The following is a 72,089-nucleotide window of genomic DNA, read 5'->3' on the forward strand; positions in this document are numbered from 1 at the left end:
TTAACAAGATTCTCATCATTATTTGCAGCACTTTATGCCTGAAGGTATATGGACAGTCAGAACTGTTGTTCAGTACAGTGGCTAATAATTCTATAAAATATGATATGGCAACCAATAAAACCAGGGAGTAAGATTTTAGAAAGATGGGCTCTCAGATGTTGGGAAAAAAAATAAGAAGAAAGTTTTGTTGTGTCTATTTCTATGCATTCATAACTACAAAAATGGTGTTAGAATATAAAAATATGTAAGAAATTTTACTAATTTAAGTGAAGTGGAACATGTTTGTGTGATAACTATGCAAATTGTTGTCTGGATTAGTCATAATCCTGCTTTAGTTGGTACTAAACTAGAGAGTATCCTTACTGACGTTGGTGGGGCATCTCAGTATTATGAATGCATCCATTCTCTTCTCTGTGCATACATTTGTTGGAGGCAAGGTTATTCTTATTATAATTTATATGCTGCCCAACTCCCAGTATCCCTGGAACAATGGATAATGTTTCTAGATGTGTGACAGTTTGCATTCTGTAACTATATTGATTATTTTTATTCATCATTAGTCATCATTAGTCATTATTCCACGGATATTTTGAATGGGGGACAAAGAATTTTAGAAGCCTGTCTCAATCCATTGACTTAACTGCTTTCTGGAGGATGCTGTTTAAAGAGCCCCTTTGCACATTTGTCCAGCTGGTTTGCATTTAAGAACGAATGCAGCATCTCGCAATCAGATTGATATTTTGCAACTTTTTTTTCCATTTTCCATCAAAAAACATCCATTGGATAAGCTGCATTTAGATTTACAATCACATAGTTGCTTAATGACTGTAGTAACCATTGTAAAAATAGTTGTAAAACTGAGTTTGTCATATGGTGACTCAATTTACAAACTCAATGACTTATGACCAAAAAACTATTATGAAGTCCTGGAGAAAAAATGGGGATAGATATGTAGCGCATAAATATTTAACTTGTGTTAATTGTTTTATTGAAACTTAATGAGCTTAACTATTCTTAAAAATAGTTTCTTGGAGACAAGTCTATTTTTAGAATTAGGCTTTGAAGCTATTTTCTTTCAAGCACCAAAGTAAACTGAAGTTGATTTGAAAAAAAATTGCTTTTTTTTTTGCTAAATTGTTTGAAAGTATATCAGGGAAAGAGAGAAGGTAGTATGTACATAAGCTTTTCTGTGACTCATACTTAACATAGTAAATTTTAGTTTACTAGCAGTTTTGGGCACTAGACTCAGAAAAGCTGCTTAAGGCTCTATTTCTGTTGGCTTCTGTAAAAATATGATAATAAATGGACTCTTAACATCTCTAAATGCTGTCCTCCAAATTGTTGTTATACTGATTTATAACAACAAAACATTAGACCAGGGGTCCCCTAACTTGGCAACTTTAAGACTCGTGAACTCAACTTTATATCAATGTAATCAAGACTACAAATATGTGTGTACATTTATATATATATTTAATGAAAAAACTACTTTGGACTACAATATGGAAGCCCTAGAGGCAGTGTAATGGTAACATTGTGAAATGCAGGAGGTCATTGTGGGAGTATGCCGACATCAGCATGCATCAAAAAACAGCTGTATTTGGTCTCTCAGTCAATTTATTAAAATCAGCATGACTATGATCTATGCAGAGCTACTTGGGACTGAGCTGCATGGAAGCCAGAAGTGCTGATTCAGGACTGTATAAACTTGACTTGTAAAAAGATCAAAGAAAGTATCAACAGTAAAGATTTATTTACTTTTTCGTTAGAACTACATACAATTTGCATATATATAAAGTATTTAATTTCAGCCAAAGGAAAGAATGTAGTACTACCCAGTCTCTTATTATTTGCTTATTATTTAGTTTCTCTTATTTTTACACTGTCAGAATTTTTCACAAACACTAAATCTTTTGCAAACAATGTAGACCCAGTATTAGTCACTTACAGCAAAGAGTAAAGAGATTTGTGGCATCTCAAAGACCAAAATATTTGTTCACCTCACTCACTGCCTAAGCAAGAAGGTCCCATCAAGCTAATTTTCCTGACATTCAGATGTTATCTGAGCTCCGCTCCCCAACCTTCCATTTTACTACACTGCTATCTACCATCAAGAGATAGGAAGACAGTAGTTTAATTTATAAAGTAATGAAACAAAATTTCTTATTGTAAAATTTCAAATGTTCATTGCCATTTTTTCAAATGTGTTGGATTTAAATTTCAGTGATGGTTTGCATCTTGGAGAAATTGCTTAGCTAATTGTGGCAATATAACTCAGCATTCATCTATATATGACTAAAGAAGTTGAAAAGCTGCAGATGGTACAGGCTTACTTTGTAGACCATAGTTTGTAAACTATAATTGTTATTTGTAGATTATAAACAAGTTAATATGTAATTTAAAGTAATTCCCTAGATAGGTTTCTGCAGTATTGAAGTAGTTGTCTCTGGAAACAGAACAGCTAAGCATACACTCAAAGTCTGAAGTAACTCAACAGATTCTCTGGTCTGTGAATTATACAAGTATACTGGAGTGGAAAGCCTTGGTGACTGTACCTCATACCTTATATTCATTCAGTTGGTCATCATGGGACAGACTTTGGAATGAACCACCAGACTTTGTAGTTGACTCAGAATGAAGTGGTTTATTGTTGAATGTGAATTGCCATCGCCATGTGACAATCTATGTTATGGGTCCATCAATAATTGATAGATTTCTTGATGTAACTTAAAGTGTAATTTAAAGTTTTAACTTGTAACTCCATATATGACTTGGCTCTTAGGAACCTTTAAGACCTCCTATTCCAAATAGAACTGATTCATCTTGTTCCTTCTCCTGGTGGAAATAACTACTGGTGTCCCATTTTCAGGAGATTATGGAGCAGGGATTCACAAACAGCATCTTTCTGTTGTGGTCCCTATTTAGCACTTATTTTAATTACTTTCTGGAAGTTTTTGAAAACTGAACTATTCAGGGAAGTTATTCTTTGTCATCATTACTGAGCAGCTGATATATAGTTTATCTTTTTTCTTTATTTTATTTTCAACAATCTTGGTGAGCTCCAAATTTAGCTTTCATTATCTCTACAAATCCAGCATATTTGTGCATACTTTTTGTTGGTGAACTGTGCCTCTTTGCACCTTCTGTGTGAGTCTTTTTGGATTGGATTACATTTTGGTATAGTGTATTTGTATTGATGCCGTCTATTGTCTTTGATTCCCCCTATCCCACTCACTGGAATAGTTTCTATCATGATTTTAAGATATTTTTTGTTAGGAATTCCTGTCTTATCTTGAGCTCATCTTCCATTACAGATAGTCCTCAGTTAACAATGACAATTAGGACTGGAATTACTGTCACTAAGTGACATAGTTGTAATGTGCAATACCACTTGATCACATTACTTAACAATGGTAGTTCCAGTGCTTTACAGTTTCCATTGTTAAGAAAATCCCATGCTATTGCTAATATCTGTGAGAGATAATGCCTATGGAGGGGGAGTTGGTGCGATGGATTACAGTGAAGGAACAGTTTTGCAGGAAGGAAGGATCAACATTCCAGAAAGGTGGAGGAGAGACAAAAGGTAGAGACAGAGCAAGAGAGTTAGAACAGCCACTCCCTAGAATCCATTAGGGAGAGAATACTAAGAGTTTATTCTGGCAAGGTGCTGTCTATTGCATGTAAGCAAATAAAGAACTGAATTCTGCCTGGATTAGTCTACATCATTCTTGGGCTCGGCTAATAATGTCACATGGTCACATTTGCAATATCTGGCCAGCTTCCTTATATATATTCCTATAAGAAGCCACCAAAGAAGGTTGCAAATGGCAATCAAATGACTGCAGGGATGCTGTGACAATCAGCACATTGAGGAGTGGTTATAAATACAATTTATTCAGTGCCATGGCAAAGTCAATGGTCACTGAATGAGTAGTCACTAAGAACCACCTGTAATTATTGAGTTTATTACAAGCCAACGTATTCCAGAATTGATGGGAGTGAAAATGATTGAAAGGTCTACTTCCAACTGCTTTGGAGTGAATGGGATATGGATGAGTCCATGTGGAAGTGTTGTCTGAATACAGTAGGTTTGGCTAAAATGCCTTTCATCAACTGAGATCAGATCTGTAGTAGAACAAAATCATGAATGAAATAAGAAGAATAAGAATGGCATGTTCACGTTCATCACATATTCCATTTTAGATCAAAATTTACATTTTGATTGTTCCCCCTCTTTGAGCATGCTGACAAATTTTAAAGAACAGAGCTAAAGCTTCCTGATTAATTCATTATTTTTAATAACTGAATTTAAGAAAAAAGGTGATGGGATTTTTTTTTTAAAAAAGGTCCGTCCATCCTCCAACTCCATCTGGCACAGAATCCTCTATTTCAACACATTGCCCTCTTCTTTATAGAGTTCGGACTTCCCTGTGTATTCATAACTATAGGCAAGAAGGCAAAGGGCGGACCACAATTTGTGAGTAGAGCACTGTGTTGAATTTCATTTTATTTCTATAAAATATATAACTTACCCTTCTAATATATATGCATCATTCAATCTATTTGAAAGTTAACTCCATCTCCTCAGACATCATTTTGTACCTGCCTTTACCATCTCTCAGCTGCTAAAGTGTACTTGGATACACTTAGAGAAACTCAATGTTTAACTAAAAAATGCTTGAAGTGTAAAATTTGGGCATTTGTGCCAAAAATGTGACTCAAATATTTTATGTGGCTACTTCACATTAGCTGATGAATTCATCTGAGTACAGTACTGTGAACATTAGATGTTAGGTTGCTTGAAAACCACCGACAGAATTCAATCTGTCATGTGGACACAAAATATTCTAGGGTCAAACTAAACCTGGCATTAATTGCAAATATGCTCTTGCATGAAATGCAATTACGGTTAAAATGCTATTACATTAATAGAGTTATTGTGCACATTTTTAGGTAAATGACAGCTTACAGGAAAGCACAAGCAATCTTTCAATGTTAGGAGTGGAGTAGCTGAGGATCTACTCTCCAGAGCTGTTATTTGCATTTCTACAAATGCTGTCATTGATACTAGTGGAGACTTCTTTGAAGAACACCACTAGGTCACATTAATAAACATATTTACTACCCTCTTGAACCCTTCTTTGCATAGTTCTTTAATCATAATGGGCACTTTTCCTGTTTGAACCCAGAATGACCATCATTTTTAATGTGCTCAATAGAATTGGAAACTATGGTTAATTGTTGGTTTCATATTCCAGTTAGGTGCTGTTCTGCTGTCATCTCCCTGCTCATGCTGCTGAAATGACACCAACTTCTCCAAAGGCACAGAAACACAGAGTCAAATATTCATAGGGCAGAAGTAATCGTATTTTCCTCTTTGAATGTACAAAACAGGGAAGCCAGTGTTACTTATGTGGTATCAGTAGAGTGGGACTTAACCAGCAACAACATAACTTCACCAGAGTGCTCAGACAACAAGTTTGAATTTAGATAAAGCCATACCTGAGCTTTAATATTTAATAATAGCCACCCCAAACATAAAAAATATGCAGTTTGGTGAAAAGGTTTGGAGGGCCGAGGGTGGAAGTTATGCTCATGATCAGTGTTTTTCAACCTTATCCACTGTAAGATAGGCTTCAACTCCCAGAATTCCCCATTCATCTCCAAGTGATTAAGGCTGAGAAACACTGCTCAAGATCTTTCAGAAATACATATAATTCTGCAAAAGCCGTTCTGAACATAACATGCACAATCTATCTGCAAGACTCTGTGAGGAAGATATATAGGATATCTGGCACAAAGAGGATTTGAAAAGGTATTGAAAATAAGTAACTGTGGTGTTTAAGTAAAAGCTTCAGCTTTCCCAATTCACCAAAGTTACATCAACTAAACTCATTAGTGCTAGGAGCATATCAAGTTCCTTTTATGCCATTATGCTTTTATATCTTATTTACTGTTTTTCTTCCTTGTTAGGCCACATGCCAAGACTTTAAGAAAAGACAGCCGAGGCATGAGTAAGGAAATCCTATTTATAGTTTTTAATGTAGTCCTGCAATCACTAAAATAGTCTGATTGAGTGTTGCAGTGTAAATAGATACCACCTTCATTATAAATCACTGGTGCCCTTTCATGTGCGACATGATGTTTTAACAGTATTTTTAATAATAGTCATAGCAATATATATCACAATTAACCATTCTGATGATAGTTAGATAGAATGCAATGATATGTTGTATTGCATGTCTAACATAACACATCTTGTAATATATATATATATATATATATATATATATATATATTCCTCAAGAAGATGGGATCGCCAGTTCTTCACTGACTTTTCTCCCACGCTTTCTGCATTTACTGTATTTTTGTATTTTAATTATTTTTATAAAATCTGTGAGCCACCTCAATCGTGGATTGCAGAAGGGTAAATGTCCTGTTTTTGGCATCGGATGATTTGCCCATTAAATTTCTGCATGTGACAATGCTATGAAATGCTGAGGAGAAAGGCATACAGGTAGTCCTTGATTTACAACCACAATTGAACCCAACATTTCTGTTGTTAAGTGAAACATTTGTTGTGGCCAATTTTACAACCTTTCTTGCCACAGTTGTTAAGTGAATTACTGCAGTTGTTAAGTTAGTAACACTATAGTTAAGTGAATCTGGGTTCCCCATTGACTTTGCTTGTCAGAAGGAGGCAAAATGGAATCACATGATTCCAGGACACTGAAACCATCATAAATGTGAGACAGTTGTCAAGCGTCTGAATTTTAATCACATGACCTTGGGGATGCTGCAATGGTTGACTTTTATTATTTTTAAAACTGCATTTTTCAAACATCTTCTATAGGTATTCGATATCAATTTTCACTGTACCATGATGTGGGGTTAAATAAACCCCTAAATGTTTGATTATATGGTTATTTTATATTTCATTTTTTCTTTTAATCTAGTGAAGCCATGTTAGTTCCAAAACCATTTCTGTCCTTCAGTTCCCTTGAAAGCAGCCTGCATGTAAATAGCTTAGACACAGATTCAAGTGCTAATTGCTAGAACCATCCAGCTTTAAATATTGTGATTGAATTCAGTGCTCCCAGACAAACTCTCCAGCTAGCTGAAAAGTCAATTCCCTGTTACCTGTGTTCCAACAATTAAGGAATCTTAATTTGATTTGATTTTTCTCTGGGTTCTCATTGACAAAGAAAATGGAAGTCAGCATATCCTAAAAATGAGATACTAGAAAATTATGCAAGGTTTTTCAAATGTCCTTTCTGTTAAAGTTACCACAATTCACAGTAAGGACTTGATAACAGGAATCTTCCTTTGCCCTGGCATTCCTAGATTCTTGGATTTCTCTATGCATCTCTTACAAATATATGTTATTTTCTGTTCCCTTGTTCTGTAATTCTTTCTGCGTCTTTGGCTTCCAAAGAGACCATTCTACCTCCCAACTCTTGTACTATGAGTCTATGCGCTAAATCAAATGAATCTCTGCCTACAGGGTCGTTATTCAGAAGAACACAGTGGAACTTCAGATCGCGAATGCTTCTGTCCACGACCAAATCGGGTGACAACAATTTTGGGAAATTTTTGCATCTGGTCGTGAACACATCTTTGGGTAGCGACCAAACACAGCTGTGGCAATTTTCCCGGCCATGGCGATTTCCCCTTCCACACGATTTTTTTTTTTTCTGTCTCCACATGCATAGTCAATCTTGCTTCCGGTCATGACCAAATGGGTTGCGACTGAATTCCTGGAACAAATTATAGTCATGACCGGAGGTTCCACTGTTAATTATATGGGAATAGTAGTGTATTTGTTATGGTTCCTCCTTTTAAAAACTTGGTTAAGTTGGATGTGTTTGCCCTCAAGCAACTGGACCTATAATGATTGCATGACTGACTTGCATCATCAAATGAGTTTCATGCTGTCAAGGAAGCTGAGACTTATATAATTCAAGCTAAATAGAATGACATATCACTAAGATAAGACCTTAAGAAGAACATACAGTATGAGATGAAAATTCTAATCTAGCATTCTGTTAACTCAGTGACCAAGCAGGTGTCCCTGGAGAGCTTACACTAATACTATCCATTTCTACCACCCTAACCATAACATTGCTTCAGCATGTCCCACCTTATTTACCTTTTTCCTAAATCAAAGAGCTCTCCAATCCATATACTGTTAAAATCTCATGCCTGTAACCTTTAACTGGGTAAAACAGTGCATCATCAGGCAAAAATTTTTGAACCAAGATACCTCTCATAGGCTAATTTTCAGAATGCATCCAACATCCATGACTCTGGTGGAATTGAAATTTAGCTAATTTTATAGAACATTTTATAAAAATAATCAGAAAGGATTTAGTGATATAATACAAAATGTCATTAGACATTTCTGGTGGTCAACTTCTGATGTTTGATTGTGCTATACAGTCCAACAGGTTACTTTCAAGGCAGGTACATCTCTAAATATCTCCCTTAATGTTTAAGAATTTTACCAATACATTAGGAGCTGTGCCATTGTTGAAGGCATTGACCAATCTGGTAAGGAAAAATCTCTAAAACAATTACCAAAACAGGTAACAGCTAATCTAGTGTTATATATCTTCTTGATTATTTTGATTTCCCTTTACTAACACATCATTCTACTCTGGATCATAAAATCTACATTATTCCTGGTATGTGTACAAGAGCTGTTAAATGCAGCACTTGTTTATGGGCCTTCTCTGCATCAGAGACACATCCTGGAATCTATTCACCCTCAAATTTAGGAATCAGGGCCAGCTCTAGACAATTTGGGACTTTAGATATTCTGGTGCCTCTTATGGTTTGGCTGCTCTTATGATATTGTTAGGAATTTCAAAAAGATGCTGTTTTGATCCTTTTCTTTGAGATTTTAAAACTGTACTTACAATTTTCAGTTCAATTTTTTTTCCTTCTCTTGGATACTTTCCCCTTATTTATACTGCAAAAAAAGGGATTAATGTCATTGCCCAGAAGATCAGTGGTTGCCCTCTCCCCTCTTTGGAAGAGCTTTATAGCTCCCACTGCCTTAAGAAAGTTCAAAACATTCTCAAAGATCCATCTCATCCTGGGCACCCTTTTTTTTGAACTATTACCATCTGGCAGATGGTACAGAATAATAAAAACAAGGATAAATAGGCTGAAAAACAGTTTCTATCCCAGGGCATTAGCTCTTTTGAATTATGCTGTATAGTGCAGTGTTGGTGTGGTATCGGGGGTTTCCGGTTCAATGTGTGAAGGATGTGTGTTTGTGTTTATTTTCATGGTCATGGTCATGATGTGCACTGAAGATGGTGTTTGACTTCATTGTACGAGGTGCAATGACAATAAAGTAAACTAAACTAAAATTATATTTAATACTTGAGCAGGCATGCTGATTCATAAAAATGGACTTTTATTGCTTTTTCATTGCGTTTTTCAGAAATATTTTCAATGTTGATGTCCTTTAAAACTTGACACCCCTAAGCCAATGCCTATTCAACCTTAGCCTAGAATCAGCCTTGTTAGGATGTATCTGCTATTTTTTAGGCATTGATTGAAACCTTACATATTCTTCCCAGACCTTCCCAGTATGAAAGCTGAAAATATGTTTTTCTTCTTTACTGCCACCTTGATAAATGTTATTGGATATTATTTTGAAATGCTCTTTTCTACTATTTTAGTATTATTTTATTGGGCATTTTATTGTTTACTTTTTGCTGTTTTTAATTGGGTTGGGATACTGTGGTATATGAAGTCGGTAGCATATACATACATGTTTTCATTTGGAATAAAAATTCTGTTCATGGTAACACATAATGATTTAGCCTTCCATTGTTAGCCTGCCAAAATATTAAGAGATGCTAGTTACCTTCCCTTTGGGAATGTCTGACTTTGACAGAGTAACTCCACACTAGGGCTTTACACCAGTTCAAAACTAGTTCTAAACCTATATACTCATACTTGCATGGAGTTTGAATTGAGTCAGCCCACGTTTGGTCCTGCTGTGGTATATAGGTATGTAAAACTGCAACAAAGCTGGCATTTTAATGCCAGCACTTGCCTTTGCTGCTGAGCATTTGGGCAGAGGCTCTTCCTTGCCCTGCCCCTTGGCCTTAAGATAGCTCTTTTACTCCTTTCCTGCCTTCCCTGTGTGTGTGTGTTTGTGTTGTCTGTCTGTCTGTCTACATACACACGTATCACACATTCTGTTCCTCCAGACTGGTAGCAGTTTGAGTCACGGCACCAATTTTGATGTTCTTTAAATATTTATGTTGGTCAAGACAGAAGTTCTAACTGGCTATTAGTGTTTTCTCTCTCTCTTCTCAGGATTTCAAGTTTTTGGGGAATAAGAAGACAATTGAATGTCAGTTTCAGAATGCTTTGGGGAAATTGGGGAACTCCTGTGCTAAAAATAATCACAAGTCATTTGGGACTTGTGCTAATCAGGTAAACAAGACAGTACTGCACAGTTAACACTCACGTATATAATTTATTCTGCAACTTATTGTATTTTACATAACTTCTAATGCTCTTGGTGTGATCATTACAGAAATGTAGGTACTTCAGTTGGCCACAGAAACCTCATTGCTTTGCTCTGGTAATTTTATTCAGTATTCTTTCTCACTTTTGAATGTCATAAATTTACTTCATTTGCTGTGTGAAAATGATTTTACAGATTGAACACTACAGAAACTGCCACAACTATCAATCAGCTGAGGCAATTCACATATTAGAAAAGCTACTATACTTAACTTTTGGGCATTTTAGACTATGTTTCCATTTGTACCAAGTTGCATGGATTGGGCTAAGGGTTCATAGTACTCAGCAGAATTTTAAATTATTATGATTTTCTGCATTCACCTATGCTTAATAGCACCTACTGTGCAAGCCCTTTACATTGATTTATATTAAGGAGTCCTAAGTCCATTTGTGTTGTGTTTCCTTTTCTATATAGATCTCGATATTTGAAGATCTGATCATAGTTTCCTGTAACACAGCATTTGTTGAAGAGAGTAGACCTACAGATTCAAATTAGATTTCCAGACAGGATAATTTACTGACAAATATAGTCTGCTTAGATCTCTCCTTATCATTCTATTTCTTCAAAAACTTGACGTGAGGATCAGGGTATTGTGGAAGAAGAAATCTCTTCTAAATGGCTCTCAGGTTGAAAGGGAAAGCTCTGTATATCTTAGATACTATCTCTTCTTGAAGAAACATTAACCACTCCAAGTAAGCCACTATTGTTTAACTTTCCTATGGCCAGCATTCATAATGAAATAAAGTTGCAAAACTGTAATTATTGATAGTTGCTATACAGAAATAATAATGTGCAGTGATGAATAAGAAGTTTCAGTGCCTATCCTGGACCCAAATTTGTGATGTTTGCATTTATCAAGTCATATAAAAGTTGAAAAAATTGGCAAAACACATTAAAATTGAAATAAAGTGCTGTATAATTTTCTATTTAACTTCCTCATTTGTTACCTAAATTGTTCTCCTATCTTTGCTCACAAAATGACAGGATTAGTTGAGTTCCAGATGGAAGATATTTCTTTCTGCTTTCCTATTGCACTCATACATTAGCTGTTCATAGGCATTCAATTCACATTCAGTGAAATGTCCAAAGTTTAGTCAATTTGTTTTTTTCCCTCCTTGAATTTTTACAACCAGTTGAAATTGTGAAATGGATCCTAGTAATCTTTCAAGGTATTCTGAAAAATACTTTAAAAACTTAAGTTTTCTACAGTGCCATAAACAAATGAAATGCATGGATTCTTTTTAATTGAAGGGGATAAAGACTGAGTGATTAAACAAATAAAAATTGTATATTGGTTAAACAATTTGTCTGAAAGACAGACTGGAGTGGAAATGTTGTTGAGGAGAGAAGCCATGTAAAGATTGGCATTATGAAAAATAATGGGCTACCCAAAGATGACATAATATGCTTTCAGGAAAGAAAAGTCAAGGAAATATTTCTTCAAAATATTTATTCTTTCTTTTCAAGAAACAGATCATTCTGGGAGAACATGTAGCAATCTCATATGACATACTTGGATCTGAGCCCCTGAACCATCAACAAAATGGTTATGAAATGTGCAGTACAGTAAATGGAATGAAATTGGGCATGAGTTTAGTATACACAATCATTAGAGCCAACATGTTAATACTTCTCAGAGAAAAAAGGGAATAAAAGAATAAAGATGAGTCTTGTTAGCTTCCAGGAACAGCCATTTACTGATGGTTTCAGAGGGGGAGAAAAACAGGAGGAAGGAGCAGTAGACATAATGACTGGCTTTGCTTCATAATAATATGAGCTCTAGGAAGCAAATATTACAACTTGATTACCAATAACCCTTTGTTGTTTATAAGGAAAATGTTTCAGTATACCCCACTCCCCAAGAATACTGCATATGAAACTTCTGAGTTTTACTTTCAAAAATGTGGCCTAATTTTTTAAAATTCCTCGATCTGTAAACAGAGCATTGTTTTTGTCCCATTTAAATAATTAATGATACAATATTCTAGACAATCCATAACAATGGCTCATTAAAAGCTGATTTTTAAATCTATCTAAGCATTCCGGAAATATAAAGCTCAAAAGCTTTTGGCAACTCAAGCCACCAAAAATACTCAGCTGGAATTTCTAGTGAACCCAGAGGATTAAAATGGGTCTATCGGTGAACTAGTTTTGTCCTTCTTCCCATATTTTGTGAATTGCCATATTCTGAAAATTATAGTCATCAAAATGTCTTAAGCTCACTTGAGGCAATATTTTTAATAGTAAAGACTGCATTTAAAACACTGAGTGAGTCTTGGTGTAAGACAAGGGGGTATAAATTATAGGCAATATTTCATAGAATATGGTAATCAAAGCAGCACAAAATACTGTTGAAAATTATCCTTAACTCTGTATATAAGTATCAGTTAAAACCATAGTGTAAGGCCATATATCTGTAGATGAAACAAGCTCTACTTGACTCTCCTGAGAGGATGGAAGTGTAAGGATATGTTGGAATCTATTTCAAGGAGGAAATAATTGCACTTCCAAAGAGAAGTGGCAGTTAGTTTATCTCAGAAAACATGATAGCTAGCAGTTTCTATTTTATAAACAGAGAACAAAGTCTGCTATACTCAAATAATTTATCACTTAATGGTATGTTTCAAAGTAATTAGAGAATTGCAACTGAAGTGTTTTAAAGGACATGGAAGCATAATCATTAAAAGCCTAACCCTGATTCACTGCGAAGTAAAATGGGATTTCGTTATTCATTTCTGTAGAAAGAGGAAGTCCCTTTTGTTTCCAAAGAACCAACACACAGGACAGTATATGTGAAAAACTTTACAGAAATTTCAGCTCAGCTCATTAGTGTGACTGAAGATCTTACCAAAATGAATAGACAACATAAAAAATAATTTGTGATTAATATTAGGTCTGTTTTTTTGGTTTTATATATAACAGCAGCTGCAGGACTCTCCAGATTTTCCTTGCACCATTTTTATAATTAAAATTACCTGGCCTCACCTTCCAAGAGTATATAGAGAACAAGGATGTAATCGGACTCACATTTATGCAACTGAACTGAATTGATAATCAATGTTTAATTCCTTAATACACAAAGTCCAAAGCAAGTGCTGTTCTCTACTTCCAGAATCCCACTGCTGAGAAGACAACCTGACTTTCCAATTTCTGTTTGGTTGGATCAAGGTTCCCAGCTTGTCCATAATAGCGGATTGGAAGGATGAGAAATGCAAGAGGGCCTTCTTGGGGAATGCTGCTGTAGATGTGTATCCCACAGCCATCAGACATCTACTGTCTATTCCATTTTGAGCCTCAATTGTGCCCCCAAAATGTTTCCCTTTGTGCAAGCTTGAGGTATAACCCACAGAAGTACTTTTCAAGTCAGTGTGCAATTTTAGGGTGTTTTATAGGGGGGAAAATAGCAGCATATCAGCCATAGCATCCTCTTCTCCTAACCTGAAAACTTACAGCTGCGGCCTGAGGCACAGCAAACAGTTCCCCATCTGGCCATTTTTCTCCCACAAGAGCATGCAAGTTATCCTGTTATTCTAGGCTTCCCTTGCAGCCTCCTGGTAAGGCCCGCCCCACGTGGCAGAAAGGTTTACTATATTCTTAAGGCCAATTGTCTTTCGACGGCTGCTTTGAAAGGCGCCTTTTTGACCCTGTGCCCTAAAAACAGGGGCGCGTTTCTAACCTCTTGAACAGGACTCTGCAAGATGCTTAAATTCCAGCAAGCATCCGCAGTAATAATCCCGGAGGGGAGGGCGCGCGGGGCTCTAGCGCGGCCGCTGCTGCTGCGCCCGTCCCGCAGAGAGTCCGAGCTGTTGCAAGTGGCCACTGAGTTGGCAGAGAGGAGTGAGTTGAGGAAGGCTCGAGACGGCGTGGAAGGGGAGAGTTGCCTGCTGCAGTCCTGCCACTGTGCGCCCCAGTCCGGGGAGGAGAGAGAGAGAGAGAGAGAGAAAGGCGCCGCTCCGGCGGAGGGATACGCCGTTCCCTATAAAAAAGGCTCCGCGCAGCCTCACACCTACAGCATTTCTGGCAAAGGGAGGAGGAAGCGAGGCCGTTCGCTGCCGATTGCCTTCTGCACCTTCGCCAGGGCACAGAGAGCCAACGCCGCCAGCCGCAATGGTAGGTAGCTTGGATCTACCGCGCGAGGGATTTTGTGGTTGTTCTTGCTCGGGTTTTGTTTTAAAGCACGGACGATAAACATCTGGATCTGTGGTTTGACTTCCTACAACGTTGCTGTTGGACCTTTCGACTCTTGGCGGGAACCGAATAGCAATGCCTTTGCCCTTTCGCTACTATGCCTTGCCAACTTCGGGGGTGGAGTGGGGGCGGTGTCAGCTTGGACTGCGCTTTAGGAGCGGAGGTAGAAGCGGGCCCTGTGCCTTGAGATCCGCTGGAAAGCGGATCCGCTCTCTTGCATGGAAGGTGGGAATGGGGCGAAGAGTTTATAGTCCTGGCCCAGCCGTTGTCCTTTTGCTTACAGTTTAACTTGGGCTGTGGCGGAGAGCATAAGATTTGCAGGCGAAGTTCAGGCGGCCCTGCAAGTCGCCGTCCCGCGGCCGGGTCTCTTTCACTTGCTTTCCACGATCTCGCTTCCTCTCCGGAGCAGCCGGCTGGGCTTCTTGTGTGCGGAGAAACTCCCGACCGCTTGCCGGAACTGGCGCTCTTGTCGGCGTTCGCTTCCAAGGAGTACATGCCGGTTTCCTCCCAGTTAGCGCCCGAGGCTGGGTGGGGATGCTTCGGAGTTCAGCGGTCGCTTGGGCTGGGAAAGTGGCGGATTCCGCCTGTTCTCGGACAGAGGGCGATGTTTGCTTGGAGAACCGGGCGATCTGTTTGCTTGGCACGGCGGCGGTCGCAGCTCCTGGTTGTTGTTGTTTCGCAAGGACTTTGGGGCAAACGTGTTGGAGCGCAAATGTGTTGGAGACGGGATGGCAATTGCGCGGGAGGAGCGCCCTGCTTCTCCTCTCCACATCCCCACGTCATAAGGGCGAGGTAGTAACTGTGGCCGCGCCTTGCCTGTAGTCAGAGGTGCTGCGTGCTCTTCTCCGGAGCGGAGATTTCCTGTGTTGTAGCTGGGGAGCGGCCCTTCGGCCCCTCCACAAAACGATGATTAAGCCGAGATGCTCCCTCAAAGAATAAAGGCGGTTATCGTCGGCAGGAATGAGCAGAGGTTGAGAAAACGGATCAGGCCTTCATTGGGCACAAGACCGCATTAAAGTGAATTTATCCTATTTTTTGGCGGGTGCCATTTGGATTATTTAGCTGGGTATAAATTCAGGAAGTGGTGGGATTGTTTTCTGGAAGCAGTTTTCCCCATCCTTGTGCCTTCCAGATGTGCTGGCTGATGACCGGGGTTGACAGGGGTAATCGCCCTAAGACATACCCTCTGGAAAGTTCCTGGTTAGAACCATATGGGAGCTCAACATATGGTACTGGTATGGCTGCAGATGAAGCAGAACTCTGATCTGCGAAAATGCAATATAAAGAGTCACAGTTTTGATGTTATTAAAAAAATGTTGATGATTGCATGCACCTTTTTTCTTCCCTTGTGGAGATAGGATAAGGGAAGTAGATGACCAGGCTGGCTGAAGGAGGTGGCATTCAGGGTTGGAGGATGGCAGGGGAAGGGTGATGGAAACAATCACAGTTTCTACACCAGCTGCACTGCGTAGGGGGAGGGGGAGGGAGAACCTCTGCAACTATTGCGCTGTTTCCCCACCCCCCAAAAATAATTTTCCAAAACCCTCAAATGCAGCAATTGCAAAAAAAAAAAAAACCCTTTGAAGGTTGGATTACATCATGTCTCCTCCTCTTCTTCCTCTTGAGCCTCCACCCTACTAATCCCTAGAGGTGGGAAGCTAGGAGACGGTAAAAATCCATGCTGTTTACAGTAGCAATTGGAAATTATTTCCTAGAAGCCCGGAACAAAAATCTTAAAAGCTCACATACACTGTGTTTGTGTTTGTATGTGTGTGCAAGGGGGTTTATTTGGGTGATTCTTGAAACAGAGAGTGAAAGGAGAAGTGTGTAAGATCTGTTTATAAGGCAGTCTCAATCTACTAAAATTGACACTATAGCTGTCTGGTGTACCAGAAAGTATGGATCACAATTGGGCTGTTGGCACAAAGTCACGTTTTGTGCAGAAGGCAGTCTTTTCAACTAGTTTCCCCCCCTCCCCCCAGTGGAGCCCTCCAAATGTGTTGGACACATGTGATCTGACCCATTTGGAAGTCATTCAATTAGGGAAGGCTGCTTAGTGCAGGTGCATTGTAGAACCTGACTCTTACATTTCATTTTCTCCTAATGTGCAGTTAGATTTTACCTTGGTCAGGCATCTCCCAAGAGCATTTTAGTTGATGATGATCTTTGGTCTTCATTCAGAATTTTATTATTATTATTTTAACTAGAATTGCTGCACAATTGTGAAATGCATGATATATTGAGAAAAGGGATGAAATCTCAGCTTTCATTTCCCATACAGGAAAAGCCCAGGTGTGTCTCCTTTCCCCTTTTGCAGCTGGGAGGGGTTACATCATCAGATCTGACTCCCCCTTCGCACAACCCTGTATGGGCGGGGTGGCTGGTTTAGCATGATGTTAGCTACTTTCATCAGGTAGCCAAAGTAAGGCATATTTCTTCTTGTTGCCTAAAATACCAAGATGTTATTATATATATTATGTGGAAAAAATGTATAAAATCAAAACTTGAATGTATGAAACCTGGATTCTTATCCTTCAAATCACAGACAGAGGGCTTCATAGACTCTAGTTCTGTTGATTTGCATTCTTCGTTTTATTGAGGTGTGGTCCAGTTTCCTGCTCTGCATTGCTCTGATATGTTATGTAAATCATTATGCCAACTTGCCTCACTGAAAGAACATCCAGCAACTGGATTCTGGGAAGATTTCAAACAGGATTGCTCATTAGGTGTGTACAAATCCTGCAACTTTTTCCCTTTATGAGAAGCTTACTTTGGGATGTCCTTTAATCCCTGGCAAGCCACTGCAATGTGAAGTCAGTTATGCTTGCCAACAGATTTCAAACTGCAGAGGATTTTGACGCATTTGTTGATCTTCAAATTTCATAGTAAACTTCCAGACACATCTTCACACCCATCCATCTTGCATATTTAACAGGAAATCAGTATTTGGATATGACTTTTGCAGCATCAAATAGCTATTCAGAACAAAGCTTTAAGGGAGACATTCAGTAAGAGTATAATTTTTCAAAATTCAGCAACCTTTTAAAGAAAATCTGTAACTTCATCGGCAGGTTTAAAATACATATTTACATCTTTCTCACTAAGCTATTAAATATTGGTTAGGCTAATTAATTATTTTAAAGCATTTATGTAGCTGCATATCTAATAACCCAACTCTACATAAATAGCTGCCTATATAAATGTTTTAAATAAATCATAATCACTTTGCACTGACTGTCATACAGAGCAGAATACATTTTTCCTTGTCAGATATTACAGAGTGGGATTGTTGATTAGGACAGTTACTAAAGCTTCAAAGCAATGCTTTTGTAAAACTAATAGAACAGCAAGTTCTAATATCAGAAGGTTTTTAAAAGAAAAAAAATAAAAAGCATTTAGTGCTGAATATATCATAACAAGGTATGTAGTTCTTGAAGAGAAATAGTTAAGCCCTTATTTTGCAGGCTTGTTTTTGTTACCGTTACTTAATAGTAGGTTCAGTAATCTCATGGCTGTACTGAAAATCTGATGCAAAATGTATTTTTTTTGGGGGCTCTGTTTCTTGATCATCAGAGTAATAAAGAAGAATCTTCAGCTTTCTGGGTATTTCATATCTTCCCCCTCCCATGCTGTCGCAGTTCTGTTTGAACGACCCACTGAAGAGAAGAATGGTTTATTGCCAATTGCTCTTGGATGGGCCAAGCATTAATATAATGTTATGTCATCTTGCCTCTGAGTTGCTGCTGCATTGTGTGCTTTGACATAGCTACAGGTAAACAATGTTCTGAAATACTTTTCTATTCTTTACATAGGCCGATCAGCTGACCGAAGAACAGATTGCTGGTGAGTATTCTAATTGGAGGGAAATGGTTTCTGTTGGCCTAGCAACCACTGTGAATACAAAAATATTGCAGAACATTCTTGGTGGCTGCCATTGTTTGGCTATTTTTCAAGACTTTACATTCCTGATGGTGTGGATTGATCTTAAAAAGATAAGAAAACATCGCGTTAAATTGTTTTTTATTCAGTAATTTAAATATGTTCCTGAAAACATATGTTTGTATTCGTTTCTGTCTGGATAACTGGTTACCATAGGAATTGAAACCTACCGGCTGGTTATGCAACCCACATCCTTTTTTTTGCATACACAGTTCTAGCTGTATAAATGTAAAGAATGCAACTATGAAATGGCTACAGTCCTTTGATTTCCTCTGTACGTTTGCTTAGGTACCAATCAAGTTCACTTATTTCAACATTAAAGATCTGAAGCTTTCTGATGCATTGATGGTAGTTACTGTGCAGAGCACTGTTTCTCATTAAATTGACAATGTTTATTTATAGCTTTGTATCAAGGCATTTATCTGAGAATAAAAGAGTTCAGAGAGTTCTGAAAGCTAAAAAGTATACACTCTAAAATTATTAAAGTAGTTGGGATTTTTCAGAGAGAATGATGGCTCTTGCCAAATTTAATTGTCCATAAGGATTGCTTACACCTAAGTAAGCTCCCAGTAATAAATACAACATAAGTCTTTGGGTACATGTAGATAAAGTTCCTGAATCATGAACAGGTGCTTTTTCCCCCTTTCCTTCTTGGTTATTTTTGGTTTGTCAAATCACAATTTCTGCTTGGTTTGCCCAAGGTTGTGGCTAAATATATCAAAAGGAAAAACTAGTATAGAATAATTTAAGGTCCTTATACAATTGCATTGGCTAGGTCAAGAATGGGCTGAAAAGTCATGAGTAGCCATTCCTTCTTTTTGTGATTTTTCTGCTCATCCTCTAAAGCAGAAGTGTGCAAAATCTAGGTGTGAAGTTGAAAAGATATTTCACATACAGAATGGGTGTGTCAGCTGTACATTTCCTTGGTTTGAGGTCATTGAGGACCAGGCAAGAGAGCACTGACTTGTGCTCGTTAGCGCTTATTTTCTTGGCACAACTTCTTTAAGGAGCTGCCGACCAGTATAATGAGCTTATGCTGGATCTGAACCATTTGGGGGTTTGAATGCTGCACACCTTGCCTTCAGAGCTTCGTGCCTGATTGCATTTCTCCCTGTGCGTGTTAGTAACGCTGAGATATGGATCAGGAAGCTCCTAGTTCAAACCTTACTTCTGCCATGGGTAATCTCTCTCTCTTTTACATTCTCGCCAATCTTGGAAGTATTTTTTCCAAGTAAATAATGACATTTCTTTCCCCCCATCCCTCCCTTCCTCCCCCCCCTCTCTCTCACACACACACACACACACATAAATTGTGTGAGTTGCATGATGACATCACCCCTGCTATCATGTCACTGGATCAGTGACAGAGAATTACGGTTCAAGTATATCTGTAGGGCATCAAACTGAGAAAGCTTCATGTATTATTATTATTGTATATTCAGGACATGGTAATAGTTAACCTGCAGTTTCAGGGTTAAGAGATCCCAGGTGTGAATGAACCCTTAAGAACATTACTACTTGGTTGAATCAAAGCATAATTCTATGGCATGCAGAATTCTTTACTCCTGTTCTGTTTCTGGGATTCGTGCAATCTACATTTGGACCCTGTTTTTCACATTGAAACTTTGTCCTCAGAAAACCAACAAGCAGGACATGAGTTCTGTAAGTCCTTGCACTTACGTTCCATAGTGACTAATATCAAGAGACTTCCTGCATCCAGACCTAATAATAAATAATAAATAGCTGTCATGATAGTGACCATGAATGTGCCTATTCTCTTTTTTAAAAATCTGCAATGACATCATACTGAAGCTAATTAATTGCTTTGTGAAGTACTTTTATTTAGCTTCACTGGATGACATGTTTTAAGTGCAGTGAAGAAGATGCTGTGTAAGTGTAAATGTTGTATACAATGTTAAAGGCTTTAAAAAATATCCATGTGTGCAGTGTCTAAGAGGGAATTATTTTATACTCATTTGTTCTTTCCTTCAAAAGAGGAAAGAACAAATTGCAGCTAATGAGTTTATAATAATCACAAATGCAATATGTTATAAATATAACTATTTGCTTAAGTATCAGTAATGTCATAGCTGCCTTCACTATATCTCACTGCCACCCGCTCCCAGACTTTTAAGTTTTTTAGGAGATGGGACTCTGGATTCTTGTGATATATGCTAGGATGAGAAAAGGAGACAGGTTCCATATATACTATATGTGGGATTTTGAACCCTACTTTCCATATTTCATATCAAAAAATGATATTATGGAAATGGATGCTTTATACATGGTTTGAATTACTAGTCATTCTTTATTGACTCAGTGCAATGGTCATTGTAGGCCAAAATAACTTGGGTCTAACTTGGCTCTTGTCTAATTATTCTGTACTAACTTTCTTCTTGGATCATCCCCAATTTGCATCCATAGAATTACTGCATTTTTACTGATGAGCATTTTACTAAGGCACAGTTTTTAGTCCTCAACTTATGACCACAGTTGAGCCCAAACTTTGTTGCTAAGTGAGACTGTTGTGAATGTTGCTCCATTTTATAACCTTTCTTGCCACCGTTAAGTGAATCACTATAGCTGTTAAGTTAGCAACATGGTTGTTAAGTGAATCTGGCTTGCCCACTGAATTTGCTTGTCAGAAGGTCGCAAAATGTGATCATATGACTCTAGGAAACTGCAATAGTCATAAATATGAGTCAGTTGCCAAGCGCTTGAATTTTGATCACATAATCATGGGGGATGCTGCAACGGTTGTAAGTTTGATAAATGGTCATTAGTCACTTTTTTCAGTGATGTAACTTCAAATGGTCACTAAATGAAATGTTGTAAGTTGAGGAATACCAAATTGGAAAAAAATGTAGGCCTGTATATTGCTAGGCACACATGTCATTCTTATGTGTACGTTTGCCAAAAGATGGAACATGTCTTTAATTTGTTCACTATGGTATCATTCATTGGACAGAAGACTTATTCACATACATAGTGCTATCACATTGCTATGTGCTGATGATTTGTTTCTTCCCTGTCCTCAGAGTTCAAGGAAGCCTTCTCTTTATTTGACAAAGATGGTGATGGCACCATCACAACCAAAGAGCTGGGGACTGTCATGAGGTCGCTGGGTCAAAACCCTACAGAAGCAGAATTGCAAGATATGATTAATGAAGTAGATGCTGATGGTAAGCATATGAAGGAATGAACCAGCTATCTTCAGACATGAACATAATTCAGTTTGTTCAAATTCATAACTCAATTTTGGTTAAAGTTTTAAATTACAGAGGATGAAGGTTTGTGGCAGCTAATTACAACTGTGCTTTATACTCCTAATAAAATCTGTCACGTATTAATGACAGCTATGATTGTGTCTGTATCAGGGCACTCTAAATAAAAAAACAGCACATGAAGATAGAGCATATCTACTAAGAATATTATTTACTTCTGTCCTTGGCATAGTTTCTGTCGCTCACATATTAATTAAGTATATTATGTGTAGCCTGGGACTATGCCAGATAAAGCCTTTTGTTGCAGATCTTAACAGGGAAACAAGTTTGTAATGGGAGAGAAAGTATTTTAGGTAAATAGGATCTAAGCTATATAGGACTGTTAATATCAAAACTTTAAGCTGTGTTCCATAAGCAATTTATAATCAGAGCAGATCTTTTAATACAGACATCACATGACCAGCTGCTGTTAGTGACAATTTGTCAGCTGCATTTTGCATTGCAGTTTCCACTCAGTAGCTCCTTATGATGAGTGTTACCGCAAACAAAATGGAATGCAACCAAGGCAAACCATTGCCAAATACTACTACCTCAAGAAAGGTCACAGAACACACTAGGTATAAATGGCACCCAACTTTCAAGATTATTGACTTCTGTGAATTGGATGGTAAAGACCAGTATCATAAGACAGTTTCCTCCATATACCGTTGGCATCTGATTACTGTCCCCAGCCGTTTTCTGTAGATGTTGAAACAGATTATAACTCTATGGGACATGATAGATAAGAAGCCAGATGGTGAACAATTAGGTCCCACACAGAGTCAAACTGGAAGGATTAAAGCTGCTGTGAAGTTCAGTCCTATCAGATGATCCCAGGAGTATCATGGTTAATGGTATCAAAACTTTTCCAGAAGCCCAGGAGAAGAAATAGAACTAATTCCACCACATTTGGTTCTGTCAGAGACCCTTGCCAATGTAATCCCATGATTAAAATGGCTCCCAATGATTAGTATCATTCAGTTGTGTCTGGAATTGTAAGGTCTTCTCAGTTAACTTTTCCAGAAATGGAATGATTGAGTTTGTCTATATTGGACAGATTGCCATTATCAAGGGAAAGGAGATTATTCTTTGCATGGACTACTTGCCTTCTTTATGCAATTAGGACACATCTTTCCCTCAGCGACACAGATTATTTCTCTTTACCATGATGTCAGTCCTGTCTTAATCAGTCAAGAAAAGCAAGAATTAAATTATTGGTTGGCAATCCTCAGCTTTCCATAAAGCTAACCCCAAAATTCCAAGTGATAAGACAAGCTGTTGCTAAATTTGTTTCCCTATGATTTATCCAAGTGTGTTTATTTATTCATTAAATTTATTTGCCACTAGTAGCACTAAAATTATAAACTATGGTAAAAATAGTTTGGGTGGGAGGGAACAAGGTGCGCAGGGAGTAAGGTGGAATCTGATGTTAGTTCATCAACCACCTCCAGGTGACAGTCTCCATTGGGACTCCAAGCCAACTGATAGGGCCAGCTTTTCAGGCCCTTATGGAAGGTCAGGAGCGGATCTCACAGTGGAGAGTAAGATGTTCCAAAGGGTAGGAGCCATAGAAGAGAAGGCTCTTCTCCTGTATCCTGCTAGCTGAAATTTCTTTACTGATGGAATCCACAGCATACCTCCTCTCCTGATGCTAGTAGGGTGAGCTCATCCCATTGGTTCCTCAGGTAACCAGTACTCGTGCCATGCAGGGCTTTAGAGGTAAAAACCAACACCTTGAATTGTACCTAGAAGCAGGCCAGCAGCCAGTGCAGCTTGCATAGTGTTGGAGCACAGCTGATCAAATTTGCCCATCAATTCTGGCTATGCATCTGCAACATATTGTTGAAGAATGTGCACTTGTACAGATAAAGCAATGCTGACTTCTTATGTGGATGGAGTGATGGCCAGCATTGAGCACCGACATAACAGCTGATAAGTAAAATGGGAAATTTCCTAAATGAATTAGGGTAAATACCCAAATGCATTGGGTGCCTGAATTGGATTGCTTTAAGATTTCCATCAGTTGCCAGACTCACTAGAAGATGATCTGTCCACACCCGTTGAATTATCATAATTTCCCCAATTTAAAGTCACTAGCTCCACTCAAGCAGAAAACCACACCTAATATGTGTCCTGAACAAAATGCCCAGAGTAAACCAATGCCTTGCCAGAGGTCAGAACAGCTAACTCAGGAAGAGAGACTATTGGGTTGCAGGATAGACAATATGCTAACAGTATCCCTGTCTCCAAATGCAGTAGAATGCACTCAGATTTGGCAGACTGTCAAATGGAGTCAGTGAAATAGAAACCTATTAGGCAACAGTTTATCTATCTTCTTGCCCTCTAGTTTTAGTCTCTGGGCTATGGAGTAGCTTGGCGGGCAATAGACTCTGCTTTCTCTACCATGTCCTTGTGATATCTTCATTAACGACTTAGATGAGGGAATAGAAGGGGAACTTACCAAATTTGCAGATGATACTAAGCTGGCAGGAATAGCTAACACCCAAGAAGATAGGCTCAAGATCCAGATGGATCTTGACAGACTAGAACACTGGGCCATATCTTACAAAATGAAATTCAATGTAGAGAAAAGTAGAGTCCTACACTTAGGCAAGAAAAACCAAAAGTACACATATAGACTGGGTGAAACCAGGCTCAATAGCTGTCACTGTGAGAGGGATCTTGGAGTCTTAGTGAACAAACAGCTAAATATGAGCCAGCAGCAGCCAAAAAAGCTAATGCAATCCTAGATTGTATTAACAGAGGGATACAATCAAGATCAAGGGAAGTACTAATACCACTCTATAAAGTAAGACCACACCTAGAATACTGCATCCAGTTTTGTTCACCACATTATAAAAAAGATGTTGAGACTCTAGAAAATGTACAGAGAAGAGCAGCCAGGATGATTAGGGGACTGGAGGCTAAAACATAACAAGGAACAGTTGCAGGAACTGGGCTTGGCTAGTCTAGTAAAAAGAAGGACCAGGGGAGACATGATAGCGGTCTTCCAATATTTGAGGGGCTGCCACAGGGAGGAAGGGGTCAAGCTATTTTCTAAAGCGCCTGTAGGCCAGACAAGGAATAATGGGTGGAAACTGAACCAGGAGAGATTTAACCTGGAAATAAGGAGAAACTTTCTGACAGTGAGAACAATCAACCAATGAAACAGCTTGCTCTCAGAAGTTGTGGGAGCGCCATCACTTGAGACTTTCAAGAAGAGATTGGATTGCTATTTGTCAGATATGGTGTAGGGTCTCCTGCTTGGGTGGGGGGGGTTGGACTAGATGACCTCCAAGGTCCCTTCCAACTCTGATTATCTGTTATCTGATAGATTCCAAATCTAAATTAAATCCAGGATTAAATTCTGAGTAAAAGATGTTATAACGGCAAGATAATTTGCAGTGCAACTTTTTTTTTTTACCGCACAACTTTCTAGATAAAGAAATCTAATCTCCCTGGAGTTTATTATAATCTCCCTAGTGATTACAATATGGCTTGCGATTGGTTTCTTGAGTGCTTTTCAGCTTCCAGTCTAGGCTGGGATTTCCTGAATTCGTGTTATTACTAATAACTTTGACCCTTCTTAGTATTTCCAAGGTCAGCCAAAACTGGCTAAATCATACTACCTGTTGTGAAATAATTGTGTATTGGAGCTATGTATTTTATGTCAAATTACCTGCAAATTTTTATCACATACCTTCATGGCATCGACCCTAAACAAGATGAGACTAGCTTATGGTTGGAGAAACGTAACATACAAAATGTTTCTGACTGCCAAAGAAAAGTTTGCATTGCTTAAAATGTTTGAATGGCTTGTTGAGAGAAACACTTAAAAAGAAATAGACGGGCTAGAACTTAAAACTAAATTTGAATTGGCTGCACTATATGTAAATAAAACTGGGTGCGATTAATATGATAACAGCTCACTGATTTGTTTAACCATTTTTACTTTTTAAGTTAATAATGAGTTCTCTGGGTACTGTTCCTTAGAGTGTGGGGGGAACATAGACAATAATAAAGAATATTTGTAGCTCACAGTTGAAATGAGGGCTCCTTAGTGCTCTCTGAGCTTGATTGTTTTCTTGCAGATGTTTCATTACCCAATCTAGGTAACATCATTGCTCATTGCGGATCAAAGATTTCTTCAAAGTTAAAATCATCTCTAGAACAGAGCATAGTATAAATGGAATTGAAGCCCAATCATGCTCCTGCATATCATCTGGTGATACAAATGAGTTTGAAATAAAGGGCTTGAGTACTTTGAACGATATAAAAAGATAGCTTGATCAGAGGTGGTCCAAATTTTTGAACTACGTTTCTAATCTGCAAAGAATAGCTATTTTCTTCCAACTATTTATATTATCCTGTCTTGTCTACAAAATAATTGGTAGTCCAGTAGCCTAGTGGAAGAGATTCAGAGCATTACTACACTGTTGTCTTCCAGACAGGATATAATTTACTGCCATAACTCTCTGCCAATATGCTGAGTATGTATGGAAGGCATCAAGTTCGAGAAAGCTTACAGTTGTATATCATGCATTGAAGACGTGAGAACCAAATTTTAATAAAATAACTGTGCTTATAATTGGTTAATTTGTCTTATACTTACAAATATGAAACAGTGCTTAAGAAAAACCTTTATTGGGACCAATTGTACAACATCCCTTAAAAAAAACCCCACATACCCTTGAGAATTTTGAAGATCTGTTCCTCTGATTGTTTGCAGAAACTCCATTGAATGTAAGGAATGTAGCATGTGCTGAACAAGACATAATGTTGACCTTCCAGTCACCTGCAGTCCTGTCTTCTACCTGTTTCCCAAGATCAGCAATCAGATTATAATTCCTTTGAAAATTAGTCTAGTATTTAAAGAGAAGAGAAAGACTGTGAAATTATAAATTAGCATTAAAATGACAGAATCTGGATTATGTACGAACTAAGCATTTCCAGTTCATAGTTGAGCAAATAGTAGAGGAGAATACATTTTATTTCCATCTTTCCCAACTCCTAAAATTTCCACCTGCAGTGGCCTTTGATCTGGAGAGCACAAACTGGATCAGTTATGTGATGTTTTCAAAGCAATTCAGGAGTGCAGAGAGTTGAACTGATTGAAATCTGCTAAGAAATTGCATTTTCTATATCTAAAACCTTTGGTGGTATAAAGGGACTCTCCTATGGCGAAAAGGGTTTTATTTTTTAAATACCAATAGCATGTATATGATGTCATAACTTGTTGAGAACCCAAATGATTTCCAGTGAATGTCAAATGCAACAAGGAGTATGGATCTAAAAGTGAATATATCCAAGAGTAGCGGTGTCTGATAGGGAAAATGGAGTGAGTGATTCTAAATTATACATATATGGTAAAGAACTGGAACAAACAGATTAAACCGTGTCCCTTAGCAGAATGAATTATACAATTTTAAGATATGTAAATATGGTAGAAAGGCAATGAATAGGATGAATATTAAACAGCAGTGAGGCTTAAGCATGTCTAGAAAAATATAAAAGCATGTTTAAGGCTATAGGAATAGTACATCTTTGATAAAATGAGGTAGGTCAAGAAAAAATAAGTGAATGAAGATATTGAAAACTGAACAATTTGAAAAAATTGCATTGAGGTATTTAGTTAGAAAGAATATACAGTATAAGAATCCAGTTACAGAACAAATTTTAACTAAAGAGGAATGAATTGAGAGGAAGAAGACAGAGCATATTATGTTTTGATAGAGTTGAAAGTACATTGGGACATGTTTTTCCTTTCTATGCCTTTTTTGACAGGCAATGGCACCATTGATTTCCCAGAATTCTTGACCATGATGGCTAGAAAAATGAAGGACACAGACAGTGAGGAAGAAATTCGTGAAGCATTCAGAGTTTTTGATAAGGTATGATTTTAAGGTTAACTGTGAGGGGTGTTAGTGTTACAATATCCATGTTCCTTGGAATTGTTCTCTGTTGCTAAAGCAGATGTCCTCCTAGTAAAGTCCAGTGAGTCTTTTTTTAAACATTTGCAGTTCATAATCAAATTTCTAACTGGTTGCTTTGTTTGACTTATCTTCCTAGCAAAGCTATTTTTTGGAAGGGCAACATAACATGAGAATTGTAATGTATTTTGTATGGAAACAATTAATACTCTGCAAATGCATCCTTGAAATCTTGAAAGAGGACTCTTTCACAGTCTACTGTTTACTGGTTGCATATCTTTAAAAATATGTCCAGTGAAAACAAGTACAGCATATAAGATGCTTTTAACAGAAAACCAGATTTGCCCAAATTGTATTGAGTGTGCTAGTTGCAAACATTCTAGTACAGGGGTCGCCAATCTTTTGGACCTCAGGAACCACCAAACTCATAATTTTAAATCCCAGGGACCACTAACCGGTTCTGTGGGCATGGCCTAATTTGTGGGTGTGCCTTGGTGGTCATATGACTGGCTGGGCATGGCTTGTATGTAAATATTATAAATATTTATATAAATATTGAATTTTTTTATAAAAAAGAGCAACTTTTACCCAAAATCAGGCAAAGCAGGCAGGCAGATTGAGTTGCTCACAGAATCACAGATTCATTCAATGATCTATCTATCTGCCATCGGCTAGCTCAGTCTCTCAAATTTGCTTGCCATGAGTCTCCACTGAATAACTGAACCTTCAGGCCTAAGGGAGGTTCAGCTATGCTTAAAAGCAGAGCCAAAGATCTAAAGACTAGCTAAAAAGCAAGAAATCCAACCATTTCCTGCTTCCTAGCTAATCTAAATCTCCCGGCACAGTAGAACAGATGGTGGTCATAAAAGGGAAAAATAGTAATTTAGTAGGCAAGTTTGCCTGGTAGGGAGTGAGTGGGCGGGGAGGGTTCCCACAGGCCATGTGGGCGGTGCAGCCTTGTGTTTCTTCGCAGCCTGGATTAATTGCTTTGGGGGGTGTTCTGGGGGTGAGATTTCTCTGCAGCCCACCAAAATTTTCTCGCGGCCCACCGGTTGGCGACTGCTGTTCTAGTATACTGCATTGTAATATATGATTAAAATGGCTCTGATTAAGAAGGTTCTTTGTTGTTTGGAGAAGCAAATAGCAACGCTGGCCATCCTGGTGTTTGTTTCACTGTAGGAGAAAGTTGTTTGGATTCTCTGGGAACATTATGACTAAGTGAAAATTTTAGTCCAGGTCTATCTTTCTAATTATAATGTCTTGGTAAGACCACACCTGGAATACTGCATTCAGTTTTGGACACCACGATGTAAAAAAGATGTTGAAACTCTAGAAAAGGTGCAGAGAAGAGCAATAAAGATGATTAAGGGATGTGGAGGCTAAAACATATAAAAAATGGATACTGGAATTGGGTATGTCTAATTTAATGAAAAGAAGGACTAGGGGTGACATGAAAGCAGTGTTCCAATATCTCAGGGACTGCCACAAAGAAGAGGGAGTCAAGCTATTCTCCAAAGCACCTGAGGGCAGGACAAGAAGCAATGGGCGGAAACTAATCAAGGAGAGAAGCAATTTAGAACTAAGGAGAAATTTCCTGACAGTTAGAACAATTAATCAGTGGGACAACTTGCCTCCAGAAGTTGTGAATGCTCCAACACTGGAAGTTTTTAAAAAGATGTTGGATAACCATTTGTCTGAAACGGTATAGGATTTTCTGCCTGAGCAGGAGGTTGGACTCCAAAGTCTCTTCCAACTCTATTACTCTATTCTATTCTATTCCTTACAGTTGATGTATCTATCAGAATCAAAGTTGCTCAGGTTTGGCTAACGAGTCTTTTTTCTTTCTTTGTGTTCAGTAAGGTCAAAACTTGAAATGTCTATTTTTTATTCCAACTTCATCTCCTAAATGGAGAATTGTATTTTTCATACAGAGTCTGAAACATGTTTTATTTCAGCATATAAGCTCTAAATTGTACTCTTCCAAGAGAAGAGGTGGCTTGGATCAGATGTCATCATCTCAGTCCAATAGCTGTTCATTCCAACCAGGACCCTGCAAATTCAAAAATTCCTAGGCAGTAAAGCTTTCTGGGAGCTGCATTTCTGACATTCCTGAGGTTGAGAGTAGTTGCAATAAATCCTGGTTTATTTGACCTTTAGAAACAAATACCCAAATTTTCTATAAAATTTAAACTAAGAAGTGGTTAACAACTTTGAAAGAAACATACTGAACCAATCCGATAACTTAAAATTCACTCTTAAGTTGATTTTTCAGTACATAGATCTCTGGATTAGTTGGGACTGTTAGGATATTTGTATGAGATAGGTTTATGTTTTTTTAAAAAAACATTTCTGTTTGTATTTTTCCCACGGGAGGGAGTTTCTTGCTTTCTCTAGAGGACTTCAAAGTCATTGGAGGCAATCTGGGAATTCAGATATGCTGTTGGTAAAGTTAGAGGAACTTCTCACTGTATTGAGACGAAAGATACTGTTCTCATATATTTAGTTTCTGATAATTTGTTTTTTATGATGGGACACTCAACAACTTTATTGGCATTTTAAAGTGATTTCATATTAGAAACGTTCTTTGTGGTAGAAGAATAAACCAATAGAATGGAAAAAGATTGGAACATTTAATCTAATTACGAAGCTTTTAAGACTGCAAAATAAATAGTTTGAGGACGTGGATTTGAATTAAACCTTAGTTCTTCCGCTGCTTGCAATGTTTGCCTAACATTTTACATAATACTAAAAGATTATTGTTCTTCTGGTAATCCTACATTCCTGAGAGATTTGGGATATGTTCTTTGCACACTTCCCTATTGCTACAGCACCTTTCTAAGATCTCAAATGTGAGTTTTCCTATTACCTGTCCCGGATCTTTGGGCTGGAAATATCAGAGGCTGAGCTTACTAACTTACATAATCAAAACATGTACTTGATTAAAGAAAAAAAAAAGCCATATTTAGTTGTATTGTAAGCATTTATTCTGAAACCTTATATTTTTTCTCTCAATTTTGCACTATTTGTTCTCCATCTCCCCCTTCTGTTTCCACCCCGAAGGATGGCAATGGTTATATCAGTGCAGCAGAGCTACGCCATGTTATGACAAACTTAGGAGAAAAGTTAACAGATGAAGAAGTAGATGAAATGATCAGAGAAGCAGATATTGACGGAGATGGACAAGTTAACTATGAAGGTATAATGTGGATTCCTATAATGATAGAATTTTGCAAGAGCAGAAATTACAGTGGGGACTTAGAAGTTGTGGACGGTTAATCTTGTACATCTTAGAATATAGCGGGGTAAGGAATTTCTCCATGACAGGTTGTTTATGTTGTTTCGTTTCTGAAATGGCTAAAAATATGTTCCTTTGTTTCTTTCAGAATTCGTACAGATGATGACTGCAAAATGAAGAAATCTCCTTTCACCTTTTTTTTCCTCTAGAAGAATCAAATTGAATCTTTTACTTACCTCTTGCAAAAAAATGTTCATTTATTCATTCTGTTTCTGTATAGCAAAACTGAATGCTGAAATACCTTCTGTCCACAAACTGCATGTAATGGTTGGTGGTCCTGTTCCCCCCAAAAATCAAGTTAGCCATCAGTTTTCTTTTTCCAATATAAATAATTGTACTGCCTTTTAAAAATAAGAAAGCACTTAGTGAACTCCTCAAAAAGTTCCATTTGCTAATAACTATTACTCTGTTTGGGCTGGCCAGTTTTTCATGCATGCAGCTTGACAATTGAGCACAGTCAGACATTTGTATTAAAATAGTTTTTAAAAGGAGAAAAAAAACCTTAAAGGGAAAAAAAGCCTAATCACTCTTTTGTCAAAAAAAGTGGGTTCTGGCTGAATCTGTAGTTATAAAATTGTCAAAGCTGGTTACTTTCAAATTGTTTTATACCTCAGGTGGTATGCAGCAAAGTGGCTGAGGACTGGAAAAAGTTTAGAGGCAACTCCCCCCACCACTCCATTCCCCACCCGAGGTGGAGAAGGCTCACCAATATGTAGCTGTAGTTTGTTTCCAAAAGCAAATAGGTGGCATTTCTGTGTTACTACATTGATTTTAAAATTGTTTGCATTGCACTATTGTGGAACGGATGTTGGGCCATTACCGTTCTAAAAAGTTTTAACAAAATATTTACCAAAGGGCAGGAGCACCTTTGGGTACATGCTCCCCCCTCTCCCTCCCTCCCTCTCACCTTTCCCCTGCCCCCTCTGTTTCTCTCTCTCCCTCTCCCCCACTCTCTCCCCTCCCCCCTTGCAGTTTTAAAATTTACTGTACCGAGACTTGGAGCTGGCAGAGGAGCCTGTGGACTTCAGCACAACTATCAACATCGATGTTCAAGATAGTACAGTTATGTCCATTCCAAGTTGTAAATGCTAGTCTTTTTTCCAATAAAAGACCATTAACTTAAAGGTGGTGTTACATGCTTTGTAAAAGCCGAAAAGATTTATCTCTATACAATTTGAGAGATTAAACCAAAAAGGAAAAAAAAAAAAAGGTAAGGCGGCAGTACGGAAGAAAAATGTGTTCTGTGAATGACTTGCTGCTAAATTATAATGCACATGTATGCAATAACTTAACCTGTTTAATGTTTCTTCAAGATGGCAAGAACTGACCTCTTGTAACCCAAGACCTTTGCTATAAATAAATGAACTTGTGCTTGCCTTTCATCTTTATGACAATCTTAATTCGCTGGCTTGTTTGATTCTGACTCATCCGGAGTCTGTAGGGAAGTGGCACCATTTTTTATTCCTGGTTTATGTTAGCTATAATGCTAGCACTGACATGTATTAGTCTCTAGTCTAGTCTAGTGAGGAGCTGCATATTGGCAAGATATTTAACTTTATTAAAAAGGAAGGAAAAAAATTTAGCAACAAAGTGGATGTCTAATAAAAGCATCCCAGAATCAAGCACATATTCAAACGAAAGAGTTTTAAGCATTCAAGTTCAGCTTTGATTTATAAGGCAGAATCCTAAATATATCTCCTTTAACAGCTCATAATGATTTTATTCATGCATAAGCATAGACTACAATGAGGGTTTCAAGTTCTGTGACTAAGCTTTGTTCAAAAAAGGCTTAGCTCTTTGTGTTATGCACCAAAGCAGAGGATAGAGAACTTAAGGGCTTTGGAGCTTGTTTGCTAACATTTTTTTAATGTGTAGATTGGCAATCCAATGTTCTCCAAAGATTTTGGACTTAATTCTCAATAACACTAACCAGGATGATCAATGGCAAAGAATTACAAGGGTTGTCCAAAATATGGAAAGCAGATTGTCGTCTATCTGCAGCAAAATACAGTAATGTGAATAAGGATATGTATGGAACTATGAAACCAAAACATTTTGTTTTGAAAATTCTGTAACTGACGTTTCAAAAAATATTTAAAAGATAATCCATACATCTCAGCTGGGAATTCCACACCATTTGATCAGACAACCCAAAGAAATGAGCTCAAATGATGAAAAGTAATAGCTTGTAGTGGACAAGTATCTGAATGCTTGTGTGTTTGCAAACAAGCACTCTGTAGTGCAATTTTTTTTGCATCCATGGATTTTTACAGAAGGTCTAGATAGCATCAAGGTTTAATCAAGCTAGTTTGCCATGCTGCTGCATTTGCATTTTTTTTTAAATTGCAAAAGCACCTGAGGAACAAAATCCAACAGGAATACAGTTTTTCAGTTTCTATCTTCAGCTAGAAGAAAAGGTACTACAAAAACAAAAGGTTTAGGAAGATAGATTATTGGACTATTGTATTTATTCTCAGGTTGATGAAACTGAACAGAAAAAACAATAAGCAAATTTTCTTAATTATAAAACTAGAATTGTAACTCCAGTGTAATTATTTGGCCCCAATTCTCTTCTATAAGTGTGGAGGTAAAAATTGAGATTGACTCTTGATGACTCCTTAGAGATAATTATGCAGTTTCCTTAGCAACATTAAGGAAGTCAGTTGCTACTTGCACCATTTGAGATGTTTTTTAATTTCTCAGTCTAACCAAGAGGCCTGATATTCTCTAATGGGACTTCCCTAGCCCCAAGCCTCTAGCTTCTAGCTTAGCAAGGTGAACCAACTGCTGTCATAGTACAGTGCTCTTGGAAAGTAATACAAGATTAATATGATGCAGAAATATGTTTCAAAAGGAAAATGAGAACGGATAACTATGAAGGTCTAGCTCAGTTATATCAGATTTATTTGAGTGAATTCCACTTTTACAAAATCACTATTTAACACTAAATAGTGTAAACAATACTTTGGTGGATTTACATGCCACATCAAATTGGGGGTAGTAAATTTTTTTGGAGCTTAATGATTACAGTATATCTGAGGGCAGTGGAGTGCAATTCTTTGCAAGGTTAAGAAGCCAATTTCCTCCCTCAAATCTAAAAAAAATACCCCATAACCCGCAATATTGCTCTGAAACATCACACCCAAACCCTTGAGGATGTCCAGAAAGTTTCTTGATGTTGCAACCCTAATCCTAACCAGTTATTTCTTCCCTTTTTAAAAAATGTGTAAAGGCTTTACAACTTTTTGAGCTAAATGCAGCTACGTATATGTATTTTATCCCTATCTTACTTTAGGTGTGCATTTTTAAAGCAAGGCATTATGCTACAGCAATTCACCTCTAGTTTATGCACAGTCATGATGTCAATCTGACTCGGTATCCAGACAAGTAACAATGGCAAAGCAAGCTAGCTGAGCAGGATCTCTGAATCAAAGAAGAAAAACCAAAAATCGGCTGTGCACTATAGCTTGTATTCTGCTTGCTGTATTTTTTGGTTTGCTTTTGTTCTTCAAAGAGATGTTCTTTCCATATTTCCAGTGATGTTGAAATAATTAAATTGCAGATCTCTCCTACTCTTGCCACCCAGTCACACTTGGCAGGAAAGCATTCAGAACATTCCATTCCACGAGGAACAACAAAATAACAAGGCTGGTGTTACAGGAGATAGTGACAGACCCTTTTAACAACATATCTATTGACATTTTAAAACAGTGCAGGTGTCTCTGGGGGAAGAGCTGAGTGGAATACTCAAAAAAAGCTTCAGAACAGTGGCCCTTATGAATAATTCAAGATAGAAAACAACAGACCATGCGAAACTATCCATTCATCAGAGCTGTCCGCTGTGCAACACAAAGTAATTTTTCCCCTTTATCTGTTACTTACCTTTTCATACTATATCTTTTTAGATTGTATTCCTATCTAGTTTTACAATTTTGGACGAAGAGTGAGGAATTCAAATTCTACACAACATTCTGGTGACCATTTCCCAGAACCTGAAAGTATTGGTCTTTTTAGACTTGATAGCAGAGTTTAATAAACTTCCCAGGCAGGTATCTGTCTGCTTTTATTTCTCCCAACAGTCTTGTTCCTTCTGGTTCTCCAGGCAGGGCCTTTTTTTGCTTCCAGCAAGGGTTATGAAATCCAGGTTATGAAATCAGTTCCCAACCTTAGAAATTTGTTGGCCTTCAAAGGGCTTTCTTCCAAAATAAAAAGCCTTTTTATTTAAAGAACAAGTCTGGTTGTTGCATCATGTTCCTATTTAGTCAATAGTTCTAATTTATTTAAAATTAAATATTCTAAATATTAATATTTGTAACAAATATAGACATTTGTTCCTTGGCACTATTACTGTGTTAGTTGTTTTAGTATTGTTACTGGATGTTGAGTTGATTTTATTGGGTTTATTTGTAACAATAAAAATAATTTATTAAATTTGTATAGCCCCCGATTCACAATGGCTATGGGTGGCTCACAAAAATGAAAAACAAATTGCAATAAAATCAAGCAGGAAAAGATAAAGGGTAAGCCTCATGAGGCAAGGGGTCTCCCTCTCCTTTGTCAAAGGCCTGGGTGAAAAGCTGAGTCTTCACAGCTCTTCTTAAGCCTCAGTGTGGAGTGCTATCTCGATCTCAGGAGGAACCTTACTGCAGAGGGCAGAGACTGCTCCAGAGAAAGGTGTATTTCCTTGGTCCATTTTAAATGAAGAAACCTGGAGTACATCAATCCTGCAAGATTGAATCAGCCATACAGATACTGTGGAAGACAGTATCTCCAGCAACCCTTGTATTGTTGGTTTTTGGTTTTGTACTGTACCGCACTTTGGTTAAGGAAGATGATGATGGTTTTAGGCAGGGGTGGGATCCAAACAGTGTAACTACCGGTTCGGTGATTTATGTGTGAAATGACATGAGCTGTGCTGCCTGGGCAGCTGAGTAGCGCTGTGCGCGGGTGTGCAGCATTTGAAAAAGCACTGTTTTCCTGCTTTTTCAATTGCAGCTGTGCCGCGCAAAGCAGCTGAGGTTGAAAAAGCAGGAAATAAAGGACAGGTAAGAGCTTGGGCGGGCAGGTGGGCCAAAACAGCAACCGGTTCTGTGTCTGATGCTCTTCAGAGCCACTGGTTCTACAGAGCCGGACAACCAATAGAATCCTACCCCTGGTTTTAGGACAATTGAACCTCAACCATTGGATAACTTTGGATAAGTCCTTATTTCTCAATATAATCCACCTCACAGAATTATAGCTGAGAAGATAAAACTGGGAAAGGAACAACTTCAAACCTTTGGAAGGCTCAACAATATAACAAGGAACAAATTGATTATTATATTATTACATAAGTCACCTGGAGAGTCTTTCAGGCTGAACAGTGAGGTATGAATGCTTAATCAACAAACTGCAAGTATGTAAGTAAACATTACTGATATTTAACAATAATTTTTGTTGGAATTCTGGTAGATAAAGAACCTTTTGACAAAAAAAGTGATGAGAAACTTGGACCCTTTTAGATATTGCTGAACATCAGCTCCAGCTAGCATAACCAATGGGAAGGAATGCTGGGAATGATAGTTTACCAATATCTAAAGGACCATAGTTTTCTCAGTTGGGATTAAGAAACATTTTCTCAGCTGGGATTACGAAACATTTCCTTGCTTTGGGAAATAATGCTGACAAAGGTCAAGTTGAAATTACGCGCTACTTAAGAACTGCCTTCCATTAGCCAAGTGACAGTCCAGGGTAAGCTCAATGAAATATTCACAGGGCAACAAACTGATCAGTTTTCCTTAGGCAAATAGCCGTATAATTGTTAAGCTTCAAACTATGAAATAAAAAGCCTATAAAGGACACTTCACAGAATGATGCCAATACCACATTTGACTGCCATATGTGCTAGAATGTTGAGCTGGATGTGAGGGAGGGTAAGCCTTGGACATAATGATTCATGTAATTTTCTGTTCATGAAATCTGCCAGGTAAGAACCCTTCATGTACTTGCTGTGTTCAGTGAACTAGATGGGAACTTTGCAACATCAGCTTCTCTAGTTTATATAATATCATATGCTGTGCTATTTCTTCACCTTGGTGAATTATGGTGACAGTAACTTGATTAACATTGACTAGAAGTACAGCAGAGCATTTTTAATTAGCGGATTAATGTAACCATATAGTTAGGGGCAACAGGGTTATCAGCTACGATTGACTGATAGTTCAATGGAACCTCCATATTTAGAAACAGTATGCCATTGAATAGTAGTTGCTCAGAAAAATGAGATGTTTTGTATTCCCCTGTGGTTTACACAGGGGCACGGCTGCCAGTTTGGAAAATACAAAGCAGAGCAAGATGAATCCTTGACCCCACCCAACTCTAGGCATCTGCAGAAGATATGAGAGGAGAATATGATATCATGTGAATAATTTGACTTACATACTTGCGTCAGATGTCTTCACAAAATAATATTGTATCATTTCTGTCATGGTACAATAGTGTTCTATCACCTGCAACTTGTTACTTGGTCAATTGACAGGGAGTAAACATGCCATTCCAAGCAGCTGTTCACATTGTGAGGGTTTTGCTGATGGCAGCTAATGCCTGGTGGTAGGGAAAATGAAAGATGGGAAATCCTCCGAATGCTTTTCTTAACTTGTCCCTCATTAAATATATAATGGCATCACCACTCACTGGGCTTGTCATTATGGCAGAATAAATCTTGGCAGTCAGGGCAGAATATTTATACCAGGATGTTTTTTCTGCCAGCTCAAAAACCAGGGGAAAGCACTTGAAGCAGCCATCTGGTAGAACATTTGGCCTTAAGACACTTCATCCCACTCTTTGTTTTCTACTAATAGCAATTATCAAATTATTTTACAGGGTTTTTTTAAGAGGGTGCTAAAATGTACAATAATATTATGTACTCACATTGCAGTATCAACCTGTCTCACTTAACGGATACTTGAGAGAGCTGTTTTAAAATTCCATATCAGATAATTTGCGTCAAGAGCCGCCGAATAAACAGCAGCTTTAATATGAAACAAACCGAGCCAGAACTTGAAGAAAACTTTTTTTAATAACCATTTCTGTATCGGAACCAAAATACAGCCTTGAACATTATTTGAAATCTTTAAATCATGGAAACCTAGAGGTGAATTTGGGTGGATGTCCAAAGCCTGGATGGCCCCAAGTCCCACCTCCACAAGTCTGTTTTTTTCCCCTCACTGTTCAACCTTTTCCTCTCTGCTCCCCTTTTCTCTGCTAATCAAGCCAGCAGCTCCAGGCACAGGAAGACCAAGGGGATAAAGAATTGATACTATTGAGTATGTAAAAAGAACAAGAGGAGCGTGTGTATGAGAGAGACAGAGACGGAGACAGAGAAGTGGGGTAGGGCACAGATCAAAATATGCTGGAGGATGACCTGGAAAACATTTTGCCCAGAGCCCCTTAATATTAGTGGCAGCACATAAAAACGAATACTGGCTTTTTGAAGGTAGTGAGGAGGTGGGGTTTCTGGTGCTGGGATTGTTTTCACAATAGTAATCATTGAAACTTTTTCTATTGTGACCTTGTAAATTGTTTGCTTCTTTTCTTCCTTCATCTATTGACAGACAAAAAAAAAAAAGAGAAATTTAAACTATTTAATTTATTTTCTGATTCCAGCAATAAGTTTCAATCTAGCCTCTTCACATTGATTATCACTTTAGTTTAGAGATCACATGATTCATCATATGGTGAAAGTTGAAGACAGGTTGTTATCAATTCTATATTATGGCTAGCATCCTCTTAAAAATAAAGATTCATTGGGGGTGGGGGGAAATTCTGTGTTTAAAAAGGCCAGTTTTTCTGATGCTGGAAAAAATAGTTTTACATACATGAAGGCCTAAGTCAATTCTTTGCAGTTTTGTTGCTTGTGCCAAGAAATAGTTAAATAATTAGCATGTCTTCCTTTTCTCATTATTTGTCCTCCTTTCCAATTGCCTATGTCTTCCTTGGCATGTCAGATATCTGGTAACCCCAGTAGAGTATTAACCATTAAGCAGACTAAGCACGTACTTAATGCACCAGGCCCAAAGGGGGCACCACAAAAACTTTTATGTAGCCTAAGCTTGGCTTCATTTGTACAGTATATACAAAGGGTATATATTGTACAAATAAGATTGTCAGTGCTTAGGGCACCAGTGAGCCTTAATCTGCCACCGGGTAACCCTAGACAACTTTGATGAAAGGCTGACATAAAACCTTCGTTTTCTTACAAATGCTCATTTTCTCCATCCCACCGGTGAGTATATTTGACCAAATGGACTGTGCTGTAGTCAGTTGGAGCAGAAACTATGTGTTCTTCCCTCCAGGACAGTGTACCCTCAGATCTTCATTGGCTGAAGGAGATCCTACTGCAAGCCTGTTGAATAAATCCATTAAGAACCTGAAGACAGTACAGGTAGTCCTCAACAATCACAACTGAGCCCAAAATTTTTCTGGCTAAGTGAGGCAGTTGTTAAGTGAATTTCATCCCAGTTTACCACCTTTCTTGCCATAGTTGTTAAGTGAATCACTGCAGTTGTTGAGTTAGTAACACTGTTAAGTGAATCTGGGATTTCCACTGACTTTGCTTGTCAGAAGGTTGCAAAAGGTGATTGGGTGACCTGGGACACTGCAACCGTCATAAATATGAGTCAGTTGAAGTCAAACGTCTGAATTTTGATCATGAAACCATGAGGATGCTGCAATGGTTATAATTGTGAAAAACAGTCAAAAGTCATTTTTTCAGTGCTGTTGCAACTTTGAACAGTCACTAAATGAACTGTTGTAAGACAAAGGCTACCTGTAATTGATAGTCAAGAGAAAACACACAGAATCCTGCTAAGAAATAATTAAAATTCCCAGAACATTTAATGTTCAGTATAGGTCATGCTTCTACCCTGCTAAGATTGCCTGCTATTGGACTCTAGCAGGAGGTGAGAGATTGCTATAAGATTTATATTTTGACTTTCTTGGACTGCTATCAGTCTTCACTCTCGTCCTTCTAATTCCATTCCACAATTAATATGCAGAAAGTTAATGAACACAACTGCTATCATAGGTGCTCTTTTTAAAAAAATCTCTGAAATTTTTACTATACCATAAGACTTCAAGGGATAGCTGGCAATATTGAGTGTAATCAGAGGTGGTATTCAGCAGGTTCTGTCCAATTCTGGAGAACCGGTAGTGGAAATTTTGAGTAGTTCGGAGAACCGGCAAATACCACCTCTGAGATTTTACAGTATCCTTCCCCGCCACGCCCACCAAGCCACACCCACAGAAGTGGTAGTAAAAAAAGTTGAATCCCACCACTGATTGTAATATAACACTTGATTATATTATCATTGATACTCTTGTCATTAGTACAGATAGCAGTTCCTAAATGATAACTGTGATAAAAGTCACATAACCTTGATTATATCTTCTTGATTATGGATGCTATGAGAGAATCTCACTCTATGGTGGCTATTCTAAGTGTTTTTAAGATTCTTTTGGGCATTTTAGATCCCTATTCTCTGATCAGCTTTCTCTTCAAGCCACCTACATGTCACCTTGACTTACAATCATTCATTTAGTGACATTTGAAGTTGCAACAGCAGTGAAAAATGTGACATAACCGTTTTTCATATTTACCACTGTAACAATATTCTCATAGTCATGTGATCAAATTTTAGATGCTTGGCGCTGGCATGTCTTTAGGACTGTTGTGGGGTTCCAGGATCACACGACCACCTTTTGCGACTTTCTGACAAGCAAACTCAGTGGGGAAGCCAGATTCACTTAACAACCATATTACTAACTTTAACTGTGGCAAGAAAGGTTGTAAAATCAGGCAAAACTCACTTGCCTTTACTTAGCCATGGAACTTTGGGGCTAAACTGTGGTCATATGTCAAGCACCACCTTTATGTCATATTGTAATTGTATCCCCAATGCAATCTCTTCCTGTGATTTCATTAGATAGACAGGTAGAGCATGCTGTTGATCTGTAAGTCTAGGCTTAAATTTCTGTAGCAAAGATGAACTAAATGTATTCTTTGTGGTGAAGAATGCAAAATCTTCCTCTTGCTCCATCTACTGGTAGTCTTCCAAAACAGTAGTATCACATCTGTTGTGGTATCTTGTGACCATGTTCAAAGCCAAAGATACACGATGGCAGCAGAGGTGGTATTCAGCCAGTTCTGACAGGTTCTGGAGAACCAGTAGCAGAAATTTTGAGTAGTTCGGAGAACCAGTAAATATCATCTCTGGTTGGCCCTGCCCCTATTTATTTGTGGCCTCCCTAGTCCCAGCTGATTGGCTGGGTCTTCTTTTGTTGTCCTGCACAGGAGAACAGAGATGTAAAGCAGGTTAGTGGGGTGGGGAGAGAATGGGATTTTACAGTATCCTTCCCCTGGAGTGGGGTGGAAAAGGGGATTTTACAGTATCCTTCCCCTGCTATGCCCACCAAGCCATGCCACACCCACCAAGCCACACCACACCTACCAAGCCATGCCCACAGAACCGGTAGTAAAAAAAATTGAATACCACCACTGATGGCAGGTATGTTGAGCAAGCTGTGGAGGTGCAGGAAAGGGAACCGAATGCTAAAGAGAAAAAAACAGCATCTGCTAATCAAAGGGATCAGAAATAGCATTGCATTTTGTTGGTCATGGAACAAAGCAAAAATAGCATTTTCTAAAGAGTGCATTCCAGCTTTCCCAAGCTGGGGTGAGGTCACATATCTAAACTGTTATGTGGAAAATAGTTCTTTATACAAATTTGAGATGAATTTAAGATGGAAAAAAAAAGCTGACTGCCATTGCATTCTGCCTTAATTCAGTCCACACTGGGTGTTCAAAAGCCAGTATCTACCAGAACTGTATTCTCTGAAGAAACTGAACAAATTTCAAGATGAATCAAAGAGAAGAAGGAAAAAAAATAGCACAGTTTGAAACTTGGCAGCTCTATTCTTAGATATAAAATTTGAGGAATTCCTCTAAAAGCTCAAAGCTTGGATCTATCCTTATATTAGGGTTAGGTTATTTTAAGACAGGTTATTTAAATCCATTTTATAGTGTTTGATAGATCTTGGCTGTATAGCTCTCAGTCCAATTTGGTGCAGTTTAAGCTTAGGGTTCCCACTTCAGGGAGAACTAAATATGTTTTCAGCCTAATATTCAAGATTGTGATGTGAACATTTCCAATTCCTCGGATGAGAAGGTAAGAAAGAGATGATAAAAGAGTTGTCATTTTACATTACTTGTGATTTGAATCTTTAATCTGTCACTACATCAGTCAAGGGTAAGGAACATCTTAGCATTTAACCAAAGTGCTGAGCAAGAAATAATTGGGGCAATCCATGTTCTCATAATTTTCCATTGTGACTTGGTTCAATAATTCCCTGAGGATTCCAGGACCCAACTTTTTTCTTAAATCTATTAAAAATCTCAACAGAAATTGAAGAGTATCCATACAGAATATACTTTAAGACATTCAGTCTAGCCACATAATGAAAATATTTGATTATTCACTGCTTTTTATTTCACTGCTGCTTCATTGCTTTAATTATTAAGTGTGTTATAGAAACCATACATGTAATGCAATATAAAATAATGTATTTACATTTTGTTATACTGATGCTTCACTGAGCTTTTTCTAATGAAAGGGTGGATGGACTTACATGGCAATAAAAAGTTGAAGTGATCCATACATTTCCAGAATAGATTATTACATGTTCAATAACATAAAAATTTCACATTGCAATACACTGGGCTGACATATTTTCCTTCTGCACATACTATACTCAGTGGAATGTGTATAGCTTTAAGCCTATATTAAAATGTGTGTTGGCTAACCTCAAAAAAAATTCCTGTCATTTATTGTACAACAGGACGAAAAGTCAAAATGGCAATTCTAAGTACTACAACCATCATACTTTATAAGATGTGACCTGATGTTAATTATACATAGGAAAATATCTACATGTCAGTGTTCATTTTACTGCATTGGGAAAGGTTTTCAGATTCCATAAAAGCCTGAAGTTCTACAGATGTTTATTATGAGCAAGAATCCTGCCAGACTTGATCAACCAAGACAAGTTATTGGGCACAAACGCCATTCATTAAGACATCTTACCAGAATTGTCTGCTTCTTTAGGAAGGATCAAGATCTCCCATATAAATCTACATGTCTCTTAAAATCATTATCAGATATTTATATGTATCCCAGCATTCCCAGAGAGTTGGCAAGTTAAAATCAACAGATAACTATCAACTAATGGAAGTTTTTCTCCATAATGGCCTACTGCCGTGATGGTGAACCTATGGCACGTGTGCCGGAAATGGCACACAGAGTCATCTCTGTGGGCAAGCAAGCCATCACCCCAGCTCCTGCCAGCCAGCTGATCTTTGGGTACTTGCCGTGCATGCGTGGGGGTGGGTGGGACAAATGCAGGAGATCCGTGCACATGTGCAGGGGGGTGAGGGGAGCGCAGGGAGTTGCATGTGCATTGCATTATGGGTGCAGGCACGCATGCGCACTCTTGAACGCACACGCATGAACTTTTGGCACGCAACAACAAAAAGGTAAGCCATTGCTGGCCTACTGTAAAGTCACCAGATATTTCTTTCTAAAGAAAAGCTTTTGAAACATGAGTCGTTTCAGTCATTTTATTACTTTTATAGTTACTGTAGTAGTTATTCTTTATGTTTACGTGATTAAGGTTGTTCTGTGTTATTTACAGTAAGTCACTTGATTGTCAGCATCTGCCCACTTTTGGCAGACCTCAAAAAGTTAAGCAGTGTCATAACACCAGGAACTATCAGAGCTATACTTGGAATTTATTTATTTTTTAAAAAGGAAGAAGGCAATGGCAAACCATGTCCCTATTTTTGCTCAAAAACCAAATGTCTATTGACTGAATTTAATCTATTGACAATGTTGAAGTTGACTGAATTTAACAGGATGTATTCATATTAATATTCATACATACATACATGTATTTGTGTATGTGTGTGTGTGTGTGTGTGTAATTTAGAAACTGTGATGACCCATAGTGTCTCAAAATAACCCAAAACCCAAACATATATTAAAGTCTGGTAAGGCCTTCAACTTAACTTCACTGTTTTATTAGGCACAGTTTAAAGTCACAAAAGGAAATAATGAGGCTAACAGAAAACCAAAACAAACCGCATTGATGAGAGTTCAGAAGCAAGCTGAGATAACTAATCATAAACTCCAGGCAAATAACCGAGAAAAGTCCATGGGAAGAACGCCAACAAAGATAAACCACTTTCAAGGTAAACACTAATTGACTCCAGCAATTCTAACTAGGTAGCTGAGAAACTTATATACATAGCTCCCACCTGCAAGCCACGAGGAGGATCATGGTAATCTCCTCTTGAGTAGACCTCGCTTTTCCCTGATCCTCTCCTCCCTGCGTGACCTAGGATGGATAGGGGATGGGCCTGGATCCTCCCCTGACTGCTCAGCCGGACTCTGCCCTTCCCCAGCCTCCTCCACCACCTCTGGAGCCACACACCCAATTCCTGTTGGCTGTTCCTCTTCTTCCTCAGTCAGACTCCACCAGGGGCATGACAGAAACTGTCCATCTCAAACAATGACTCTGTGTTCTATGTATTGTCAATTATTATTTATTATTTAAACTTACGTAATTAGTCACCTTGAGCTTATTGCTGAAATTTTTATTTTAAATTTTGTTTTATTTTAAACCGACATATATTACTAAGTCAGAGAGGTTAAAAATGAGTAAATCTGAGATTTCCTAAAATGAACTATGTATGTTAACATTTATTTCATGATCTATCCAGCGGCCAACCTGAACTGTGCGCAAGGAAACCAAGAAGCATAAATCTATTCTTAAAGAATTGCCTAAATAAAATGTAATCTTATCTTAAGCCTTTCAATTGTTTAATCAATTTTACTTCAAACTTTGACCAGCAAGAAATACAGAACAATAACAATGAATCACAAATCTATGAAATATTTCTGTAACATAAAAACACTGTACAATATCATAAGATGTACCAGTATTTACAATGAGTATAAGCATAAAATCAATAAAATTACTATAAGTATATACATAAAATCTATTTACTACAAAATACCTGTGGGATTAAAAACCATGAACTAAAACTACAAGTGAACAGGGCTATAAATCTGAAGTCTATAAACTATTAGATTTATTATAGTATAAATACTTTTGAGGCTAAAATCTATAGCACTCGGAACAAAAGATAGATAGTGAGATCTACAATGATGATCTACCGAAAGATCATTTTAAATGGCCTTTTTCAGTTTAAAGTGATGCAGTCCAGACAGTTATTTTTCAATTTAGTGAAATTTAAGCCATGGTAATTAGCACAAAATTATTCTGTAAATGTAATTGTTGAATAATATTTGAACCTAGATTGACTGTTCCATTCGTCTAGCTAACTGACACCCACTACAAATATTGAATTGTCAAAGCACAACTGGAGAAGCAATGTTAATTAATAGAGAATATAAAATAAATAGAATGCCAAATGCACAGTCTATTATTTAAAATATAGAAATAATATTTGTAGTTTTTATTCCACTAAACTAATTCATTTCTCCTCTAGAACCTAATACAATATATGGTAACAATAATTTATGATGTGTTATAATGCACAAAGCTGGCTTTTCTATTATGCAAGCCATAATATTGTTTATTTGGCATTGATTTTATAAAAACAAATTTAATATAAGATCATCCAATATTTTGATTGAGCAATACTATTTTTTATTATGATTCAATCTAACACTTATTATTTGTAAACCATAATATAAACCAGACCCAACAAGAGATTTTTCAGGGGTTATCTGTGAAGCAGTGGTCTTTATGCTTTAGATAGAGCTGGGCAACATTTTGCAGTTTAGATTTTGTTACATTGCATTGCAACTCCTACAAAACAGTCCTGGGGGCGCAGAGATTAGAATGCAGTATTGCAGGCAAACTCTGTCCACAGCCTGGAGTTCGATCCTGATGGGGCTGAGGATTGATGTAGCCTTCCATCTTTCCAAGGTCGGTATAATGAAGACTCAGATTGTTAGGAGCAATATGCTAGCATTATAAATTTCCCAGAGAGTGTTGTAAAGCACTATGGGGTAGTATATAAGTCTAAGTGCTATTGCTATATATCCTTGTCATCAAGTGTAGGGCAATCAAGAAATGTAGACATGAAGTGTTGTGGAGTGGCGCAATAACCTGAGGCAAACACGAAGCGAACTTCAGCTTTTACTTTATTGTAGAAATAAAGGGCTGCCGCGCTAACAAGGTAGCCAGCCAGCAGACAACAGCTGATGCCATTTGACAGCTCCCTTTTATAGCCAGCTGTCAAACAGCATCAACCAATAGGAACGGTCCGTGTTCCCGCTGGAAACACGGACCGGAGTGAAGACTTCAGCTCAGTCTTTTCCGAACGCCACATGAAGGAAACTACACATAGGTTTATTAACACCAATGGCTATCAATAGCATAAAGCTGTAAAACAATTCTATTTGCTTATTTATACTAACAATCCAAATATGCTTTCTAATAAGAGTATACTGTATTGAAAATTAATTTTTAAAAAGCTGGTTGTGCTTTGGCAGCTGCTTTCCATTTGGAAAGATATTCTAGTTTGCAGAGTTTGTATGTGCCTATTGACTAGATTTTTCAGAAGGCTGCATTGACCCTTGCAAGAGAAAATGGAGTTTCACTTTAACCCGGTAAAATGATCAGTGAATGCAGGCAGTCTTCAAATTATTACCATAGCTGAGCCTGGAACAGCAGTCAACAGTCATTGTGGTCTTTAAGTCAAGGCCTTAAATGTGATTGGACCTGATTTTTCAACACTTTTGCAATGATCATTAAGCGAACATTGCAGTCGTTAAGCAAATCAATTTTCCCCAATGTTTTTTTTTTTTTTGCTAAAGATTCTTAGTAAATGCTAGAAACTGGCAAAAAAGTCTAAGTGTGGTCTGACTGCAAGCAGTCATGAAGATGCAACCATGTGGCTGCAATCTGTACGATCGTTATAACTCTGAAAATGGGTCATAACTAGCTTTTTTGGAGGCTCTGTTAAGTGACTGGTTATAAGTTGAGGCTTATTTGCAATTGTTTTCTTTGGTTTTCTTTGGATTTTGTTTGGTATTTGGTGACTCAGTCAACAGTTCCTTGCTTAGATTGGAAAATGGCTGCAGCACAGTGCCTGCCCCAACTTCTGCTTGGACTAATTCGCCTTGTTCCAAGAAGAGGTCTAAAGTGCCAGTTTTGCAGGCAGATTGAGGAAGCAGTGAAGAAAACTTTTGCAGTTGCCATGGCTACTACTATCAATTATTCAGAAGACCCAAACCAAACACTTTAATATACCTTATCGTGCTTAACCAAAAAAAAAATCCAAACGAACCCAAGAATGGTTATTTATTTATTTTAAAGATATTCTTTGTGCCATAATGAGGGAGGGAACCAATTTGCAGAAGATGCTCTGTATGAAGTGACAGAAATAAATAACCGCAGTTGGCAGTGCAGAAAGCCAGAGTTTCTCAATTAGTCTCAGGGGCTTAAACTAAAAACCAAGCAAATGTTTAAAATGCAAAAGAGCAGATCCTCAGGCGAAAGAGCCAGCTGTAGGAAAAGAGAAATACTTTTCTGGACAAGGACATAGAAAGAAAGGAGAATTAAACGAGGCTGCCTGGCAACAGGGAATGAAAGTCAGAACAATTCTTGACTTTCATTAGTAGGGCTGCAAAGCCTACAGATGCACTGTGGGCCATTCTTTCTTTCTTTCTTTTTTTAAATCAAATAGATGACAAAAGTTTGGCTTTATCTGGTTTGCAGGTTCAGTGATTCCATTCCTCCACATTGCTACTCTGTGTACAATAAATGCAGTCCTTGGGCCTTCTCTCAGGTTTGGACTTTTATTGAAAGGTTGTCCACCCTCAACTGTTTAAGGCTCTCTTCTTCCCTAAGTCTACCTGACATCCCTCAGGATTCACAAATGTTTTATCCTTGGCTGCTACTTTTATTATTTGTGTGCTTCTGTCATAATTATACTGATGCACACTTCAGTGATGCTGGTATAAACAATTATTAATTAAGAATGATTCAGAAAGAAGCAGACAGAAGGATAGATAGAAAAGGAGATAGGTATGGTACATAATATTTGGTATCTGAAAAATAAGTATAACATTTGGGAAGAGCTTGCATCTATTATGCCACTTCTTTGAAGCAGAATTGCAGAAACGCTGCACTGTCTTGTACAAACTGTCATCCATGAATAGGTAAACCCATTCACATGAAGTAGCTGGCTGGAGCTATGAAGCAGCTAAAATGTCATGCCACTCTTCAGCACACTATTGAATTCCTTGACCTTGACCTTGAAGATGTGGCACAATGCAGAACTGCACCCCCAGTTTCTGGGATGGTTTCTTACACAGCAAAGAAATATTTTCACAGAAATTGATTTTGTGCAGTTTTCTCCACTTTATTTGCTGGATTTAGAAGTTCTTGGCTACTATTTTTAAAATATGTATGGGATGTAATATTTTCTTCATCAGCTTCTTGACTAATTCGCTTTAGAAGATACTAATTAGTTTTAGAAGGTAGTAATGGATAGTATATCCATTTGTTGTCATGAGAACATAAGATTGAATCAGCCTGGAGATGCTTGGGACTAAACTAATTTCCTCTGGCTGATACCGATACTTGGGTTAACTATGTTGTAGCTGCACATAATACAATATTTCCAGCTGACCCAGTTACATATTAGAATGATACTGTGAAGGAAAAGGGAAATACCAGAATTTGTAGACTATAGTACATTTGTTTTTCACTCTGATTAATAAGAAGCATCAATCAGCCCCTCTCCTAAAAAAAAGCTACAAATATTAGAATTTCTATGCTTAAATTATATGAAAGAAAACCTGAGGAACTATGGGAAGAGACCAGAGATGTCTTGAAAATTGAACTGGGAAAAATATTCCCAACATTTTGACAAGGAATAATTACAAGTAAGATGGGGAGTGAAATCCTTGGATAAAAGGATAAACAATGATTGAGCACAGATTTCCAATGTAAAGCCAAAAAGAACCTGGAAAAGTATGTCAACCAAACATGTCAACAATTAAATAAATTTAATGAAAAAAAAATCTTTTGAAGGATCAGAGATATCACAAGAAAATTTACAGCTAAGAAAAATAATAGACCAGATCTCCCAGAAGCAAATGAGGCAAAAAGAAGACATAAAATCTGTAGCACAAGTGGGATTTTAGAATGACAGAAACATTTGTCAAGAGAGAATATATTCAAGAACCAATTCTTCTAAAAAGTGAGGTATGACAGGTAATAGACCACCTGTCAAATAGGCAAGTACTAGGTACAGACGAATTACCCACTGAACAATTTAAAACTGCAGAAGCAGCAATAAAACTGCATCTAACCACAGTTCAAACATGTCCAGAAAACAACTTTCAGGTTTTTTTAAAGATGCTGCTTTCATTTTAATACCAGGCTTTAAGGATATTATTCTACTCCTCTTGTCCCTGATCAGCATCTTCTACTGCCATTCTGCTCTTGTTTCTCTAAATAGCTGAATACAGAGGTGTTTGAAACATAAATAAATGAAACAATAGTGTGTGAAGTAAGGTGACGATGAAATAGTGCAACAGTGAAATAGCATAATACCGACAAAGTATCTCACTGGAACACACTGAAATACTGCAATATTGAAATGATAACAACATCCACATCCACATAGACACATCCCACTGGTTCCTGAACAGAGAAATCTATAAAGAAAGGAATGGAAACTTTCTTTTTTTATTCTAATCTGTTTCTATGTAAAAATTTCATTCAGATGATGTTACCATGTTACAGGATATAGGAGAGCAGTTTACAGGAAGGAATCAGGAGATGACAGATTTTTGCTGCAGTGCCATGATTGGCAGGAGTTTTTCCCATCAGCTGATAACAGGCAGGAAGGGCAGCAAAATTGGAGGAATGGATATTCCTCTGCAAAGCTTCCACCTACTAATTATTCTACATCAGAGGTGGTATTCAGCAGGTTCTGACCAGTTTTGGAGCACTGGTAGTGGAAATTTTGAGTAGTTCGGAGAACCAGCAAATACCACCTCTGTCTGGCCCCACCCCCATCTATTCTCTGTCTCCTGAGTCCCAGCTGATTGGCTGGGATTCTTTTGTTGCCCTGCATAGGAGAACAGAACTGGAAAGCAGGTTAGTGGGGAAGGGAGAGAATATAATTTTGCAGTAACCTTCCCCCAGGAGTGGGGGGGGGGGAATGGAGATTTTGCTGTATCCTTCCCCTACCACACCCACCAAGCCACACCCACAAAGCCACATCACACCCACTAAGCCATGCCCACAGAACCGGTAGTAAACATTTTTGAATCCCACCACTGTTCTACATAGCTCCTGAGTATAGGACAAAAGCCAATTGCAAAAGGAAATCCAGACTTGAAATAAGGAGTAACTTCCTGACCATGAGAACTATTAAGTAGCAACAATTTTCTTTCCTGGCATTGGATGCTTCATCACTGCAGGGTTTTTATGAAGGTTGAACAGCCATTTGTCTAGGATGGTATGAGAATTCCTGTGCGTGGCACAAAGTTAGAGCAAAAGATCTCCAAGGTTCCTTCTAATTCTATGAACCAATCAATCACTTTGCTGCGCTCATTAGACAGAATCAGAGCAGACACAATAGACAAAATGGGGATTAGCAAGTGGAAGTACACGAAGTTCATGTCAACCTAATTTAATGCTAACTCAAACATGGTAGCTAGCACTGTAACTCAACAGTGGGGGAAACCCTTAGCTCAGAAAATAAGGAGAAAGACTGTGTCGAGACAGGAAAAGATTGGTGCATACACTGAAGACAGAAAATGCAAGTACAAGCAGTTTGCATTAGTTCTTCACCTGAGCAAAGCCCCGTTTAACATCCTATATACAAGAATTGACCCAAACGCTGACAGAGAAATCCAAATAAGCAGGCAGGCTTAAGTAAAAGACAGATGGACACAAGCGAGATGGCTAATATACTATAAGGTGAATAACAAAAAGAACAAGAGAATATAAAAAGGCAGTTGACCTTTGTTTCTTCATTGATTTTTGAAAGGGCTTTGATTGAATAAATCATGTCAAAATGATCCTAGGAAGACACATAAGAAGCTTAGCCAAGGTAATGAAAGAGTACATTTTAGTGAAAGTGAAAATCAGAATAGTTAAGGTAAAGTTTCTGTGTCCCCCCCCCCCCATGCCCCCAGTGATAATGTGAAAGATGACATTAAGAGCGAGAGGAAGTTGATAGATGCCTTAAAATTATGGATTTGGAGATATTATTAGGGGTTGCATGAATTGCAAGAAGAGTTTACCGCTGGCCAAATATTGTTCCCTTTAAATGATTAGCAAGCTGAAATCTAATACTCCAGGCATGTGAGCAAGCTGATGATAGACTAGAAATAATATTAGGCCTGGCAAATTCAAAGGAAATAGAAGAAGGGAGAGACAATGGAGAAAGTAAATAAACAGGATGAAAAAGACTAGCGAAATCTCCCTGGAAGAACTATGAATGACTTTAAGCACTATCAGGATAGCAAGTATTTATCCCTGCAGTCACCAGGGGTCGAAGCCAACTCAGTGACAAGGAATGACTTTTCAACAAGCTAATTTTTAAAATGTGTGTCACTCGTTGACTGCTGTCATCCCTGTTAAATCAATATTTTGTTATTTGTGCCACTATTTCAAAATTATTCTGCTTTATATTTGAGAGATTCTAGTATGAGTCACAACTACACAAGAAAATGAATTGAGAAATATGAAGCATACATTCTGACACACAAGGCCCAGGCAAGGAACAGCATATATCCATAGGAAGCACTGGCTTGCAAGATCTTCCAAATTCTCCTTTCTAATATTTGATCATATTATCTGACTGTATTATTTTATCCACTCACACTGTTAATACACAATCTCTCTTGAAAAGCCATAGTGAGAAAGAAAAGGAGGACGATATATAGGTATAGATAAGAGTAACGAAAACAAAACCAGGAAAAGAAAAACTGATGGGTGGACAGACAATGGAAATTGCTGCGAGCAAGAACAAGATACTAAGAAATAAAGTGAAATACAGCTTTGATATGGCAAATGACCTTGGGAGAAGAGCAAAGCACTCTCCAGCCAGACTGTTGTTTCTCAACCTTGGCAGCTTTCAGATGTGTGGACTTCAACTCCCAGAATTCCCCAGCCAGCATCACAAGCATTGTTGGCTAGGGGAATTCTGAAAGTTGAAGTCCACACATCTGAAAGCTGCCAAGGTTGAGAAACACTGAACTAGACAATTGAGAAAGTTTCAGGTTCAGCCTGATTAGTGGCAGCCTATTGTAATTATCTTATACTAGGAAGTCCTGGTATAAGATCACATCCACTCTGCCTCAAGAGATTCACCAGGAATGATGGCAATGAAGCTTTCTGGTAACTGTAGTCTGAAGGGAGCCCAACTTTGAAAGATGACTGATCTAAGTCATAATAGAAGAAAATAAGAAAAATAGACTATTTTTTACATTTTAGATGATGGACATATCATTAGTTAAATCTGGGGAATGACGTTCTAGTTCACTGAAATAAATGAAAATCAGAAATTAGACAGAGAGAGCTTTCTGTCTGAGAAGTACAATATGGTTCAAACACACACACACACACAGACACCCCTCATGAACTCCTACGCAAAAGCAGACCAGACCTGCTTGACTTTGGTTTCTGATACCCAATAATTTAATAAACCTCAGCAAACTCTGATAATCTGATTCAGTGTTTAAATGATCTCTTCTCTATTACAAATGATTTTTGACATCATTGGAGCACATCAACTGGAAAAAGATGTGTTTAAATGTTGTATCTTCAACTTCAGTTAGGAAATTGTTATTGCAGTCAGTATTTTAAAAGCCTTCCCAAAAATGTCAGAAAGAAATAAGCAAATCAACTAATAAACTGTCAGCTCCTATTGGCCTTTCCTTTCTCCCCCACGGACATTATTTGGTTATATATTACAAGTATGACTTTTTTGTAATATATGATGCTAATCTGTCAAGGAAGCACCATCAGTCAGCTGATGTACTAGAATAAATGCATCATTAAAATACAATATGATACAGGTATATATTATTCAACAATCCAAGATGGGATTTGGGCCAGATTAACTTCGTAAATCAAAGCTGCTGGAATCCAGATATAAAACAGAATTAAGAATTAAGATGAATTTGTACTAAGAACAAGAAGCACATATAGCAATAAGGCTGTTTTTTAAGCAATCTGAATTAAGTAATGAAAATAGCTTTTATTACAAATGTTTCTTCTACAAAATAAGAATTACAAAGTTTACTACTGATTGCAAATGGAACAATATCCACCAGTGGCAGAAAAATAATGGTCCAAATAAAGGAAGCTCAATGCTTTGCAAAAACCTTGCAATTTTTTTTCTAAAGTGTACCTGATCTTTCTTTCTGTTTTTAAAAATTAAAACAAACATCTCCATCTTTAAGAAGATTAAGTACCATAAATCTTTGGTTGGTATGTTCTCACAGTAAAATATTTCAGGCTTGTGTGACAAGCCAATCAGTTAATTCCTGTCACAACCAATAGATCAACACTAATTTGATCTGGAAAAAAATGGATCCTACACTTGCAGAAAAAAGACTAAGAAAAAAACCTAGTTTTTAATGAAATTAAATGCTATAAATCTTTGGTTGGTATGGTCTCACAATAGGATACCAGTGAATAAAATATAATATAATTGTGATGTCAAGGAACATTTAAATTTTTTTTATATTGACCAGCCAAATGCTTTTGAGGTGATTGCAAACAGAATGTGGAGATATATTTCTCTCCCACTATTATGTCCTTGTGATCAGCATTTGGAGCCATACTTTCCCAGCACAGAAATAAACCCTCAGATTTCATGATCAATATCCCTTGATAGAATTGTCCTTCATGAATTTATTTAATCTAACTCCAAATCATTTAACTTCATGGCCATCATTGGATATTATGGTACACTAAAATGTCATAATAGCCTAGCCTAGCCTAGCCTAGCCTAGCTTAGCCTAGCCTAGCCTAGCCTAGCCTAGCCTAGAATAGAATAGAATAGAATAGAATAGAATAGAATAGAATAGAATAGCTTTATAGGTGAACTGTGATTGGCTACTCAATAAATTTGTCTCAAGTGCATAAATCCTCAGTGAACATACAAACAACAAAGTAATATAATCCTAAGATGTCATTAAGAGATGATAGTAGAGAAGATGAGAAGGATAATGGCACCCAATTACAAATTATACAACTATATTGTGCAAATATGGTATGAACCAATTTGAAATTCCTTAGCTCAGCATACATTTTGAATGCTGCAAGTAATTAATAGGAATAATATAAGGTAGCATAAATAGCAGGGCAAGCTACTCTATGTAAACAGGGACTAAACCCCATACTCACTAGCATTGATAGTTTTCTATTTGGTTGTTTGCAAGAAAACATATAGCTTAGAGAGAGCATTAAGGACTCCACAATTCAACCTTTGAGCTATGTATATTCCCTTCTATTGTGATCTATATACCTGCTTGATATAAGACTGGAAAGATTTACAAAAATTAATATGCTCCAAACTTCTGTGAAATGGAATGGGTTCTACTAGAAGAGGGACTTAATTATGAGGGATCTAAAGCCTTATTTAGTCTTCCGAGACTGTCTGAATGTTGTATTCAGTACAGTCAGCTCTTATCAACATAGGTTATTTACCTGCTGTTAGAAAATTTCCTTCTTGCTTAATTTATAGGCTTTCTCTTGGTACTCAAAATAGAGAATCCTTTGAACTCAAGGCTGTTATCATCACAAAAAGCTTTCCAGCCATGTCAGTGTAACAGTGGACATGCACCTTAACTCTTGAGACTGGTTTCAGCTCTGTCTGATTCCACAGATTGTAGAATTGCATGAGAAATATTTCAACATATTCTCATCTGTATCCTTCAAACTGTTAATCAACTTAGTCTGCAAGTAACTGCAGCTTCCAGTTCCCAGTTCCTAGCATAGGCACTGGAGAAAGGTGGGGAATCTTTTTTCAGTTGTTCCCATTAATTTCAATAATTCAACTCCTTAAAGCTGCTTCATCTAAGCTCACCTCAACTTCTTTATAACCTGGTTCTAGAAAAAAAGGATACATATTCTTTTTACATATAACAAGCTATTGAGAATATAGATAGCATGATTGCTTGAACTTTTTTCCTTTTTTGTTTACCAGTGGTCACCATAGGAGGAATCTCTATTCTGTGCAATTGGTTGCTTCTATGTTTTTGCTTTCCCCTCATGTTGCATCTATGAGTTCATGTGTGTCACATGGGTGTATACTGTGATGCAAAATATAAGCTGCATTGCTCTAGGTCAGAGGTGGGGAACTATGGCCCTTTTATGACTTGTGGACTTCAACTCCTAGAAATGATGGCTCAGGAATTCTGGGAGTTGAAGTACAAAAGGGCCTTAGTTCCCCATGCTTGCTCTAGGTCAAAAGTCCAGAAAGGAGGGGCCTAGAAGGGAACAGTCACCACAGAGATGCATTGTGGGATTTTTTTTTTTATGTTTTTCCTTCACAGCCCAAGTCAGATCTGATCCATTTCAACCTCAGTTTTTCTTTCTTCCAGTTTCTTTCTCCGGCACTATGTTTGGTATCATTCCATTCTAATTTTGGAGAATGATAGAAAAAGACCCTCAGCAAAATTGTATAATTTCTTTGAAGTTAATAACTTTTTGTTAGATTGGAAAAAATAAAAAGGAGGTACTGGAGCTTTTTTATTTCAAGACCTTAAGACTTGGCAAATCTTTGTGAAATACTCCAAGAAAAACTGTTGAGATAACCTAGCCATCATTGTTTGTCATAAGGACTTCTGTTTTAAGCAATATAGTAATATATAATAATGTAGTAATATATAATGGCTATTACTCGTACTTAGTATAATTATATTAAATAGCATAGTATTGTAGGAAGTTATCACCCACCCCTCTCCTAGAAAATTGAAATATCCTGGGAATATTAAAAAGGCAGAATATTTCCCCTAAAAAGAGTAGAAACTCAAGAACAGAAACACCTCAGAAGCAGAAGCTCACCCCATCCTTTGTTAATGGATGGGCCTGGGCCAGAATACTTTACATAACAAAGATCTCCAGGTAAAGGTTTGGAAGAGTGCCCAAAGAGCCCTTTCAGTGCATCATCATCCACAAGGCTCAACCAAGCCTGGAATTCAGGAAAGCCTACAAAGTTAACTAAGACCCACGCCCCTGAGAGTCTGACAGCCAATGGGATACATTTCTTGCACAGGAACAGGAAACACTAAGGTAGGGCCCAACAGAGGCTATATAAAGGTCTCTCAGCATCTTGGCCGGCCCTTCTTTCTCTTTTCCTTCACCTTGGAGCATTTCCTTCACCTTGGAACTTCAAGCCATGTTGTCCTGCTGTCCACCATTAAAACCATCTTTCCAGATAGCCTCCATGTTTCCAGTGTCTTTTCCCCAACTTGGAACTGAACTCAGAAGGATATTTCTTCCAACAGTAATATAGTAATAAAAGCTAAATTGGAGGTGACACAGAAAACAAGGAAAGACAGAATTTGACATGGATCAGTAAAAATGATGAATGATTTACTACAAATGATCAGTAAAAAAACCTAAATCTAACTTCCTTCCTTCAAGGGAATATTACTTTTGTAAACTTACACATAATTTCTTGTAGAGAGAGAGAATGGTCAAGAAAATATTTTTGATCTCCTGCCTAGATGTTGCTAGGAGGACCCAGACTAAGAACAAAGTATCCTCAACCATTTATGGGAATCTGAACCTAAAATTAATGCATGATTAAACACACATTTTGAACAGACTAACCCCCCCACCACGTTATTTAAAAAGGCCTGGATGAATAAAAAGTCATTTATCACTGAATCAAATCACTGAACCAATAACAAAACCGCCATTGGGCAAGCTGTTCTGGGAAGGGGAAGTCTGTTCTATAATCAAGATGACACTCCTTGAAAAGTTCTTTCTCAAGTACAAATCATCTGATCTGGGGAGTCCAAATGATGCAGGCCTTCAAAATATCTTAAAAGCTGCTAATCTATTCAGGCAAAAGGCAGCTTGGCAATGCAGTAACTCCCTCACCTTAGGACAACCTTCTCAAACCTGATGCCCTCTAGAACTGGTCGGATTATAAATCCTAGAATTTGTAACCTATATGTTTGGGTTTGTGTGTGTGTGTGTGTGTAATTTGAGACCAATGTAGCTGGGCACCATCAGAGTGGAGAAGGAAAAAAGTTATATAATCATTTCTTATAACTTTAACAGATCATCCCTCTGATGTCTAGCCTAGGCTATATAAACAAAATTTCATTACCTTGATAGAATCAGAGATTAATTCCACAGTCAAGGTGAATTAAGGATCAAGCGCATTATTTTAAACTTCTTAAGTGAAAATATGAATGTTATCTATAATTCTTCCAAAAGCATACTTATGTACATATTTTCTGTTTTTTTTTTCATGCTGTGGCACCATTATTTATAAAGTTCTGTAGCTCAGGATCAATGGGTTGGGACCAGAAGATTGTGGAGAATTAGAATTTAACAGGAAATAACAGAATAATAGAGTAGGAAGGGATTTAGGAAAAATTCTAGTCCAACCCCCTGCTCAAGTAAGAGACCAGGAGGTTCTGACCAGTTCTGGAGAACCGGTAGCGGAAAATTTGAGTACTTCGGAGAACTGGCAAATACCACCTCTGACTGGAGATTTTACAGTATCCCTCCCTGCCATGCCCACCAAGCCCACAGAACTGGTAGTAAAAAAAATTTGAATTCCACCACTGCAGGAGACCCTATTCCAATCTAGCCAAGTGGCTGTCCAGTCTCTTCTTAAAAGTCTCTGGTAATGAAGCACTCATAACTTCTGAAGTTAAGCCATTCTACTGGTTAATTGTTCTCAGGAAATTTCTCCTTACTTCTAGGCTGCTTCTTATGAAGCTTCGCTATGCGTGTTTCCATTTTGATCAGAAGAGGTTAGAACCATCTATACAGCTTACAGTCACCTTATTTCACCTTATTATTTTCCTAAGCAAAGAATAAAATATGCAGGGTTCAGTAGATGGGATTAATTTCCTAGATGGCTGAGAGAGAACCTGGAGGAAATTGCTTAGTGTTGACAGCAGTTCAGCATCTGCTTCATGGGCCTTGTATAATTGCAGAGTCTGTAGCTTGTAATTACTATCAAAGGATATTTCTGTTGATTTATCATTTTCTGCAGACATTTGGATCAGCAGAAATTTTGCATCACTAACTGATTTTAACTGAATATTATCTGTGAATTATAGATCCTGGAGAATAACAGTGAAGTGTTCACACTTGTACCAACTGCTAATTTGCCAATCACTAAATTTTATCCAGCTTTTATTTTATCCAGCCATTTTATAGCTATATTCAGCTATGTTATTTCAAACCATCTGTTATTGTACTATCTAGCAGATATTAACATTTAAAAGTGATTGGCTCATTTTAATATTGCATTCTCTTTAATAGTAATTTTTATTAAAATGATAATTACAATAATAACAATACAAACTAAAAAATAAATTCTAAGGAAAAAAATAGAAAAATGTGTTACTTCCCTCCTTCATCACAAGTATTAACAATTTAAATAACTTATCACCATCTCCTTAAAATATAACAAATGATTTCTTCTTTCCAGATCTTTATTTATAAAGAAATAATATAAAGAAATCCTTAAAAATTCATTTCATTAAGCATTATAACAACATATCTATTTTAATGTTGTTCAAATAAACTAACTTTATATTCTTTTTTTACGTTTAAGTCTTGTCCTTTACCCCCTTCAAATAATGTGTGAAAACTTGATTTCTTTTGATTTTTCCTTTCTCTTCTCACAAAATTCTTCAAAGCTTTAACAAGTCTCTTTTGTAAATCCAAATAAGAAAAAATGCCCTTTTAATTATTAAGACATCAGCCACTTGCTTTGTACAATGTAGCATTTTTTTTCTATATGATTCTTATAGCCTATCATTTTTAAATCCATTTTCAGATGAGTTTCAGTCTTGCCCAGTAAAGCTTGTTCCTCTTCCATAACATCTTTTAAGCATAGTCTATTATAGCAGACACTCTTAAAATGAACTTCTGGGTCTATTGTTCAAACGTATCTTTTAATATCAATAGAAGAGAATATTTGTAGCTCAGCGTTGAACTGTGAGGCCTTGGTCGAGCTTGGTTGTTTTCTTGCAGATGTTTCATTATCAAAGTAGATAATATCATCAGTGCTGCCACATCATTTTCCACCCACTTTCTTGGGCTATTTTTCCTCCAGTTATACAGTGATGATGTTACCTAATTTGGGCACTGAGCATTGAGGAGGTACCTATTATTTTGTATCTGGTTTCATGTGGGATATTAGCAGCAGAAGAAAAAATAATCTTGAATTCACTTTCCACCCCCATCTTCAGACTTTAGAGTATTCACAATGACGAAGTGGCAATGTAAACATATCTGAATCTGTCTTTGGGTATTCTTTCCTTCTTCAATCTTAATTCTATGCTGCTTCTGAAGAGAAGAAAAGCAATGTAAATGCAATCATAATTTCTGCATACTAGCTGGCTGGTGATCTGAGAAAAATGCCCTAAATTTTCCACCAAAGAGACCTAATAGCTAGGCCTCTCAGCAATAGAATTGTTTAATAGAGATGGTGCCTTCAAAGAGCACAGTAAAAGCAGCCACAATATTTGGGTCAGTGGATCCTGTCTACCAAGAGTGACCATTAATCTTAAAAGCAAAGCAGAGATTGACCAGAAATAGTTGCAGTTTTATGAATAAGCCTCTCATATTCATTTACTTTCTTTGACATTGTCGTATTAATGAAAAATATGTTGAAACATCACTTAAAAAAAACAAAAGAGGTGGTGGGTGATGTATAATACTTGGAATATACATTCTTTCAGGCTGTACAAAATTTCTAAGAACATTTAGATTCTATTCTGTTCTATTTTCCTATGATATTAAAACATCTACTCTCTCTCTTTCTCTCCTTACACACACACACACACACACACACACACACACATATATTTGTTTTCTTAAGTTTTCGCGGGTACTTACATGTATGGCATTCAGCTTTGTTCGGGTATTTTCCCACGTCATTGTAGTTGTGCTTTTAAAGTTGTAGCAATGTTTCAGCAGAATCTCATCTGCCATCATCAGCTACAGAAGTCTGATGATGGCAGATGAGATTCTGCAGAAACGTTGCTACAACTTTAAAAGCACAACTACAATGACATGGGAAAATACCCGAACAAAGCTGAATGCCATATATATATGCGTACATGTGTGAATATGGGTTAATAAAGACAATATGATCTGATATAAATTATTATGAATACAAAACTAAAGCAGGGCTGAAATGTACTTGATGTTAGGAATGCTTTTTGAAGTATATGACTACAGGTTCACATTTGATGTCAAATGCAAACAGGCAGGCCTGCTTTTTCCCTAGTGGAAGGATGATCATTAAGGTGGCAAATGTAAGAGAAAGCAAGTGTAGAACACTGGGGCAAAAATGTCCTAATTTCACATACATGCTGACACATCTGCTGAGAGTGGTGACAGCAATGACTAGTCAGGAAAAGATCTTGGTGGGGTGGTGTAAAGCAAATGACAACATTGATTCAGTGTGCAATGTATCTGGAGAAAGTGCTTTCAAGGCTGACCATGGTTTGTAAAAGAATTCAAAGTGCTGTTGGTGTTGCAATTCCTGATTGCCATGAAAAATTTACCAAATAATTTCAGAATAAAAAAATCTTAAATGTACCCATTTTTGTTTACAATGTTCCTGTACATAAAGCACTTGCAAAATCAAAAGTAACATATAAGGAAGAAGTCCACCATAGTATATTTCATCTAAAATTTCTGGTTTTGTTTTCAACAAGTACCTAGAGAAGCATTTAAAAATTGTGCCCTTTGGTTCTAAAAGATGGAGCCATTATTTATTTCTCCTGCCTCTATATGTAATAAGATTGCATCTCAGTTTATTTGAAGCCCATATTTTATATTGCTAAGTTTTTTTTAATAATAATTTTCTCTATTTTATACCAAAATGCTGAATTATAATCGGAGTTGGGGAAGCTTTGGTGAATAGAGCAGCGGTCGCCAACCGGTAGGCTGTGGCCCACTGGTGGGCCATGGGAACATTTTGGTGGGCTGCAGAGAAATCTCACCCCCAGAGCACTCTCCCAAAGCAATTAATCCAGGCTGCGCAAAAACACAAGGTTGCGCCGCCCACACGGCCCGTGGGAACCCTCCCCACCCACTCATTCCTTACCTCGCAAAGTTGCCTACTAAATTGCTATTTTTCGTTTTTCCGACCATCAGCTGTTCTGCTGTGCAGGGAGATTTAGATTTTTTGCTAAAAAGCAGGAAATGGTTGGATTTCTTGCTTTCTAGCTAGTTTTTAGATCTTCGGCTCTGCTTTTAAGCACAGCCGAACCTTCCTCAGGACTGAAGGTTCTATGATTCAGTGCAGACTCACAGCAAGCAAATTTTATGTGACAGACTGAGCTAGCTGATGGCAGATAGATAGATCACTGAATGATTCTGTGAGCAACTCAATCTGCCTGCCTGCTTTACCTGATTTGGGGTAAAAGTTGCTCTTTTTTATAAAAAAATAATATTTATATAAATATTTATAATATTTACATACAAGCCATGCCCAGCCAGTCACATGACCACCAAGCCACACTCACAAATTAGGCCATGCCCACAAAATCGGTTAGTGGTCCCTGGGATTTTATAAGTTTGGTGGTCCCTGAGGTCCAAAAGGTTGGCGACCCCTGGAATAGAGAGTGGTATTTAACATTATTGATGAGGACAAGGCAAAGAATGGGGCTATTCCTGATTTGGAGGAAAATTGTTTTTGCTTTGAAATGTATGAAGCCAAAGTGTGGTGTGTGTGAGGTAAGAGGACAAGTCTGTGGCCTGGAGGAGCTTTGTGGGCTGCACAAACACAGGAAATTTCATTTTGTCCTTTTTATTCCTTTTAGTTTAAGCTCCCTTAGTAGTCTATTAAACTGCCTGTAAGATTCAGTAAAATCTGAATCCTCTATTCTGAATAGGATATAATACAATGGTGGGATTCAAAAAATTTTATTAGCGGTTCTATGGGCATGGCTTGGCATGGCTTGGTGCACGTCACAGGGGAAGGATACTGCAAAACTTCCATTCCCACCCCATTCCTGGGGGAAGGTTACTGCAAAATCCCATTCCCTCCCCACCTCACTAACCTGCTTTCCAGCTCTGTTCTCCTGTGTAGGGCAACAAAAAAGATTCAGCCAATCAGCTGGGACTCGGGAGGCAGAGAATAGATGGGGCGGGGCCTCCTGCTACCAGTTCTCCAAACTACTCAAAATTTATGCTATCGGTTTTGCAGAACTGGTCAGAACCTGCTGAATACCACCTCTGATATAATAGCATTTACATTAAAATTATATTAAAATTAAGTACATTTAATTGGTAATCTTTCAGTTTAATGCTTTTCTCTTTATATAAAAAAAATAGAATTTAGGAACAACTTTTCAAAAACTTCTGAAATTTTATGAGTCACCTGTGGCACTTAGGCCTCCCTTTGTGAAACTTTAATATAAGTAGTAGGTTCTTCTGTTGTTTAACGGACCATCATTTAATCCAGTCCTCAGCTGCTAATTATTTTAAGTAGCTCCTATAGCAAGATGAAGGCCTTGTGCTTATATAGAAAGGAAGGGCTTTGAGACAAGGATCAGACAGGCAGATAGTTCATCTTTTATATAGTCTTTAATTGTAGGAAACACACTGCAGAAATAGAAGAAAGAACAAGGAGCATGGGTTTTCATAACATTTTCATGCTCATGTTTTTATATAAAGAATCACATTTAGAAAAGATTACTATAATTTAAATAGCAATTGTAGAGAAGAGCATGGTTCTGTCAGTTCTCCAAGTGTGAGTTATGGATTGAAAACTTCAGGTCATAAATTGGAAAATTGTAATACCAATGGGCCAGTGGTGGGATTCAATTTTTTTTACTACCGGTTCTGTGGGCATGGCTTGGTGGGCATGGCAGGGGAAGGATACTGTAAAATCTTCAGTCAGAGGTGGTATTTGCCAGTTCTGTGAACTACTCAAAATTTCTGCTATCGGTTCTCCATAACTGGTCAGAACCTGCTGAATACCATCTCTGCATTGGGTTTGGATTGAGAAAGCTTTCATTGAGAAAACTATCTTCTTCTCTTAAGAATAAGACATTAGGCCGTCATTTTGAAATCCCAGTCAAATGAAACCATCCTAAGTTTAAATTTGCCTCAGCTTTCAAAAGCTTCCAAGTCTTTCATTAGTTTCTTTACAGATGCCAATGGAACTGACTAAAATGTAGAAAGGAAGGGTGGAGAATGCACAATGAGTTTCCATTGGCCTTGAACAGAAACATTCTCTTCCATTCCAAAGTCTTCAGCTAAACAGTTGTATCTCTTTAACAATGCAGAAAGCAACAGAGAGGGTCTTGTTTTCTTGCGGCAGATTCAACTTGTCTCTCCCGTCAATCTTGTGTTGACCTTTCTTTCAGTTTTGTGCTGGATTTACCACAGAACACTGTCCTTTTCTCTCAGTTCATAAGAATTGTCTCAGCTCAAAGCAATTCCTCACACCCCCTCAAGTGCTAAAAATGATCCCGTACCAGCCTGCATTTATGTAACAATTCTCAGCACTAATTTTTGTCCTTCTTAACTACAGCAGGCAGCTGAAAAGGAAAAATTTCCCTGACAAAATGTAATCTGTTATTGGGCTTCCAGTGAGCAGCTCAGATATGTTTTCCTGCCCTCCAGTGTGCTCAGGAATGCAGATGCTTACAGTTCATGCTTTTCATGGCTTCTGAGCCGTATCTCTGCATTCTTAATAAGGTACAGTGCTTTTGTTTACAAATCTGGAGAATGAAGTCAGTGATAATAAATAAAAGCTTATGTCATAATATATTTGTTAGTCTTTCAGAAGCTACAAGTTGTTTTTCAACACAACAGATTAAGACAGATCCTGTCTAGAAATCACTCCTACATATCTGAACCTTCTCTCTTCAAATGTTCAAAGTTCGTAGCTCTGTACATGGTTTTTAACTCTGTGAGAGAGATAGGCAGTTTCTAAATTGATAAACAAACAAACAAGTCCCAGTTCAAGGAAGAACAAGCAATTGTATCAATAGCCATTTTCAGCCCCAGATATGAGATGAAAATGTCAGGAAATATCTGTCACATGAGTCTATCATAAAATGTAGCTTTCTGTATTCAGCTAGTCTTAAAAGGCTCTATGTTGCTAGTACTGCAATGAATTTAGTTAATTTTGTACCCTTTATGTAATTGTCTTATTAATAGTTCCCTTTAGATGGCAGGTATGTTCCTCAAAATGTGAATAATCAGACTTGCCCTGTTCATCTTGCCATAAAGGCCACCTGACAGTACCACCGACTCATGTGTCTTATTGGTAAACCTACAATTAATATCAAAATGGACTGAAGCCACTTTCGCTCCTGGATTTAACACAATCTATTCTTTTCTTGGCCATTCCTATAAAGCAAACACTGAGTCCAATGAGCAGAGAATTTAGGTGGGTTTTTTTTCCCCTTTTGCAAGAAGCTCTGAGGAATAAAATTCCCCCTGACCAAAGTAGTGCAAAGTTATAATGAACCGTTCGAATGAGAGTGGAGGGGCTGTCACAAGTATGTGTGGGCTAATTTCAGTTGTAAAATTTGGCAACTCTGATAATCATGCGTTTTGAGGCTGTGAAAAATAGGCTTTTCTGTGGGAGCAGTTGATTACTGAATCTGTACTAGTAATCCACACTTCTGTGGTTCTCAGTCATTCACACTTTCTGTGCCATCATCTGGTATGTAACTAAGGTCTCTCTCCTTCCACCAGCCTTCTATTTCTCAGCCTTCTCTAACTGCAAGCCCAATCCCCAACTTTAATTTCAAAGCTTGTTTGCAGTCTTAAGGGAGAGTAAACCTAGCCGTCTTCTTCCCTGTGACAGCTCTTCTACTACTGGAAGACTGTTACCATATCTCCCCTAAGCCTTCTCTTCATTAATTGAATATAACCTTTGACCTATATTAAGATTTGTTCTTCTGAAGGAAGTACAAAACCAAAAGAACAAATCTTAATATTGGTCAAAGGTTATATTCATTTAGTGAAGAGAAGGCTTAGGGGAAGACAAGATGGCCGTCTTCCAATGCTAGAAGAACTATCACAGGGAAGAGGGTTTGGTTTCTTTTCTGTAGGGTTTGAGGATCAGGCAAGAGGCTAATGAACGGCAGCTTTACAGGAGAGACCTACATTTGAAATAAGGAGTAATTCTCTGACCATGAAGATATTAAGGAACAGATCAGTTTGCCTCCCATAAATGCTTCAGCATTGGAGGGTTTTTCTTTCTTTCTTTCTTAAAAAAATATTTCATTAAATTTCTGCAAAATATGAAAAAGCATGTAAAAAAGAGTTAAGAAGGGAAAAAATTGGAAGGGGAATTTGCGAAGGAATAAGGAAAGAGAAAAAGAGTAACTTGCAACTTTCTGTGATAGTTACAAATATAAAATACATTAACTTTTTGATCTACATTTCATTACACAGTATTTTATAATCATACAATTCTGATAGTCAAAGCCCCAAATTATTGGAACTTTTTTTTGTTTTGGTTTCCAGCAAATAGTCCAAAAGTGGTTTTTATGTAGAAACAAAGCTAGAAAAGACTTTTCTTCAATCAAAGTGGTTAATTTCACCATCTCAGTTAGTTCCATTAACTTCACCATCCATTCTTCCATTTTGGGAATCTAAAAGTCTTTCCATCTGAACACACAAAAGTCTTGCTGTTGTTATCATATTGACAATGATCCTGGACTTTTATTTGGATACTCAAGCTGGATGTTGACACATATATTTTAAAAAAAGCCCATGTTTTTTGTCCAACTGCTTATTTGTCAAATCTAAATAAAAAACCTCCAGTTTCAATTTTAAGAATTAGATCCTAATAACTTTTAGCCTTCTTATATGTCCACCAGAGGTGATAAAAAGTGCTTTCAGAGTGATTACATTCAGCACTGGAAGTTTTCAAACAAAAGTTGAGTGGTGAAAGAAGCAATAATAAATAATAAAGAAGAAACAATCGAGCGAGTCCAGAAGTATTTCACAAGAAGAGTACTACACTCCTGTGCTCACAACAGAATATCCTAAATAACCAGGCTTGAGATTTTGGGCTTGGACAACCTTGAACTACGCCACCTATGGTTGGACTTAAGCGTAGCACACAAAATTATCTGCTACAATGTCCTACCAGTCAATGACTACTTTAGCTTCAACCACAACAATACAAGAGCACACAACAGATACAAACTCAATGTAAACCACTTCAAACTTGATTGCAGAAAGTACGACTTCAGCAACAGAGTGGTCAATATCTGGAATGCTCTACCTGACTCTGTTGTTACATCCTCTAACCCCCACTCCTTTAACCTAACCATCAAACGAACCACTGTCGACCTCACCCCATTCCTAAGAAGTCTATAAGGGGCGTGCAAAAGTGTACCATCGTACCTACCATCCCTGTCCTATTGTCCCCATTTATTTGTCCCCATTTCCTGTATTCTTACTCATTTTTATACTTATATCTATTATCTTGTAAGCGATTGACAAATCAAATAAATCAAATGAAATAATTAAAATAATTCAATTTGTCCTCTTCTCCACACCTCATTTCTTATCTGTCATGATTCTATTTGGTCAAATGGAATATCTATTGGCAATCATGTTTTATGTGTAATTCAGAAAAGGAAACTGGAAGGCAGGATCCTGCTGGGAACATTCTCAACAAGAAAAGAGATAGGACTTTTGCACAGATTTGCAAACCCTTACAATAGTGGGTTAATGGCCCAATGTTACATGAAAATCCTCATACTAAACTTTAGCTGCAACTTCCAGAAAGATCATCCAAAAGTTACAATAGAATCATTTTTTTAAAATGTGGCAGAATAAAAAATGGTTAAGCACAATTCAGAAACTATACTAAATCCATTTAATTAATTTAATGTGATGTTAATTAAATCAACATTATTGTTTATTTCACCCTATCTATTTCACCCTATCTGTTAAGTTGCGGGAATGAGACTCAGGGCACCAGCATGATCGCCAATTGTTTTTACTTCCTTTTAGGGCTGAGCGCTGAAGAAACCATGGCAGCCCTTTTTATATTCGGGCTGCTCACGGCTGTGGCCAATGACGGCTCTTCAAATTTCCCACTGCTATGGACTGACCAATTTCAGGTAAGTATGCTAATACATAACACCCCTCCCCACCTGGTCCAGTCCAACCAATCTGAGCCTTGCCTACCATACGTAATCATGTAGGTAGGTGGGGCTTTTATGAGGGGGTTGGCCTCCAGACTGTTTGGATGGATCTGTTGTTCCTCCCGTCTGTCTTCTTGGAACTTCCTGGAAGGTTGAATCGGCCATGCTGCTCCCACCAGGAATTTCCTGGCTGGTTGAGTCAGTCCAGCCACTCCCACCAGGGACTGCTTTCCCGCTATCCTTCTGGACCTGTTCCTGTCTCCCCGACCTGCCTTCTTCCCTGGTTTCAGGTACATGTTTGCATTTCCCAACTGGGTGTCATGTGCTGAATGCTTAGTAGCTTATCTATCTTTTCTTGTGTGTCCCTGGGCTCCAGCTTTTGTAATGTTTCCTTCGTGTAACATATCATGCATTCTGCCCATCCATTCGTGGCTGGGTGTTCTGGCATTGTCAGTGCATGCCTTATCCCATGTTGTTCTAGAAACCCTTCAAATGTTGCTGCTATGAATTGTGGCCTGTTGTCGGATACAATTAAATCCGGCAATCCATGTGTTGCAAAAAGTTTCCTGAGCTGTCTAATGACAGCTTCTGTTGTAGTGGAGTGCATGATGCTTACCTCTAGCCATTTGGAGTAAGCGTTTTCAACTATTAAAAATGTGTGTCCTTTGGTTGGGTCTGCAAAATCAATGTGTAGTCTTGACCATGGTCCCCTTGGTGTTTCCCATTCGTGTTTTGGTGCTGTGGGTCATCTTCTATGTCAGGTAAAGGGCAACGGCTAAGCACGTCAGCATGATTTATGTCCTTTCCGGGTCGGTAGGTTGAATTGTAGTTGTAGGCAGCCAAGAATTCCGACCACCATGTCATTCGTGGTGACAGTATGTTAGGTGAAGCTTTGTTTCCTGCAATGATACCCAGGAGCGGCTTGTAGTCTGTGACTAGTGTGAAAGTTCTCCCGTAGATATATTCATGGAAACATTTTATGCCGGTGACAGCAGCCAATGCCTCTTTGGCTAATTGGCTGTAGTTCCACTCCGGCTTTGACACAGTCTTTGAATACAATGCTATGGGTGCTTCTTTCCCATCTGGTAATACGCGGCTGAGTATAGCACCAACGCTGAAAGGCAAAGCATCACAGGTTAGTGTTATTGGAAGTGTTTCACTGCATTGTATTAGTACGCGGTCTGATGTGATCAAGTTTTTTATTTCCTGGAATGCCGTTTCTTCCCATCGCCCCCAGGCCCAGGTTGCTTTCTTGTCAAGCAACCTGTGTAGTGGTTCCACAGTGGTTGCTTTCTGTGGTAGGAATATATTATAAAAGTTAATGAGTCCTAAGAAACCTTGCCGATCAGTTTTATTTGTGGGTCTGGGGGCTTCTTTGATTTCTCTGACTTTATTTTCTGTAGGGTGGATACCTTCACTGTCTATCATATATCCTAGGAATTCAACTTTGCTGGTGGCTAATTGGCACTTCTCCTTTTTTACTTTTAGCCCCGCCTCTTTGAATTTGCCTAGGACTTCCCTTAGGCAGTCTTGCAGTTGTTCTTTGTCCTTGGCTGATACCAGGACGTCATCAAAGTATGGTACCACCCCTTTTATCCCTTGCAATAGGCATTCCATTAAGCTCTGGAATACCCCTGGGGCGACGCTGACACCAAAATGTAGTCTGTTGCATTTGAATGCCCCCCTGTGTGATTGTCTGGGCTTCCACTGTTTCAGGGTCAATGGGCAACAGTACACCTGTGCGAGGTCTAGTTTCATGAAGATTTCCCCGCCCCCAAGGGAATGTAATAGATGCTGTACCACTGGAACCAGGTATGCACTTTGTTGGAGCGCGTGGTTAAGGGTTGCTTTGTAGTCCCCGCAGATGCGCACTGACCCATCAGGTTTAATTGGTGTAACAATTGGGGTTTCCCATTTTGCGTGGTCAATTGGTTCTAAAACTCCTTGTGCGATGAGCTTATCCAATTGCCCATCGATTTTTGGTTTTAGTGTGAAAGGAACCCGCCTCACCTTTAATCTTATAGGGGCTATGTTTGGGTTTAGACTGAAAGAAATTGGGGACCCCCAGTACTTGCCTAGTTCTCCGTCGAACACGTCCCGGAATTCTTCCATCAGGTCCTCTTCCCACTCTGTTTTGGTGATGCTGTTTATCCCTGTGACTTCGATTCCTAATGGTGCAAACCATTTGAGTCCCAACAGGCTGGGTCAATTTCGGTCGACTATGGTTAGTGGAAGAACTCTGGTGTATTTTTTGAATTTTACTGTGAATTGTCCGGTACCTACTACGGGAATTTTGTTCCCCTGGTAGTCTTTCAGCATTAGTGTTTGTCTTTCGAGTCCTTCCCAGCTTATTCTGGTATCAGTCTTTTTATGGTGTCCCATGATACCATTGATAAGTATGAGCCTGAGTCTACTTCCATCCGGCACGGCTGGCCTTCTATGGTGACCTGGACATATATCTTCCTGGCATTTGTTGTGTTGGAGTGTCTGATGGTCACCGTTTGATGTGTTTCATCTCTTTGGTTGCCTGTCTCTTTCCCTCACCTGTTTCTGTTGTCTTGGTTCCAGTGGCTCCCTGTTTGTTTCTCCCTCTCTCGGGGGTGTGTGTTCCATCTTTGCCTAGGGCCATAGTTTTTTCTTGCTCAGCATGCCCTAGCAATATGTACCCGCCATTCACAATGTTTGCAGATTGCATCTAGGAAACGGCACTTGGAACGTGGATGGTTCCCCTCGCAGCCGGCCCAACAAAATTCCTTCCTTTTTCCGTTCTGGTCTCTTCTGCCCTGTTCAGAATGGAGTTGATTTACCCCTTCTTCCTCATCGTCTTCTGATGGGGACTCGATGTCCTCATGGTGTGTTGTGGTGGTGTTTGGAGGGGTTCCGGTGGCGCTTTGTTCATTTTCCACATGGCCGCCGCCGATTGCTGTGTTGCTTCTGCTGTGGTAGCTTCGTCCTGGCGATTACCCTCAGAGTTGTGATGAAATCACTGATGCTCTCGCCTTCTTTTTGGATGCACCGATAAAATTCATGTCTTTTGATGAGGCAGGAGACAGTTGGTGTGTAGTGAGTCCTCAGTATTCTTTCCAGGTCTGGCCAGGCCATCGTTTTCACGTCTGTGGGTGCTGCTAATGCTTTGGCCATCTTGAATACCGCGGGCCCACAATGTGTGAGAAAGATGGCTCTCTTCCTGTGTTCAGATATATTATGGAGGTCACTCCATTCAAGGAACATGAGGAATCGGTAGATGTACGATTCCCAGTCTTCGGTTGCTGGATTGAACAGTGAGGGTGGCATGTTGTTCCCGGCCATTTCGTCTCGATGCGTTGTGTTCGTCGGTCACCATGTGCTTGCTGGTTCCTTTTGTCTCAGTATCCCACCTTCATTGCCAGTGCTAAGTCACAGGAATGAGACTCAGGACACCAGCATGATTGCCAATTGTTTTTACTTCCTTCTAGGACTGAGCGCCAAAGAAACTGCAGCAACCCTTTTTATATTCGGGCTGCTCACAGCTGTGGCCAGTGACGGCTCTTCAAATTTCCCACTGCCATGGACCAATCAATTGCAGGTAAGTATGCTAATACATAACAATCAGCAATACTACCCCCAATACAAATTACCGTGGAACCTAATTAGTTACTGCTCTCCAACTTGTTCTCCATTAACACTAATTCTTCACATATAGAATCAAGTTGGCTGGCTAACTCACGTATCACAATTTATGTCTTTCATGCTTGGTCATATTGCTAGATAGCCTTATTTTAAGGTACAAAGATAAATGCTATTGCCTTTCAAATTGCTACATTTTACTTGACTTGTATTTTTTCAGTTCTCAAAATTGAATGAGAGTTTATATTATAATTCTAAAAAAAACCAAGCTATTGTTTTATTAGATTTACAATCTGCCTGAGTAGGCAGCTAACAAAAAATTAAAAACAAGAACATAACAAATTAAAACATTAATTTAAATTAAAATAAAATTAAAATTGATATCTATTAAAATGAGTTAATAAAAAGGCTGGTGAAAGAGATACAGTAGATATTTGTACATTTTCTAAATGCAACATGGGAAATGAATGCATTTTGAGGCAACCATATGTTTATTTTATAAATTAGAGATTGCATTTGTTATTTTATATATATCGGTAATTTTTGATAATGTGATTGATTACTGTTTCATACACACACGCACACACACACACACACACACACACACACACACACACACAAATACACTGCTCAGACTCTGGCAATTCTTAATAGCCAGATAGGTTTGGAATGAGAAAATGGTCCTTTAGGTAATCAATCACTTCTCCATTTAGTGCTTCAAAGGTTAGTATTAGCACTTGTGTTTATTAAGCCATTGTAGTTGAGATAGACTGCTGTTTAAATGATAGATGATGACGATGAAGAAGATCGACCGATTGCTCGATAGATAGATAGGGCAACTAGTGCAGGCACCAAAAAAATAACTCTACT

The 72,089-nt window shown here is 38.0% G+C and overlaps 1 protein-coding gene across 1 annotated transcript; it reads left to right on the forward strand.

The window, feature by feature from the left end:
- Nucleotides 1-14,560: 14,560 nt before the first annotated feature.
- Nucleotides 14,561-32,291, forward strand: CALM1 (calmodulin 1). Its single transcript, XM_026712979.2, has 6 exons — nucleotides 14,561-14,662; nucleotides 18,553-18,583; nucleotides 21,718-21,861; nucleotides 27,727-27,833; nucleotides 30,933-31,068; nucleotides 31,256-32,291. Exons 1-6 carry the CDS (start codon nucleotides 14,660-14,662, stop codon nucleotides 31,282-31,284), a joined length of 450 nt encoding a protein of 149 aa, XP_026568764.1. The 5' UTR covers nucleotides 14,561-14,659; the 3' UTR covers nucleotides 31,285-32,291.
- Nucleotides 32,292-72,089: the final 39,798 nt, after the last annotated feature.

This window comes from Pseudonaja textilis, chromosome 1 (genome assembly GCF_049901715.1).
Source record: "Pseudonaja textilis isolate UNSWEBS1 chromosome 1, rPseTex1.2, whole genome shotgun sequence".
Classification (NCBI taxonomy): domain Eukaryota; kingdom Metazoa; phylum Chordata; class Lepidosauria; order Squamata; family Elapidae; genus Pseudonaja; species Pseudonaja textilis.

Excerpts from the sequence above, each read along its gene's own strand:
- CALM1 (XM_026712979.2), top strand. Across the intron at positions 18,584-21,717 it reads GACCGAAGAACAGATTGCTG|AGTTCAAGGAAGCCTTCTCT; the intron begins GTGAGTATTCTA and ends CCCTGTCCTCAG. Across the intron at positions 31,069-31,255 it reads TGGACAAGTTAACTATGAAG|AATTCGTACAGATGATGACT; the intron begins GTATAATGTGGA and ends TGTTTCTTTCAG.